This window comes from Nansenia antarctica (genome assembly GCF_963989245.1).
Source record: "Nansenia antarctica genome assembly, chromosome: 3".
In the NCBI taxonomy this organism is placed as follows: Eukaryota; Metazoa; Chordata; class Actinopteri; order Argentiniformes; family Microstomatidae; genus Nansenia; species Nansenia antarctica.
In genome coordinates, this window is record NC_137688.1 from 60,664,204 (window position 1) to 60,725,151 (window position 60,948).

At 42.0% G+C, this 60,948-nt stretch overlaps 3 protein-coding genes across 3 annotated transcripts; 2 read left to right on the plus strand and 1 right to left on the minus strand.

The window, feature by feature from the left end:
- Nucleotides 1-32,748: 32,748 nt before the first annotated feature.
- On the plus strand, nucleotides 32,749-37,993 carry rad51 (RAD51 recombinase; the record flags this gene model as incomplete). The annotated part of the gene is made up of 9 exons (XM_080526183.1): nucleotides 32,749-32,829; nucleotides 32,981-33,118; nucleotides 33,741-33,858; nucleotides 34,334-34,425; nucleotides 34,986-35,080; nucleotides 35,225-35,338; nucleotides 36,204-36,333; nucleotides 37,050-37,171; nucleotides 37,870-37,993. The coding sequence occupies 9 exons, from the start codon at nucleotides 32,749-32,751 to the stop codon at nucleotides 37,991-37,993; spliced, it is 1,014 nt and encodes a 337-aa protein (XP_080382309.1).
- Nucleotides 37,994-38,803: 810 nt separating this feature from the next.
- rmdn3 (regulator of microtubule dynamics 3) lies at nucleotides 38,804-47,429 on the minus strand. The gene is made up of 12 exons (XM_080526844.1): nucleotides 46,766-47,429; nucleotides 46,286-46,475; nucleotides 45,607-45,753; nucleotides 43,861-44,209; nucleotides 43,574-43,676; nucleotides 43,116-43,176; nucleotides 42,929-43,004; nucleotides 42,122-42,199; nucleotides 41,515-41,613; nucleotides 41,233-41,286; nucleotides 40,896-40,976; nucleotides 38,804-40,702 (listed from the first exon to the last, which is right to left on the minus strand). Exons 1-12 carry the CDS (start codon nucleotides 46,962-46,964, stop codon nucleotides 40,619-40,621), a joined length of 1,521 nt encoding a protein of 506 aa, XP_080382970.1. The 5' UTR covers nucleotides 46,965-47,429; the 3' UTR covers nucleotides 38,804-40,618.
- Nucleotides 47,430-58,604: 11,175 nt separating this feature from the next.
- On the plus strand, nucleotides 58,605-59,234 carry LOC308152772 (cdc42 effector protein 3-like; the record flags this gene model as incomplete). Its single annotated transcript, XM_080525832.1, has 1 exon — nucleotides 58,605-59,234. One exon carries the CDS (start codon nucleotides 58,605-58,607, stop codon nucleotides 59,232-59,234), a length of 630 nt encoding a protein of 209 aa, XP_080381958.1.
- Between the last annotated feature and the right edge of the window lie 1,714 nt (nucleotides 59,235-60,948).

The window sequence follows — 60,948 nt, forward strand, 5'->3', positions numbered from 1 at the left end:
ATGAAAAATGGCTCTCCAGTCTGTAGTCCTCTACAACATCTAACAATGAGTAAGCTTGCTTCTTCCATGTTCTATTTCTTTTTATCTTTGCAATAATATATGATTCTTCATATTGCTGCTTCATCTAAAATATATATATAGTTGCCATGATGCGTGATAGGTCACCCTATTGGTTGAACTGTTGTACATGACTGATTTTGTTCATTTGTATTGACAGCGGCAGAAAATCTTGATAAGAGGTAAGTCTAAATCCATATTGTGATACAGCCAAGTCAGTGCAAACTTGTAAATACTACACTAGAGGCTGACACTCTGAGATGGACCCATATAAAGCTTGACTAGAAATCCAGACCTGCACAACTAGTGCCATTGGCATGCTCTTCAAAACTAGCCTGTTAGACGGCAACTCCCGATTCAGCAGGGGGAAATCAGTCGATTTATCATTCCGATAAGACCCTTGTAAAATGTCTCCCGGGTTTCCCTTCTGTATGTGATCAGAGGTCGTCTTCCATGCAAACAAGAAATGATGTGTGAACCGATCAGTATGATGGCTTAGTTTGTCTCTCTCCAGATGATGTCTACTAGCTTGCTAAAGTACCAATGATCTAGTGGGCTATGTTAACCCATTTTTCCATGCTTGAAAAGGTAGTGGTGGTAGTAGAGGTAGCAGTTGTTGTTGTTGCTGTTGCTGTTATTTATTTCTGTCTTTTTTGTGTATGAACATAGAAAACACATCAATAAGGCATTAATTAAAATGTAAAACAAAAAAATGAACAGAAAGGTGTAGGCTGAAGCAATAGCTTATTTTGCCTCCCCTTTTTACATGTTTTATTCTGAGACAAAACAAAATAAAAGCCAAAGCAAAAGTTTCAATCATGATGATAGATACTATAATCATAATACTTAGTTGCCATAATTTATATCAGTTGAACTCTGATCTACCATACACTTATTTTGTTTGGTTGTTCTAATGCTTTTTTCTCTCTTTCATCTTAAGGGTACATATGGGTACCATGGAGGATGGGACTCAACCAATAACAGGTAATCCTTAGGATTTTTCTAGTTAATGTTCTGCATTCCCAGATAATTTCTGTTTTAAGACATTCTAATGTGCTGTTCGTTCATTTATTTTGATCCCTTAATATAGGCATAGAAACCTTGTTGAATGCTCCCCTCCATGTCTTACAACATAGAAATAAGGTAAGCCATGATTTCAATCACTGAGTTTGAAATGATGCAATGTTCAATGTGCAATGTACCGGTAATGGTGATAAACTGTTGGTACAGAAGTAGTGTAGTATATGTTGTGTTTTTCGTGCATTCTAGTCATCATAGAAAACAAAGTTGTGGTTGTTTTAATGTCAATTAAAAGAATAATAAAATTATTATTATTAAAATATTTTTTTTTAAATATTGTGCATAAATGATATTATCGTTCTATCGCTGAATCCTATTTCTTTGAACATCAATTGACATCCTCATGGGATGATGCGACGGCTTCCATCCGTTCAAGTACTCATGTCCATCCCACTTAGGCTACTGTTTCACAATGTTATGAAAATGTGTTCTTCTGTCTGATGAAAGTCACTGATGTCAATCTTTTCCCTAACAGGAAAATGCCATGTTCAACCGTGATGCCCAGAATGTTTATGCTGAGAATACAGTGATGTTCAATGGAGAAGACTCCGTATTCATGGATGCCACTCACTGTCACACAATTATCATTGAATCAGAATCACCAATAATTGTGGCAGATGAGAGTAATGCAGGTATGCCTACCTGTGGGGATGCTTTCCCAATGGACAACACAGAAAATGGGTGTTTCAAAGAAGCAAGAGAGAGTTGCGCTCCATTTAAAAATGCCTCCAACCCAGCCAGAATTATAGATCCAGAGTTCGAAAATTTCCTTGCAAGTCTATCAAAGTCAAGTGGATCCAAGGTGAATCCTATGATTCCTAAATCATCAACTCCAGTGGTGTTAAATAGTAATGCACCCCCTCCAGAAAAAGTAGACACAAAAGGTTTTGCCCGACTTAATGCTCGTAGGTCAGGAGAAGATAAAGAGAATCAGCCACAAACTATGTCAACAATGAGGAGAGACTGTCCGGTGGGCTCAGTTACTACACAGGGGCTTCACTTTATGAACCCATCCCTGATGCAAACTGAACAAGATAATACGGATCTGACTGAGAGTTGTACTTCTTTGATAGACGGTAAAGGAGTATTTCAGTCTGTTCAAAGTGCAAAGTTTGACCAGCCATGGATTGGGGGAAGCGCCTTAAGCCAGTCATCTTTCAGAGTAGATTCTGATGACATGGAAATCACAAGGAGCCAGACTGAGAGGAAAAGTGTATCCTTCATGCCACCTTACAACCAACCTAGCCATATCTCAGAGGAGAGCGAGTGTGATATGGACATGACCAAAGTTCTCAATGTGTCTATTGATCACAGACTTGGCCCAAAAATGACAGAGAACAGATTATTCCCCACAAGTAACCATCAAGCAGGGAAATACAAAGAAAGCTTGTGTAGAGCAGAATCTATTCTGGATGACATGGACATCACAAGGAGCCAGACTGTTGCTATTGATTTCAAATCCATTGGGATGGAGAAGCCTTCTCTAAACAAAACCAAGTTTGACCAGAGATTATCCCATGTACCCACCTCCACTAAATATAACATGTTCTCAGAGGATGTTCATAGTGTGTGTCAGGGACTAGGCACAGGGAACAGTGTCTCTGAAGCCATACCTGACCCAGATAACGACATGGAAATCAGAAGAAGTCAGACGGTTGCCATTGACACTAAAAGCCTCGATATTGTCAATCCCATTCAGAACCCTAGAAGGAAAAGTGTATCCTTCATGCCACCTTACAACCAACCTAGCCATATCTCAGAGGAGAGCGAGTGTGGTATGGACATGACCAAAGCTCTCAATGTGTTTATTGATCACAGACTTGGCCCAAAAATGACAGAGAACAGATTATTCCCCACAAGTAACCATCAAGCAGGGAAATACAAAGAAAGCTTGTGTAGAGCAGAATCTATTCTGGATGACATGGAAATCACAAGGAGCCAGACTGTTGCTATTGATTCCAAATCCATTGGGATGGAGAAGCCTTCTCTAAACAAAACCAAGTTTGACCAGAGATTATCCCATGTACTACCTTCTAATGAAACACTTATTCTCTCAGGAGATGACAATGGTTTGGAGATGAGCCACTCTCTCACTGCGGAGAGAACATACATAGAGGAAATTGTTTCACATCCTGCACATGTGGAGCTAACATCTCAGTTCGGAGTTGAAGCCCTCTGTGATATTAAGACACCTATATCATCTGGATCTGATGACATAGAACTGACAAAGAGCCATACCGTTGCTACTGAATCCAAACATATTAACACAATGAATGCCAAATGCCCTTCATCAAGTAATGGTGTTTCTTCATTGAAGAGAAATTGCAAACGCAATTTAGAAGCTGTTCCCCCCAATTTGGAAGATATGGGAATTACCAGACACCAAGCCGTTTTTACGGAAACAAGCTGTTCAACAGTCAAACCTTGGTGTAGCATTTCTGATGAGGATCATGAAATGGAGATGACAAAAGCTGTCACAACACAAATGGAACTGTTGACAAGTCCCTCTGATGTACCCCATGGTCACATGACAGAAATTACTGCTAACTTTCCGGACAAATTCAATTCTGAACTGGGAGAGGAACACTGCCTTATTCCTCTTAAACCAGAAAGCTTTCCCACTAATAATACAGCATCAATTGATCAACTATCACCAAAGAAAACAAAGACCAGGCGAATGACCCTTGCAGATCTGCAGTCAAAACCTGAGCGCATGATAAGCGAATCCACTGATGTGATGTCTAGTTGCACTGCACCTTTGCCTCAGTTTGCAAGCACCTCTGACAAACGCACTGTAGAGACAGAATCCTTAACTGTTGTAGACTATGGGTCTACAACTGTGGGTTTGATCGCTGACAATCCATATAACACTGAATTGGAGGACCAGGTTGCCCACGATGAGAAACCTAATGTGACTGCTCCTCTCAAGATGAAGACTAAATCCCTTACATCACGACTGTCATTTGGTGGTTTCTTGCCCAAACTCCCATTAAGGAACAAACTCCTTGAACCAAACCAGCCCGAGTCCAATCACAAGAGTAATTTTGTGAAACTTCTGAAGAGGGATAGCATGGGGGTCACTAAACTGCGCAGCTGCGCCTTGATGGACGACATCAATGATGAAGAGCTTCCAGACATTGGCAGCGAAGAGGACACCAAGTCACCACAGAAGATTGATGACCAGGGAAATCTTTCTCAAAGGAAGTTTGGCTGCGATGAGGAGGAGGAGGAGGAGGATGAAGTCTACGAAGAGCCGGTCCAAATTCTTACCCAAGGGCAGGAGAGGCCTTTGCTAGAAGAGGCCCATGAAGACTCTATGAAAGATGAAAAGAGGACAAAACCATCTATTCCAAACATCCAAGAAATGGTAAATGCTCAGTTTAAACATTATGCTCTATACTGTATACAGTGCCTTTGCAAAAGTATTCACCCCCTTGGCTTTTTACCTATTTTATTACATTACAACCTGTAATTTAAACTTTTTTTTAATCAGAATTTTATTTGATGAATCTGCACAAAATAGTGTTAGTTTTTAAATGAAATGAGAAATATATATAAAAAAAGAATTTAAAAAAATAAAGAGCTGAAAATTGGCATGTGCATATGTATTCACCCCCTTTGTTATGAAGCCCCTAAAAACTTCTGGTGCAACCAATTACCTTCAGAAGTCACATAATTAGTGAAATGAAGTCCACTTGTATGCAATCTAAGTGTCACATGATCTGTCAGTATATACACACCTTTTCTGAAAGGCCCCAGAGGCTGCAACACCTAAGCAAGAGGCACCACCAACCAAACACTGCCATGAAGACCAAGGAACTCTCCAAACTAGTCCGAGACAAAGTTGTTGAGAAGTACAAGTCAGGGTTGGGTTATAAAAAAAAAATGCTTTAGCTTGGGGTCGTTGTCCTGCTGGAAGGTGAACCTCCATCCTAGTCTCAAATCACTTACAGACTGGTACAGGTTTTGCTCAAGAATATCCCTGTATTAAGCACCATCCATCTTTCCCTCGACTCGGACCAGTTTCCCAGTCCCTGTTGCTGAAAGGTTGCTGTTGCTGTTGGTGTTCTTGGGGTGATGGGATGTGTTGGGTGTGCGCCAGACATAGCGTTTTCCTTGATGGCCAAAAAGTTACATTTTAGTCTCATCTGACCAGAGCACCTTCCTCCATACATTTTGGGAGTCTCCGACATGCCTTTTTGCAAACTCAAAACGTGCCTTCTTATTTTTAGCTGAAAGTAATGGCTTTCTTCTGGCCACTCTTCCATAAAGCCCAGCTCTATGGAGTGTACGGCTAATTGTGGTCCTATGGACAGATACTCCAGTCTCTGCTGTGGAACTCTGCAGCTCCTCCAGGGTTACCTTTGGTCTCTGTGCTGCCTCTCTGATTAATGCCCCCCTTGCCCGGTCCGTGAGTTTTGGTGGGCGGCCCTCTCTTGGCATGTTTGTTGTGGTGCCATGTTCTTTCCATTTGATTATGATGGATTTGATGGTGCTCCTGGGGATCATCAAAGATTTGGATATTTTTTTATAACCCAACCCTGACTTGTACTTCTCAACAACTTTGTCTCGGACTTGTTTGGAGAGTTCCTTGGTCTTCATGGCAGTGTTTGGTTGGTGGTGCCTCTTGCTTAGGTGTTGTAGCCTCTGGGGCCTTTCAGAAAAGGTGTGTATATACTGACAGATCATGTGACACTTAGATTGCATACAAGTGGACTTCATTTCACTAATTATGTGACTTCTGAAGGTAATTGGTTGCACCAGAAGTTTTTAGGGGCTTCATAACAAAGGGGGTGAATACATATGCACATGCCAATTTTCAGTTCTTTATTTTTTTAAATTCTTTTTTTATATATATATTTCTCATTTCATTTAAAAACTAACACTATTTTGTGCAGATTCATCAAATAAAATTCTGATTAAAAAAATGTTTAAATTACAGGTTGTAATGTAATAAAATAGGTAAAAAGCCAAGGGGGGTGAACACTTTTGCAAGGCACTGTATGTTGTTCATTAGATATAGTTTATGCATATTTTTCTGTCTTATCTTGCCAGGGGCCACCTACTGCGATCGTTCAATGGGAGAGTAACGGTACAGGTTCTGCATATGAGAGCACCCCAAGTGCTACAACAAAGATTTCAGATGGCTCCAGCATCAACTCCACCAACCTCCGATGTGAGGCAACATTTGAGTCAAGTGAGTAAGGCAGGGTCTATTACTGTTACACACTGATTGATATTTGAGGGGTTTAAACCAAAAATGTGTCTAATTGGTACGTCATTTCGGTGTCCTTTTTTTACATTTATAACTATTTTCATATTTACCCTGACTGTCCATACCCCCCAAAATGTTGTTTCTTATACCAGGTTATCCATTCTCAAGCTTATCTATAGGCTTGTCAAGTATTATTTTGGATCCTAGCACGGGTCACACTGCACACATGCCGACAGAAATGATATCACGTTTTTCATTGTTTCATCGGTGGCGAGTGAACCGTGCTAAAATCTACATTCTGTATTCTCTACATTTATGCCCATTGTCTGTTAAATGTTACAGTTTACGAACAAAGCCATTTCGAATCCCAAGTTGATCTGCGGAAGGTATGTCAATAACTCTCGCTTTAGTTTAGCTGTACCTATTTACGTCAGAGGTCTGTGCTATACCTATTTTATGTCAGAGGTCTGTGCTTACAGTACATTGGCTTTTGATCTGTCCTTTCAGAAACTTCAAGACGACAGTCTTACAGTGACTGAGTTCCTGGAACTCTTCAGTATCGACCTTGTCATCCGTAAACCTCGACAGAGTGTTCTCCCTTCCAAAGTAATTCTTAACTTTTTTTTCTTTTTCTTTGCATAATGGTTTGCTACAAAATGCTTCCACATGGTTCCCACAGGTCAGGGAATGTCACAGAATTTGCTTTCCACATATGGATATTTCTAAACAAATTATTTAGAAATTACTTTTTGTTTTTGTTAGTTTTCCACATTTGCTTCCACACATGCTGCTTAGTTTTTGTTGTACTATTGGTCACTGGTTTTTCATTTTCTTCATTCAAATTCACTAGCTTCTCATTACTCTGAAGTCATTGAAATTAGAATCTGTAGTCATGGTAACGTCTTTAATATTTCTAGGAGTAGGAGCCATGTTTAATCACTTCATACAGATTTTTAATTACCAACAGGTGTATGACCTGGCCGTTTACACATAGTAAATGTAGATGATTCCATCTTTTAGAGTGCGTCAGATCTGGATCGCCAAACCAAGGAGTTGTTATTAGAGAAGCACATCAACCGTCCCAGGTTGAGGGTGTATGAGACAGAGTGCCAGAAACTCACAGAGATGGTGGAGGGGTATGTTTATACTCCTACTACTTACAGTGGCTATCGAAAGTCAACACACCCCTTCACTTTTTCCACCTTTTCTTGTGTTATATGTATATATATTAGTCATAGACAATTTATTGCCCAGGTTTACAATGGGACATTAAACACAACATTTAAATATGCTGCGGTCAAAGAAGTGTCATTAAATAACTGCTTACTGAATAACTTTCATTTCAGGTTGAAAGCAGGAAGTAAAGACCAAAACAATACTCTGAAAAGTATTAATGGGACACTTTGGAAGGCAGTTGGGAGCTTTTCCGATGAAGAGGTATTTCACTCTCTGATCTCTAGCCTGCCTGTCTTTTTTCTTTTGTATGTTTATTTGTTGATTTGTCTCACACTTTTGATAATGAATGTCAAACCTTATCCAGTAATGATACATTCATTTGGTGATTTCTCAGCTGCTACGTTTTGGCACCAAGTTGAAAGAGAGAAGGATTTTTTTCAGAAAGAGAAGCAAAGTACAATCTCATGAAATGAAAGCGGTCTTGTATTCCCAACTTGTGCACACAACTAGGGTAAGAACCTGCAACAGATGATCCCCATTTATTGGGCTGCCATTAACCTTTTTGACTCAACATATGGATAATATATTTCCCCTAAATGAACCTACATATCTAACATACCATTTATTGTTGTCCAATTCTGTTCCTTGTCAGGAGGCACAAACAAACTTGAGTGGAAAGATTGAGAAGGCTGATGAGATTCTGAAAGACATTGATGAATGTTTACATGAATTAGAAGCTGGTACTTGCACCTTACACACTTTAAAACATGTAAAAGTTTCCCAATTTAATTTTACTTTGACTTTAATGGTGTTTTTCCACTATCTGGTTGTCATCTACTCAGTTATTGGAGCTGAGTGATTAATTAAACTTTTTAGAAGCTAACAGTGACATGTTTTTCTTCTACCACAGAACTTGTTGCGATTGAAGACACTGGGGCAGAGGACTGTGAGCCATCCTTGAAATCAATGCAACAGGGTACGTTATGTTTTTAGGACCTACAATCTTCGCTCTTTGTTGACCATACTTTGAAACAAATGTATAATTATGCTACGCCCTTGGCATGTAAAGTTTAATTGTATTCTAACAGGATTGGAGGATGTCAGCAAGGCAATGACTGAAAATGAAAGGTACAGTGCTAGAATCATAATTTTTGATTTTATTGTATTAGATTAATCTATGATTCCAGTTGTTTTCAAAGTCACTGTCTAGATACTGTAGTATTTTAATTGCATAAGTATCCACATAGAAACTAGGGCTGGGTATCGCCACTGATTTCCCAAAACGATTCGATTCCGATTCACAGCTTTCGATTCGGATTCAATTTAGTTACAATATCAATTTTCCTTGAATATGAAGAGATTCTCAGAACTAATGCTATAAATGGTTCAAGGAACCCTATAACATGTAGCATTGTTAAACATATCAATGTTTACATTAAGAATTGACTCCAAAGCAGTTACATGAATGTACTTCTTATTGGAACATAAATGAACATCATTGACCAACATTTTGCTAAATCAGACACTACAAAAAGTGCTTTTTAACGTGCTTTACTGCAGCCAGTGTAAATAAAGGGGCTACAAACATAGCCTATCGGTAAACAAGACATCACATATCCTTCAGGACTGTCTCAAATAGCTTATTTGCATAATATATATATATGGTATATACAAAATAAAAATGTGCAAAACTCAAACGAAAATAGTGCAATAGATGAGGGTATTTTGGGGAACAAAAAAACACATTGTAAACCATAATGTCCATGAAACTAAAGCCCTTCATTACTGCTTTTATTCAGGAATAAACATAATTGGAAAATCAATGAATATTAAAATACTGTAGTAACAATAAGTTTGTGGAAACATCACAAATCTACGGAACCACTTATTGAGGCATCACCCTGACGTGAAACATGGAAAAGCGGATCTGAAACAAGCCTCGCTGATAAAGTGGCAAGTGATTGTCAGGTACGAGTCCATTGCTCTGGATGTCCAGCTGTCACACGTTATGGCAACTCTCTGCTGGCTGAAGTGAAGTTGCGATGTCACGTTTCACCTGCGCGGACATGTCTGGGACCATCACTTCACTCAACTGTTTGCGTGTCGGTAACACGTAGCGTGGTTCTAGTACACTGACGAGGCTTCGAAAGCCAGCATTTCAATGATGATCGATTCAGAATCGGGACATCGATTTTTTGAACCCAGCCCTAATAGAAACAGACCTGTTTTTCTCTCAACAGGCAAATGTGTGAATTGGAGATACAGAAGAGGCAGTCTGTGGACAAACTGGACAAACTCCATAAAGAGACTCGGGAACTTGAGAAACACTTTGCCTTACTTGATAGGTCTGTTTCTAGTTTTTATGTGTTTAAGATAACCCAACACAAACCATGATTCCTCATCCGAATGGGAGAATTACTGAGTAACAGCCATGATTTTGCCTTTTTTTGGTTTGTTTCAGAGCGAATGAATGGAAGTTTGTGGAGAAAGATGACACCAGAACAATCTACTCATTTCTCTATGGGTCCTTGCAGCTGGAGGTGTTGTTTGAAAAACCTGATGGTAAGACGTAATGATATGAATATACTTTATCAAAAGCCCTTTCCTCGCAGTCAAATGACTTGTTGTTTATGGTAGTTTGTGTTTTTCAAGGGAAGCAACTACACGTTACCACAAAAGTCTTTGTTGTTTTACAGGAGAGACCTATACAGGGACTGAGTTTAACATAGTGGACGTCACATTTCACCTTCAACTGGATGGTAAGGCAAGATTATACCTAATGACGCTTATGTTGAATTTTTCTTTCTTTCTTGCCTCACATTGATATGTGAACTCACTCTTTCCAGGGTTCCCGCGCTGGTCTTAAAAAGCCTTAAAGTCTAAAATCCACCAATCCAATTTATAAGGCCTAAAAAGGTCACAAATTTCAGTTATTCGGTCTAAAGATTAGGTGCTAGGTCTTAAAAATTAGATCCTGCAAGGAAATCAGTCCGACCACGTCTATATGTGGAAATTAATCAAGCTGGAACCAAGAAAATGCCAAGTCGCTTCCTTTTTTGTCTGTATGGCAGTGAAATCCCTAATTTAATCACCTCAAGGATGACAAAAAGCTATCATATGGTGTCGCGAATAGGTCTAAAATTCTATTCAAAAAGGTCTAAAAAGGTCTTATATTTGACTTGTTGAAACTTGTAGGAACCCTGTAAAGATATGTGAACTCACTCTTTCCCTCAGGTGAAGCATCACAGTGCTACGCTCGCCTTGTTCACAAGCTGCTATCCCAGTACATTGACAGCGAAAACACTTGGGTTAAGAAGTACCCTACCAGTCGATACGTTCCTAAGGTAATTGTTAAACATGTGTTTGAAGGAGGTCTAATTGGGCAGGCACTAAGAATACTTTTTGGAAGCAAGAAGAAATTAGAAATTAAAATGAACTGAACAGAACATGCCTTAATCTGAGTATTAATCAATGATCCAAATTAATCTCAGATAAGGACGAAAGGCTAGAACCAGTATGTTTTTACAAACATGGGTAGAACAAAAAAAGTGAATACGAGTGTAATATTATTAGTGGAAGACGTTAATTGCAAATGAAGCTGTTGTCATACTTTATCTATTTGTAAAATAAATTGTTGTATAGCCTACCTAAAGTGTCGTGTTTTACCCTACATCTATGTGCCTGTCTCTCTCCAGCTCCTACACGATGTGGGCCTGGTGGTAAGCCGCTGTCGTCTCCTGGGAGAGGAGATCAGCCTGCTGAAGAAGTGGGGTGCTCTGAGGCTGGATATCCTGGAGATCAGCTGTGCGGACACACAGTAAGATCACACCCCAGTCAAGACTGACCCACACCATGTCTATCTGTTGGGAACTAGAGCCTAATTTGGCTGATGGCTTACACGATATTAGAATTATAAGGTTCTATCTCCGTTTAGGGTAGTTCAGAGATATTGAGCGTCAAAGTTTTTACATTCCATTATGTTTTGTGAGATGGAACCTTTGTATTTTATGAATTACTAACTCAGAAATGTCAACATTTAAAAAAATAACACCACACAAGCATTAATAAACACCTAATGGATCAGATTATGTAAAAAACTAAATTTTGACAAAAATGGAGATGGAACCTTATAATTCTAACGTCACGAAGTGTCATTCATCAATTCATGGCAGCTTTCTGAATGTAAATAACATGTTTCTTATACCTGTATCCTTTACAGAGTCAGAATCCTGTTTTCCAGTCTTGCGGCATTTGCCAAGTTTGAGATTACCATAGCGGTCACCTCTGCCTACCCCTTCTGTCTCCTTAACGTGCAGAACTTTCAAAATCACATTGGAAGCACAACGTAAGACATATTACGCTTGTCATTTTCTCCTACTGTTTTCCAGAGTTCATAGAAATTGCTGTTTTGTGTATTCAATATGCATAACTTTGTCAATGCACTAACATATCTCATATGTTAATACAGGATACACCAGCTGGAGGAAATAATATTTTCAGTAACACCAGCAAAGAACTACTTGACCAAGATTGTCAAGAGGATTCATGATACTCTGCTGCGCTGAGACCAGCTTCACTGGGTTGCTTTTTTGGTGCTACTGTGTATTCCATGCGGTGTACAAGTAGTGAATATATGTAAATGTTGTTTGTCATTTCCATTTATTATTGACGTTGATTTTTGATGTTGCTTTGTAAACAATTGTTTTACTTTCCACAGACGTTTTTATTGTTTACTTCATCATTTAGTTTACCACAGACTTCTCACTCACAAAAATGGCTAAATCTCCTATGCAGTTGATAGGCATTAACATCCCTCTCACATGCACAAGTAAACATTATGTTGACATGAATGCGTCATGGTGAAGTAGTCAATCCCTGCGTCACAATTCTCCATCCTTTTCCCTGTAGTTTACACTTGCCCAAGCTAACACCAATCCTATGTTTTTAACATCTATGTATAAGAGAAAGGATGGAGAATTGGGAGGAGGGATTGTGTTCATATCCCATTATGTCTCTTACATGTGTCATGTTTTTGCTTGTTGGTAACTGTTAGTTAATTGATAGATGTATAGATATAGTGCCAATAGTGGCAAACATAATCTGATGAGATCTGTTTAAGGTGTATAGAATAATAAGAATTTTGGAAATGGTCAGATTGGCATTCATGACAAACAAGCTTGAATAACTGTACATTGAAATGTTTTGTTTTTTATAATTAAATGTTGTGATACCTGAATTAAAAACATTAAACTTTGAAACTTTAAACATGATTGTCATTTTAACTGGTCAGTCAAGTGGTTGTGCATACTCGATACTGTAGGTTGTGAAACGTACCCTTTGAATATGGAGGATCAAACTAGTCATAATGAGAAATAAATGAATGAATACATAATTGTACATACAAACACATACATGAATACACAAATGAGTGGAAACCCACAAATGTCTAAGGAAATAATTAATATGTGCCCTGCATAAGTATTGGGACTGAAGTATTTTCCCCCCTTTGTCAGGGTACCCAAAAGTGGTGGGATAGATTCATCCAATGTCCAAATTAAGCACTCATGTTAAGTGTTTGGTCAACTATCCTTGTATGCAATAACCTCCAGAAGTCTGCGATCCACTGACTCCACCAGATGCTAGATATCTTCTGACTCCACCAGATGCTAGATATCTTCTCTTCAAAATCCTCCTCCTCACCTACAAATCCCTTCACGCCAGTACCTAACTGACCTCCTCCCCCAGCATACCCCTTCCCGGAACCTGCGGTCCGCAGACATGGGCCTGCTGTCCACCCCCCGCACCAACCTACGGACCTTTGGGGACCGAGCCTTCAGCGTGTCTGCACCTACTCTCTGGAACTCCCTCCCCACAGTGATCCGCAACGCCCCCACCTGGACTCCTTCAAACTAGCCCTCAAAACCCATCTGTTCTCCAAGGCATTTGGCCCCTAGTCATTGTTTTAGTTTTTGCTTTGTTTGTTTTCTGATTTGTCTGTCCGTTTCATCCCCTTGTACAGCGTCCTTGGGTTTTTGAAAGGCACTATATAAATTAAAGTTATTATTATTATTATTATTATTATTATTATTATTATTATTATTATTAGTGATGCTCTGCCAGGCCTGTACTGTAGCCATCTTCAGTTGTTTGTTTTGAGAATGCTTTGCTTTAATCATCCTCTTCAGCAAATGAAATGCATGTACAATAGAGTTTCAACAGCTCCACTTTTTGGGCTTGAAACCCTCCCTAGTTGCTACGGCAGTATGTCTTGAGTCATTGCTGTATGATGAAGTGCCGTCTAATGGGTTTGGAGGCATTTCGTGAGCTTAGAAATATACGGTTCTATCTACGTTGCAGGGTGGAGTGTACTCCCGACCGCTAGGGGGCGATAGTATTGGTTTATGTGTTTAGTACTCTCTGTTAAGAGGTTAGAGTTAGGAGAAGTTGTGGCTGCCATTGTGGTAGTTAGGTACATTAGGGTAGTTCAGAGATATTGAGCGTCAACGTTTTTACATTCCATTATGTTTTGTGAGATGGAATCTTTGTATTTTATGAATTACTAACTCATACACTAACTCAACATTTTAAAAATAACACCACACAGGCATTAATAAACACCTAATGGATCACTGGGCCCATTCCACTAAGGTCGATAATCTTCTAAGCCTTGATAAAGTTCTAATCGGCGATAATGTTAGCTTGCGTTCGGTTCCATCAATGTGGCTCAAATAATTCACTGCTTGGTTGAGCTCCTTCTGAGTCAGATATAATTAGCCTGGTCGCGACCAGGCTAAAAGACTGGCTATAGTAATACGTGCGTCAAAAAAGGCTCACAGGCGGAAACTAAACCCCGAACGACAGTTCCTCATGTGTCTTTTAGGAAATATTAGTTCCCACTTCACACGAGATAGATAGATTAGATAGTTTGACTGTGTGATAGATAGATAATTTGATATTTTGAAAGTGTGATCGATAGATAGTTTGATTGTGTGATAGATAGATCGATAGATCAATAAAGAAAAGAGTGTAAGCCCCGCGGTGGCGTAGCGGTCTAAGCACTAGCCACTAGTGCAAGCTGCCCACCGGGGACTGGGATCGAATCCCGGTCTCGCCAGACCCGGATATGGCCGAGGCACACAGGGAGCAGCATATTGAGCGGCCGCTCCAGAGGGCGGTATAGGACTATTTCCGGACAAGGATCCGTCGCGCAACAGCGCCCCCGGGGTGCCGGAATAACGGTGCTGGGCTCGAGGAGCCAGTCAGCTAGTCTGCCTGGCGATCTCCTCTGGGGCTGCCGGCCACGGGGTCGTGCGGCGGATCCTACGCAAGAGGTTCAATTGGATACCAAATTGGGTGAAAAAAGGGATAAAAAAGGGATAAAATCTGATAAAATCAAAACAAACAAAAAAAGAGTGTAAAAAAAAAAGTTATTGTCTCAACTTGCATTGCTGTCATCACAGCGGTCTGGCTGGCGCAGTGGTTAAGGCAGCCGGCTGGAGTTCCAAAGGTTGCGTGTTCGAGACTTGACTAAGTGATTCTTTCTTTTTTTTTTACATTTTTACATTTAACCGAAGATTTAATGCAAAGGCTTCAAACACCATTGTAATCGTGTCAGTTCTTGTAAATTAGCCTGCACCATAATTGTATAGCCTACATACTTTTTTAGATGAGATTTTAGATTAGATTCAGACAACGAAATACAGTAAAAAGTGTGTCCGAAGAGGGATTTGAACCACCGATATAAAATGACGAATAAATCCTATGGCAGCGGTCGATACCACTAGGCCATTGTGGCGATATGACGGTTTGTAGCCTGCTGCTGATATCACCACAGTAGTAAATATTCATTTATTAAAATATGAACATATAACAATAACTGGGGCTAGTATGACCTACGCATTTAATCGGTCAGCAATTTCTTGCCAAACCATTTCCCTCGCCTTGTTAATTGTTAATTGCGGCAGTATTGCACTATTTTACATCTTATTTTTCCGTCTTCATAAAAATCAATAATTCGGAATGCTGCGCAAATGTAGTACCCCTGCAGAGTGGAGTATCTTCATTTCGACAGATCGACTCTTCAGGGCTCTTTATGTCTGCGTGCACGCGCCCATATCGAAGATTTGTAAGCCTGTCTTCTGTGAACACTCATGACACAAGGCTAATCCTCGTTCGAGGAATCACCTGTGGCTTGAATTCCAATCCCGAGTTGCCTGATCGCCGCATTTATTTCAATCGCCGCTATACTGATCCACCTTTAGTGGAATGGCCCCCAGATTATGTAAAAAACTAATGGTGAAATCAATATGTACACAGAATATCTTCTTCTATCTAACCTCATAGTAACTGTTTGATTTAAAATCCAAACTTTTGGAGTGTAGAGCCCCAAAAAAAGAAAAACGCATCACTGTCCCATTACTTACACAGTATACTGTATATATATATTATTTTTTTATTCCACGAACGTTGATTAGTATATCGGCGCCCAAAAAATAAATCCTGCGATCAGGCAACTCGGGATTGGAATTCAAGCCTCAGGTGATTCCTCGAACGAGGATTAGCCTTGTGTCATGAGTGTTCACAGAAGACAGGCTTACAAATCTTGCAATACTGCCGCAATTAACAAGGCGAGGGAAATGGTTTGGCAAGATATTGCAGACCGATTAAATGCGTAGGTCATACTCGCCCCAGTTATTGTTATATGTTCATATTTTAATAAATGAATATTTACTACTGTGGTGATATCAGCAGCAGGCTCAAGATGAGCCTGCTGAAGGCTGATGAGCCTCAAGAAGGCTGATGAAGCTCAAGATGGCGGCGCGCACAGACGCGCGGCTTGGAGTGGCTTCAACACTGGTGTTTTTTAGTGTTTTTAAGTACATTTGTATGTAAATTTTTATTTTAGTACTTATAGGGAACGGTTGTGTAAATAGTACCTACAGCAGACTAGACTTACTAGAAGTTGGTGCGCAAAACGAGGGGACTGTAACGGCGGAGTTCTTGAAACAACGGAGGATTCCACTCGACGTTGCCCGGTCGCCGGGTGAAAAATACTACGCTCTCCCAACATTCAAGCGCAAACGTCGGAGGCGAGACCGTAAGCAACGCCGAGGACGAAGGGGGGGCCTGCTAGCCAGGCTGAGGAGAAGCCCGAACAAACCTACTTTGCCGAGTATTTTCCTATCCAACGTCAGGTCCCTGGCTAACAAGATGGACGAATTGAGACTACAGGTCGTTACAAATAACATCGTGGGAGATAGCTGTGTGATTATTCTCACAGAAACCTGGCTAAATGACACTATCCTGGACTCCGCGGTAAGCCTAGAAGGGAGAACCCTACACCGGGCAGACCAGACTTTGCTTAGTGGGAAGACCCCCGGAGGTGGGCTCATTATATCTACGAAGGACAGCTGGTGCTTAAACACGAAAACTGTAAGTAGCCACTGCTCCCCAAACCTGGAATACTTGACTGTTAAATGCCGACCCACTTACCTCCCGAGGGAGTTCAACGCAGTGTACATTACATGTGTTTACATAGCACCAAACGCAGATGGTAGCTTAGCATTGGCGCGGCTATATGACGTCATCAGTGGTGAACAGAGCGCGGACCCACAGGCAGTCCATATTATTGCCGGAGACTTTAATCATGCCGACCTGAAAGTAGTACTACCCAAGTTCTATCAGCATGTTAAATGTGCAACCAGAGGAGAAAAAACACTGGATAAGGTATACACCAACATCAAGCGTGCTTACAAGGCTAGACCGCTAGCTCATCTAGGCATGTCTGACCATGTGTCAATCCTCCTGATTCCAGCCTACACTACCATGAGGAAAAGTGCTCCCATCACCACTAAGACTGTCAGAACCTGGCCAGAAGGGTCCGCTCCACTGCAGATCTGCCTAAATGACACCTCATGGCAGGAATATGAGCATGAGGACCTGGAACAGTTCACGTCGTCGGTTCTGAACCACATAGTGAACTGCACCAACTCAGTCACCGTGGACAAACGGGTCCGGGTCTACCCCAACACGAAGCCATGGATGACTGGGAAGGTCCAAAAACTGATCAATGAGAGGGACTTCTTCGCAGGGAATGGCACACTGCTGTACAGCACCACCAGGGCTAACCTAAAGCGCGGCATCCGGGAGGCCAAGGCAGACCACAGAGAGAAGATTGAGGAATGCTTCCTGAGCAACGACTCCAGGCGGGTGTGGCAGGGGGTTCAGCACATGACAAACTTCAGAGCCAACAGGCTCACAGCCGCAGAGGACGACCCCCTGCTGGCGGAAAAGCTGAACTCCTTCTACGCCCGGTTCGACGAGGGGCGAACGGAGGTAACCACAACACAAACACCACTCTCTCCAGCTCTCAGCAGCCTCACCCTCACAGAGCATGAAGTGAGACGCGTGCTGAAGGCGGTGGACCCCAGGAAAGCCTCTGGGCCGGATGGCGTCCTGGGACGGGTGCTGAGGGACTGCGCCGACCAGCTGGCCGGGGTTTTCACCAACATCTTCAACCAGTCCCTGTCCCAGGCCACCATCCCACCCTGCCTGAAAACCTCAACTATCATCCCAGTCCCGAAGAAAAGCACGGTGAGCTGCCTAAACGACTACCGCCCGGTGGCACTCACACCAATCATCATGAAGTGCTTCGAGAAACTAGTCCGGGCCCACATAGTCACACGCCTCCCGCCCAACCTGGATCCATACCAGTTCGCCTACAGAGCCCACAGGTCCACAGAGGACGCCATCGCGACGACTCTCCACGCCACTCTATCCCACCTGGAGAGGGGAAACAGCTACGCGAGACTGCTCTTTGTGGACTTCAGCTCTGCCTTCAACACCATCCTTCCAGACAGGCTAGTGACCAAACTACTAGACCTGGGACTATCACACTCTATATGTGCATGGATCAAGGACTTCCTGTCCGACCGCCCCCAGAGGGTGCGGGTGGGCTCCCACACCTCCACAGCCCTCAGACTCAGCACTGGGTCCCCCCAGGGCTGCGTGCTAAGCCCCATCCTCTACAACCTCTACACCTACGACTTCACCCCCGTCCACCCCAGCAACTCCATCGTAAAGTTTGCAGACGACACCACCGTGGTGGGCTGCATCTCGGGGGGGGACGAGGCGGTGTACAGGGATGAGGTAGAGCAGCTGAGCAAGCTGTGCAAGGTTAACAACCTGTTGCTGAACCAGTCAAAGACCCAGGAAATCATCGTGGACTTCAGGAGGAAAAAATCTGAGGTCCAGCCCCTGCTCATCGACGGAGAGAGCGTGGAGAGAGTCTTCAACCCTCAGATTCCTGGGGGTGCACATACAGGATGACCTGTCCTGGAAGAACAACACAGCAGCCACCATCAAGAAGGCACAACAGCGGCTCTACTTCCTGAGAGTCCTCAGGAAGGAACACATCAAGCAGGAGATAATGGTGGCCTTCTACCGCGGCGCAGATAATGGTGGCCTTCTACCGCGGCGCAGTGGAGAGCATCCTCACCTACTGCATCTGCAACTGGTTCTCCAGCTGCACAACCGCAGAGAGAAATGCGCTACAGAGAGTCGTGAGAACAGCCCAGAAGATCACTGGCGCCCCCCTCCCCTCTCTGGAAGAGCTGTACAACACACGCTGCCTGATAGGATGCATTTTATCATTGTGCTTAGGTAAACCCTGAATACTTTAATCATTAGTGATTATCAGCAAGTTGTAACATCTGACTATTGAGAAATGAGCCAGCCTCTCTTGCTGTATCAGCACAGGACTGCAAACTCTCTGTCTGTAACTGGACCTGAGCCAAATATAGAGACCACGGGACCAGTTGGGATCTAAGGACAGTGGAGCCTTGTGGTGGTCAGCCAGGTGGTAGACTTATATGGGTACTGGGGTCAATAGATCAGTATATTTAGGACCAGCCAGTCAGCTGACCAGGGTCAGGTAGCTGGGTTGTCAGGACAATCAGCCACTTTTGGGAGATGGGGACTTCTCGTCAACAACCCTACCTAGACTCAACGGAGCCCTGTCTTTGGGAATGATTTGCATGACAAACAGCTGGCTGCTTGATCAGCAACTTTTGCCTATATCAAGCCGCTGCAAAGTGTCATTAGGTGTGTGCCTCTCACCGTTGCTTGCCGTGTGTTGAGGGGTTGACCCAGCGCTGTAATGGAATAAATCTATCTTAATTGTCTACCTCGAGCATTAATTAATTATCATAAGGAAGCAACACATCTCGGCCTGCCGCCCTTCATCTGACATTCATCTTATCAATTGGCGTTTAACGAACAGGATCCTAGATTCAGCGAGACAGGTAAGGCAGATAAACACAGTGTGGTTGTGTGCTTTGACCTGAATTGTTGTTCTAGAGGGAAAAACCTGTAAATTTTTTCCTTGAATGAAGGAAAGGGGATGAATTTGATGATGGGGGGGCCAATGACTGAATTTGACTAAATATTGAAGGTTGAGTATTGATGTGAACATGAAGGTCATTGATCCACATAGGATAATGCGTTATAAAGGACAGAGCTGCTAGGTGTCACTCTGGAGGAGATTAATACTGATACTGGATATTGATTAATTCATAGAAGAATTGATTAAACGGAATTGGGCATTCCGTGGGTTTTTATTTATGTTTTTATCTGTAAGGTACAGACATGTGTTTATCTGTATGGTACAGAAATATGGTATTGTGTTATAGCACAGGATTTGAAACTATGAAGTAGAATGTTGATTAAGATGGTTAAATGAATAAGGTATTGACACGCAAGTGGTTATGGTATGTAAGTTGAAGTGTGATCTAAAGAAAGTGTTTTAAAGTGGTCTAGTAATGTGGTATTATGTAGAGAAACAGGATAATGAAAGATATAGGTCAGCGGTAAAAAAGACAGTTGTAGGACGATAAGACGTTGAACGGATACGGCATTTGTGTTAATGGTAAAGCGCAACAGATTTGAGTGACAAGATTGATTTATTGAGACAGGAGAGAACAGATGAGACGTGGATTTAAATGACCTTGATGAGACGCAATGCAACAGACTGAATTAAAGTATATGACACGAATGGTGTAACTATAAAGCTCTAACGAGACAATTTAGATAAAAGAATTCCTTTTTACTAACATTGTGTGCAGTGTAATTAATCAAACATGGGGAATCGAATGTCTAGGACGGCAAATTGTGAGAAACGGATTATTAAGTACAAGTCGGTTAGGGACTTGCCACGAGGGGAAAAGAAAGCTATTAATAAACTATTGGAAATTGATCCACACATAATTGATATTCCGATAAAATACACTGATACAGTGACACCAAAAGGATGGATTTTACTTAAATTAGGACCATTCTATGCAGAACCGTTTCTAACAAAGATTGCGGAATGGAGTGACGATAATTTCCCAAGTATCGGGAGTTTTGAAAAGAATAAACTAAAGATTATTGATGAATATTTGATATCAAACAAAAGCATTTGCGACCCATTATGGGATATTGATTACATGAAAGAAGTCTATCAAGCATGGGTAATAATGTCTAATCAATGGCCTGGTAATATTGTCAGAAAGAAGGAACACAATAGGTTTAACCCTATACCCAAGGTAAAGGAGATACAGAGCGTGTCTCCTCCTGTACAGCCGGAACAGGCGGAGCAGGCTGTGATACGCAGCGTGGTCCGGGTGCAGGCACCATTGTTAAATATAGAGGAGAAAGTACTGTATAAACCATTAACCCTGACTGACGTATCTGCAATCATAGTCGACGCACCCAGACCCTTGATTAACCCAAAAGGATTCATAAATTGGTATGAAACAATGTTGCTACATGGTAATTTGAATGGCACGGATTTAAGATACATTCTGATCACGTTAATGCCAGATGTTGAAATTGATACTTTGATAAATGCTTGTGAAACTTTGAATGAAAATAATGATGGGCCATGTAGAGGTAATACAATTAATGAACGATTCCCATGGTTTAATAAACAACACAAAGTGACTCACATTGAACAATTAACCAAATTTCTAAACGAACATGCCAGCCAAAACCGTGATATCTCACAAATTCTGAACTGTAAACGTAAGCCTAATGAAACAATGTCTGACTTTGTAATCAGATTCCAAAATACCTGGAGAGAAAAGGCGAATTTGGAATTAGATGACAAACCTAACGCATTCTTTACAAATATGATTCTAGATGGTATTGGAGACGATGCAAAGAACTTCAAATTATCAACACCAGACATTTTCTCAATGACACCAGCATTGATTGAAAAACGAATAAGGGAATTAGAAGCTTTGGGATTGTTTAATAAGCGACACCAACCACAAGTCTTGGAGCTTGCGCAATACGCGGACCTAGAGGGATGGAATGAATACTAAGCATTATGGGACAAGCTAAATAGCTTAGCACCAACAGCAGAAAAGTGGTAAAGAGACGAGGGGAAAACACTGCTCCACAACGCTGCACCAGGGACGACGCTCTGAACCAACACTATTAATAGAACTGCCCTTGCAAACAAAACGCAGCTCGGTGACACAGAGACACACACACGCAGAGAACACATAGAAGTGTTAGACATGAAAATGTAGTTGTCTCTTATTGTAATTATCATACAATTCTGCATTGACTCAGTAAACGTAACATTTGAATTTACTTAGCGAACAGAGATAAGACCATGCATTGATGACTGTTGATGTTCACACAAGCAAAGAGGAATATGTGACATTTTGATTGATGAATAATCCCGAACGGACAACACAACTCTTGCCAATTCTATCTCCTGACAGAACCGAGAAACTGCAGGGAAAATGAGCGACGGACTAACAACGGGGGCGTTGCTGAGGGCCAATCTAACAGAAGTGGGGGCTGAAATGACAGTGAACGATTGACGGATGAGAGAAAGGGGAAACCACAAATAATAATTCTCTGTGTAACTGTAAATAAAAATGTTGTTTTTCTGTTTGGAAGCAGAAACATGATAATGACAGGACAGACTACAGACGTTGATAAAGCAATTACACATACGAATAATGACAGTACTTCACGATCATCAGTGTTAATCGGCCAACAGCTGAATGCACGAGCATTACACATTGATGCAACATTTATGATAGAAAACCATTCACACCGACTCAAGAGTGTCTCTGATAAATCTACTAAAACCAACGGGTGATTGACTGAGAAATATTTGATTATAAGAGAGGGATAGAACATTTAAATGTTCACGGCAAATTTAAACCTTAATGCAAAATAAGCTTATACTGTACATAGACCAACGGGGAAGTATTCAAGCCATCAGTGACGATTGTGATCAGAATTTTTAACATACGGGTAGAATAGAACCTATCTACCTCATTAAAAGTATGCTTATGGGAATTGACTCAGATTGCACATTGACAGTAAATAAACTAAGTATTGAAGAACTGATTTGGATATTAAAGGGACGGTTCACGGTTTTTCACAACACACGTCCTAGTTTGAATACCCATGGCATGAACTTCAAATGACAAATCCTTTTGTTTCCTCTAGGAGCATTGATGAAGGACGAGTTAACCATTTTGAGAGAAACTAAATGTCTGTCTACCTGTACTTAACGATTGTGCAATCCCTGTATCTAAAAATGTCTCAGCAGGCAAGTGCAGAACTCACTAGATGGGGGGGACCACAGGGGGCCCAACCCACTCTCAACTCTGACGATGAGAACCAAGCAAAGGGGAAAACACGTATTATGAAACGATTACTGATTCCAGTACCATAATGATGACTATCTCTGCTATTAACAATTATTCTTGATGTTGTTGTGAATTAAGATTGAAACTAGGACAAGAGATACCGGACAGACGATGCGTGCCGAGAGAAACCGTGTGATCCTGGCCTCATTGTGGATAAGATGGATGGCCACAATTTTATCGGTTCTGTATACGCTCTGGGTGTTAACTAACGAAACAGACTTTACTTTAACTGAAGACTCTGACACTAATCTTGTTCGCATGCGTCGTGACATCCAGGGAGTTAAACCGAATAGCGCACTAGACTCAGTTGCAGGAGTTTGCCAGTTTGTTGACAATTGTTGTACGTATTCACCACAACAGGATTAAACCTTTAAGATCAGACAATGGGGACATAGAACAATAGGGGAGAGAAAAGTAGGGGGTAAGGATTTAGAGTTTCAATAACACTGTTAAAACATTTGAGCAAGCAGCATGAGGGTGAATGAAATAATTTCTACTGTGAGTCTCTCAATAACACAGCAACAATACAAGAGGACGACAAGGCGAAAGACAACAATGTTCCAGCGTCTCAGATAGTGCCTCATTGCGACCGGAAAAGCATGATGGTCCCTCTGTTGAAGATCGACCTAGGATATCGAAGAACCAAGAAAAGGATTGACGATATCCCTATTTGTTAAAAATGTATAATTATGTAACAAACTATGGAAAAACATTTGATTTGAATTAATGATGGAAATGATACCTACTTCATTTGTAATGAGTAGTTAGACATAGCAATGAGAAACCTATTTGGATATTTTCTCCTTTAAACAACAAAGGTTTTTATCCAAAGAAGGTGATTATTAATCAGAATAGTTAACCACAAAGTGACCTTTTACTCATGCCAAGTCAATTGTGGAGTGAGATGTTTGTTCACTTTGTCAGGCCACATGACTGGGAACTTGCATTTGTCCATGGGAAAAGTCATTTAAAGACGATTCCGGGGGAGGAATGCAGGATCTCAACCATGTGGAAAGAAAGAGAAATAATTAAAGTTACTATCCATTAGAGAAGAAAAAAAAGAGTGGGCTGATAGGATGCATTTTATCATTGTGCTTAGGTAAACCCTGAATACTTTAATCATTAGTGATTATCAGCAAGTTGTAACATCTGACTATTGAGAAATGAGCCAGCCTCTCTTGCTGTATCAGCACAGGACTGCAAACTCTCTGTCTGTAACTGGACCTGAGCCAAATATAGAGACCACGGGACCAGTTGGGATCTAAGGACAGTGGAGCCTTGTGGTGGTCAGCCAGGTGGTAGACTTATATGGGTACTGGGGTCAATAGATCAGTATATTTAGGACCAGCCAGTCAGCTGACCAGGGTCAGGTAGCTGGGTTGTCAGGACAATCAGCCACTTTTGGGAGATGGGGACTTCTCGTCAACAACCCTACCTAGACTCAACGGAGCCCTGTCTTTGGGAATGATTTGCATGACAAACAGCTGGCTGCTTGATCAGCAACTTTTGCCTATATCAAGCCGCTGCAAAGTGTCATTAGGTGTGTGCCTCTCACCGTTGCTTGCCGTGTGTTGAGGGGTTGACCCAGCGCTGTAATGGAATAAATCTATCTTAATTGTCTACCTCGAGCATTAATTAATTATCATAAGGAAGCAACACATCTCGGCCTGCCGCCCTTCATCTGACATTCATCTTATCACTGCCTCAGGAAGGCCTCCAAGATCTCCAGAGACCCAACCCACCCTGGGTACGAACACTTTGCCCGGCTGCCCTCGAAAAGGCGGTACAGGACCATGGCCGCAAGGACAAACAGACTGAAGCTCAGCTTCTACCCCAGGGCCATCCAGGCCCTGAACACAGCAAAGACCTAGGTTCTGGGCCCTGGACAGTCTGGACGGATTGATGGCAGCTGCTGGATTGAAAAAATCAGGTGTAGTGCTGAGGCACAAATGTGTACATTTCAAGCCTGCAAACTGCGACACTTTAAATGAATGTGCAATAACACTATGTGCAATATGACAACCCTAGTCGTTTTATCTGTACAGTATAGTATTGTAGCGAACGTGTCCTTGGTAGTGTCCGGGGTTCGACTCCCGCATGGGGCGAGTTACACTAGAAGATTCCCGTTCGCTACAGTATAGTGGATAGCAGTGGCGGCTGGTGCTAAACATTTTGGGTGGGGCACAGAAGTGTTTCCTCCAGGATTTTTCACATTAGTGGCGTGGAGGTCCTCTTTCGCGCGCCTAAGCGCGCGCGATTTCCTTTTCGCGTGCACGATTTTTTTTCCGCGTTCAGGCGCACGTTTACCCGTACCTCCGCCGTTCTGTTCGTGGGGATTTTAGAGGCAATAGATTATTTTTTTTATATTATTACTAACACCAGAAGACAAGACATACAAACTGTGGTGAGCTACATTGCTTGTGTAACATTAGCTAGTAGCTATCCATTTTTCACTCATACACGGCCGGAAAAGTGAACAGAAATACAACGCTGACTTACGGTGGTATCTTGTGGCTGTCTTCACAAAGAGCTCCAGGATGCTTTCGCTTGAGGTGCTCGTTCATTGCAGATGTACTCCTGTGATAGGCCATTTCATTTCTGCACAGTTTACAGACCACCACATTGTTTTCTTTTTTTGGAAAAGCCGGAAATTGCAAAACGTCACGTTTGACGTCAGACTTAACAACCGGATATTCAGGACGCACATTTTTGCGCCCCGGCCCAGAAATAGGAGACAGCCAATTGGAGCGCTGCTACAGCTCACGTGTAAGCGAAAAGTATTCGGCCTGCCATAGACTTGCATTGACCGGCGCCCCGACGCCTCCCCCTATGTATTTTAACAGTGAATTTTACACACACACAGATAAAATGTTTATTGTATTGGAGGATTTTTAATGAATGCTGATAGGCGCCGACAGAATATCAGCCGCATTTTGTGAATAAACAATGTTTATTTAAAAAAAAAACTTTTACAAATCGCAACTAGGAAGTGAAGGTGGGGAACTAGGAAGTGAAGGTGGGGGCGGCGCCCCAGCACCCTCTATCGGCCAGCCGCCACTGGTGGATAGTGTACATAGCCTTTATTTATGTAAACTAGCTCCTTTCCCTTCTTGTTTTTTTTGTTTTTTTTTCTCTTTCCTAGCACCAGGGGAGCCACCCCTCCCAAATTTCGTTGTTTGGTACCTGTACTATAGCAATGACAATAAAGACCATTCATTCATTCATTCATTCATTCATTCATTCATTCATTCATTCATTCATTCATTCATTCATTCATTCATTCATTCATCAGGCGACAAACTGTCATATTGTCACAATGGCCTAGTGGTATTGACTGCTGCCATGGTATTTATTCGTCACTTTAAGACGGTGGTTCAAATCCCTCTTCAGACACACTTTTCTTTTGCATTTCGTTGTCTGAATCTAATCTAAAATCTCATCTAAAAAAGTATATAGGCTATAAAATGATGGTGCAGGCTAATTTACAAGAACTGACACGATTACAATGGTGTTTGAAGCCTTTCTGAGTAAATTATGTTCTTCTAACTGGACCCTGGATTTGGCATAGATAATTTTTTCTTATGATTACTGATGGATAGATGATTCACTTAGACAGATATATATAGTAAATCGATTTGCATGAAGGCTTCGGTTAAATGTAAAAATATATATATACGTTAAGTTAAATAAAGTCTCGAACCCCCAGCCTTCAGAACTCTAGCTGGCTGCCAACCCTTTTATCCCTAATTCTATATTCATATTTTCATATTCCAGAATATGGAGTTCTGTGACAACAGGTCAGGAAATAGTTGGATAATGACAGCGGCTGCCATACTCCAGTAGAAAACTGCACTTTCAACCATTTTGCTTACAAGCTTAGAGGGAAGTTAGAGGGATTAGATATCAAATATGCACAATTTGGTTGGCAATTCAGAATAGAAGACAGATTAGGAAAAGCTTATATGGTTCAAGAGATATGAGCATTCTAGTGATAAGTGACATGGAAGAAAGAAAATCGGATGCCCTAAGCCTCAAAATGTCCACCTAGACTTTTTTGCTTATTTTGACTATAAAAGGGTCAGAAAATGTCCTGTGAGTAAGTCCTATTGCCCATTTTTCCAAATCTGGCAGTTATTTACAATTTACTGTATGTTATAAGAGTGTAATAACAGTGTAATAACAAGAAAAACACAAAATCGGAATTAGATTAATTCGTTTTTAGTCAAATAGATACTGTGATTGCACATAGACAACATATTTATCATGTTGTCATTATAATTTTTCAATTTGAAAGTACACATGTAAAACATCTGTTGGAAAAACAGGCCAAAAAAAGAAAACTGTACAGGCGTTTTTTGAACTCTCTCCTCTCTGGCTGAAAACACAGGCCTATGTCACACTGTTGGGCCTTTGTGGAAATCCCTGAAACAGGTAGTGCTCACATTGCAGATTTTGCACCGTCGTCACCCCTCACTGGCTAAGAGTGTAATAACAGTGTAATAACAGTTTACTTAGTGAACAATAAAGTGTTATTGCATATATACAACATGTTTAGCATGTTCAATTTGAAGTAACCACTATATTACATATGTACCAAAAAATGTGTGATTGTAGGCGTTTTTATGCTTTGTGGAACTGCCTGAAGCAGTTCCTGTCCAGCTGCAGACACAGGCCCACATTGCACTCCTCACACTGCCAGGGTGTGCTCCTCTTGCACAGAGTGCACTGCCGGCGCCCCATGCTGGCTCTCTGCTCTTTTCCATGACCAGTCACGGTTGGCACAGGGAAGTGAACATGTGATGGGGTCTTCTCCCGCCTGCATGATACTTGGACCCCCATCAGGTGAGCACACAGGTCTTCCTGGAAGGCCTGGCGTGTCAAGGGCCTCTCTTGCCGCTGGCTGGCTAGTTCTTTATGTATAATAAAGCTGTTTGTCACAGCTATGTCGACCAGATGCTGGAAAACCGTGATGGGCCATCTCTTGGTTTTTCGGTGGACTGAATTGGTCCCCAGCATCTGGTCAGAGGTGTCGACTCCTCCCATGAACTTGTTATACTGAGACACTGCTGTGGGTCTGGGGATAGGGACCCTCTGCTTCCGCCCGTCACCTAGAAAGATAGACAGGCAGACAGACATATAGATAGGTTAGTTGCAGCATACACATACTGATCCACAGGAAAATCCACACAACACAAAATAAATCATATGGTAGGCACAATATCAATACCTGTCTTCTGCCAGCACAAGACTGTCTCCCCACTGTACACACTGTGGATGGATGTACAGAAGGAGACCTCTCTGGTGTCCATCCACTTCACAAATAAAAGGTCACCTTCCCTAATCCACCGGATTGTGCCTCTCGGTGACCTTTTATTCAGAGCATTTTCCAGTGTGGATGGAACACCCACTCTTCCCTGCCTGTATGTCCCACAGGCCCCAAAGCCCTGCTGACCCAGGTGCCTGAAGAGGAGGGGACTGGTGTAGAAATTGTCACAGTATACAATGTAGCCAGACCCCAGGAACTGTTTGTTGACCAGCGAAAGGACAGCCCCCAAAGGACAGCCCCTTCCCCGACGCAAACTTGTTCTTTCCTGTATATAATCTGAAGTCAACGGTGTAGCCATTGACGTCAGCAAGAACGGAGAATTTTATGCCCCACTTGGTAGGCTTGGCCTTCATATATTGCTTGATGGACACTCTGGCCTTCGTAGCCACCATCCGTTCATCCACTGAGATGTGCTGCTTCGGTTGGTAAATGCTCATGCACCGATTCCTCATCGTCTCAAGTAGGGGCTGGAGGCGTTGGAGAGGGTTATGTTCCTCTGTGCCCCTTTTCTCGTCGTTGGAAGCGTCTTCGTCCGGGTCACTCATATGGAGGTTATCTGAAACAGCCATGAACCTATCTCTGGCCATGACAGTGCCAGGAAAGGAGACGTCAAATATGGTGTTCTTCCTCCAAAAGTCAACCCTCTTTGGCAATTTTATGACTGCCATGTACAGCAGCATCCCCAGGTAGATTCTCAACCCCTCTACTTCAATGTCCTTCCAGAGGAACTTCTTCCCCTTATCTTTGTTCCTCAGAGCATTCTTGTTGGTGTTGGTACACAACACTCTGAGGACTTCCAGGTCAAAAAAGTTGGAGAATATCTCCCCTGGCATTGGTCTCCCAACATTGAGTGGTGGTTGGACACCAGGCTTTCTTTTTGGAGTAAACCGTGGCTGCTGAGGTGTTATTGTTATGTCAGCGTCTTCCAGGGTTTTCCAAGCTGATGTACTGTTGGGCTGGCGAATTGGTGACCGGCTACGAGCATCACCGGCACCAGCATCTCCACGGCCCCGACTGAGCCTACGGCCCCGACTGTTCTCTGTCCCAGCAGAAGACGTCCTAAAAAGAGATAATGAGAAAGTGAAATCAATATCTGTTGTAGGCTATATTTACTAAAACACACTCACTGTTGAGGCCACTGCAAGTTTGAAGATATTCACATGCCTGCAGTTGAAAAAAGATGTGCCACTTCCTCCCAGTGTGTTGTCAGACTTCCACACACGCACACACACCTACACACCTACACCTCTACACGCACACACACACACACACACACACACACACACACACACACACACACACCACACACCCCCTCCCTCCCCACACACACAGATTTCTACCTAATACTAATAGCCCTGTACGCTAGCTAGAGGTATTCTGAGGTAAAGATAAGCTGAGGTGGTAGATATCTTTATTCAAACCACACAGTTTACATGTAATGTACATTTGCTATAACTAATGTTTACATACCCTGGTTCAGAAGAAGAAATCGGTCCGTCGCTGTCGTCGTCCTCCTCCTCCTCCTCCTCCTCAACGAACCGTTTGGTTGGTTTCGGTATTCTTGATGTCCTTCGTGACATTTTATGTATATATATTTACAGAAAGTCACAAAAGCTCACAACACTAAGATACAAATGCTAAATACTAATACTCTCTAATACGCTCTAATACTAAACACCACTCGCACAACGCCGCTTCTCTCTCATTGATTTAAACGCTCTCTTTTTTAAAGCCCCTAGCTCTGCTGACGCGTTGAACGCTGGGTTTTCTTTTTTTTTGTGAACTACCGTAATAACCCTAAATGTTTAGAAAGAGCAACTTCCCTGCTTTCAGAAACTGTTAGATCTTTTTTTTATTGGGCATATAGTTCATGAATTACGATAGTTTGAAGGAACGCTGTAAAATCCTGTCGGCGCCGACAGCTCCGGTTTTGAAGGCCTGCGCCAGCTAGCCACTGTAAGGACGGCAATGCAAGTTGATAGACATACCTATTTTGTTTTATTTTTTACACGTTTTAATGTATTTATCTATCGATCTATCTATCTATCACACTTTCAAAATATCAAGTTATCTATCACACAATCAAACTATCTATCTATCGATCGATCACACTTTCAAAATATCAAATTATCTATCTATCACACAGTCAAACTATCTATCTATCTCGTGTGAAGTGGGAACTAATATTTCCTAAAAGACACTTGAGGAACTGTCGTTCGGTATGTAGTTTCCGCCTGTGAGCCTTTTTTGACGCACGCATTACCTAAACCAGCCTGTAAGTCTGCTCGGGACCAGAATTACTCAGAAGGATTGCATACCAAGCAGCGAATTATTTGAGCCACATTGATGGAACCGACCGCAAGCTCATTTCGGTCACACAATTTCCAATCAGAGCCAGTGATGCTGTCTCCTTAGGCTTAATGCATCCTCTCTTCTCATCTCCTTCTCAAAACACACACACAGAGAAAAACCGAGGAGAAAACCCAGACCTTCTCCAATTAGTGTTTTTTTGAACGACGCGAGGATAGCATCCTCACCTACGGCATCTGCAACTGGTTCTCCAGCTGCACAACAGCGGAGAGAAATGCGCTACAGAGTCGTGAGAACAGCACAGAAGATCACCGGCGCCCCCCTCCCCTCTCTGGAAGAGCTGTACAACACAGCTGTCTCAGGAAGGCCTCCAAGATCTCCAAGGACCCGACCCACCCTGGGTACGTACACTTTACCAGGCTGCCCTCGAAAAGGCGGTTCAGGACCCTGGCCGCTAAGACAAATAGACTGAAGAACAGCTTCTACCACAGGGCCGTCCAGGCCCTGAACACAGCAAAGACCTAAGTTCTGGGCCCTGGACAGTCTGGACGGATTGTATGGCAGCTGCTGGACTGAAAAAATCAGGTGTAGTGCTGAGGCACAAACATGTACATTTCAAGCCTGCAAACTGTGACACTTTAAATAACGTGAAACAATACTATTGTGCAATATGACAACCCTAGTCGTCTATCTGTACAGTATAGTACAGTGGATTGTGTACATAGCCTTTATTTATGTAAACCAGCTCCATAACCAGCTTCTCTTCTTGTGATTTTTTTTAAACGTTTTTTTTTTTCTTCCTTTCCTAACACCAGGGGAGCCACCCCTCCTAAATTTCGTTGTTTGGTACCTGTACTGTAGCAATGACAATAAAGTCCATTCATTCATTCATTCATTCATTCATTCATTCATTCATAGAGGACATAAGGAATCATGGAGAGACTTTGGAGCTTGCCATTGTCGTCAGTTTATTGTCCAATCCTAGCGCGGATGTGGTGAAGGGGAGGGACCTGTCGTCGTGACGTAGCTCACTACACGTCATGACGTGACTGACGTAAGTCATCTAGAGACAGGCGGGAGATTTGGGTTGTTGTTAGCGAAAGAAGAGCCGGAGGTAAGTAGGCAGTAGTCACCGCAGAAAGAACATAGATACTTCCTAGAGATTTCCTACAATTTCGGATTATTACTGCTAGCATTAAACATGTAGGCTGCTTTATTAAAAAGTCTTACAGTCGTATATTAGCTAGCCAGGTATGTCACAGCATACTAATACGTAGTAGCAGAAGCACGAGCTCGCTTGTTGACGATGACTCTTTTGAAAAATGTATTTACTCATTTAGGTAGTTGATAACTGTGTTAGTATGATATTAACCTATGTTATCTGAAGACCCAAAATCACGTACAGCAAAGCAATTCAAAAACTGTTTGACGTTTAGCCGCTGTCATTGTCCAACTATTTCCTGACCTGTTGTAAGCTAACGTGAGAGCTTAGGTAGCTGGCCTGTAACTGGTGGAACTAGCTAGCTAGCCAGCAAGACACTCTTTTTATGGATCAAATTCGCTTGGAAAATGTCCATCATTAAATCTAATTGTGATGGTCATTTACACAATATGCAGTCAGTGTGCGTATGTGTGTATGTAATGGATTGCTTTAGCCCCCCCCCCCAAAAAGCCTAAAGTTTAGGGTAAGCAACTCCTCAACAACACAACAATCATACAGTATCAGTTTGTAGTGCAATGTCATAATGATTAAAAAAAAGAAAAGAAGGAAGAAACAGTAATAATAGCATTGCCGCCACATCCTCTGAAAACAAATTGTAATGCTACTTTAATAAATATGTACAGACATAGATACCTAACCTATCAAGATGGCGATGAGGAGCGAGGCAAAGGTGGAGACCGAGGTAGAGGAGGAGAGCTTTGGACCCCAACCACTGAGCAAGTTGGAGGTAAGTGTCTAAACATGCCCTCAATAACTTGTCTGGAACCAGTTTACATGTTCAACTGATAATGGCTGAGGCTATATACAGTATAACTGAAAACTGATCATAGACCTGTCCATCACCCCGCTTCATTAATTGCACCAATGTCTTCACACAGCAATGTGGCATCAGTGCCAGTGACATAAAGAAGTTGGAGGATGCAGGCTTTCACACAATTGAGTCAGTGGCCTATGCGCCCAAGAAGGAACTGCTCAACATCAAGGGGATCAGTGAAGCCAAAGCGGACAAAGCCCTGGTATGATCTTCATTAGTACACTGGCTACTGGAATCGTCTGTTGATGCAACTGCAGGGTTCGACAGTAACACTTGACACTAACGCTTGCCCAACAGACGGCGCAGGCACCAGACCAGACTAGGTGATTGTGGAGTGAAGATATTATCAAACACGTACACAATGCGACGGGTGATCGACAGGCACGTACGCTTTGATAATATCTTCACTCCGCGATCGTCTGGTCTGGCGCCTGCGCCGTCTGTTGTTCTTCCTGCACACAGGTAAAAAAATATCCAGGATCCAGCAGCATCGTCGGGCTCGCGCAAACAAACCCGCCGAATTTTTTACTTGCTCCGGACACGCGGGCAAACGTTACTGTCTCGAACCCTGAACTGTTTATACCCTAATTCACACTACAGGCCTCAGCTGTCCTGGCCTGGCCTGGTTACACAGCCACCATAATTACTGAAATAGTGCTGGAAAGGACAAAGTGAAAATATCACAGCCTGGTTCATGGTTCTAGTTGGCCCTATTGTGTGTAAAGGCCCTTGGTGTTCACATTAAGGGTTCAAATAGAATTTTTTGTATGCATGTCAATTTAAATGTACTGAAGGTGTTTCTATCTATATTGTCACCCTCAAAGGCGGAAGCTGCCAAACTAGTGCCCATGGGCTTCACCACAGCCACAGAGTTCCACCAGCGGCGTGCTGAGATCATCCAGGTCTCCACTGGGTCCAAAGAGCTGGACAAGCTGCTACAGGGTCAGTCAGCATCTCAGTGAATATCTAGCACCTTTTATTGTTCTAAAGGCCGGGACAGATCGGGTCGACTGTTGGCCAAAATTTGACTGTGGCCGACTGTCACCTATAATCTATGTGCAATATATTCTGAACTGTCGACAGTTAACAGTGTCTAAATAAAAAAATTTGAAAGAAGGTGATAGAAGAAGGTTTTTCCTTCTATCAATGGTCCTGGGCCTGAGCTGGATTACTCTTCCTGCTACGACTGGTGGATTGATGATTCAGTTGCTTAGTCAAATGTATTGATTGTAAGTCGCTTTGGAATAAGGCGTCTGCTAAATGCCAAAAATGTAAATGTAAAATGCACTTCAGCCATGTCTACTTTGATGTTATGAAGTGATTTCACAAACATGTTTTTGCAATACCGAAATGAAATGACCCATTAGATTGCTCAGTTGTATTCATGTGATTTTCTCCTATTCTGGTCTTATCTCAGGTGGGATAGAGACAGGCTCCATCACAGAGATGTTTGGGGAGTTCCGGACAGGAAAGACACAGTTGTGCCACACCCTTGCTGTGACTTGTCAGGTACATACCAGTATAACTTTCATTGTTGCACTGTTAAAACGTTGTTGTTATCTATATGCTACTAGCACCCACACGTTATTAAAGGGATGGGTAATTTGCTAGCAAAAGCACATTAAGACCCACTGGAGACAAGGAATCTCGATTGGCATTCACAATGGACCTATCGCTAAGCCACAACCCAAAATAGAAATTGTCCAATCATATCACAACAAAAGTCACTACAGGCAGAAAACTCGGACAAACGACTCGCTAATATCTGATGGTGAAAAGCTTCTAGACGAAACATGTCTATTACTTGCTGTGGTAAATCAGAAATCAGAAATGTGCCAACGCCATTGTAAGTCATTCAGTCACGGTCGGTCAGTCAGTCACTATCAGTGAAGCGTTGCTTGTTTGTCTGAGTTTTCAAAGGGGGTGTGGCTTAGCGATAGGTCCATATGAAACATCTCCATAGGATAGATGATGCAAAGCCTTTGTGATAACCCGTCAGGACCTGCAGCCTCTCTCGCATCATGTTTGCCCCACAGCACACCAAAAAACTAAACCATCCCATCTCTCAGTTGCCCATTGATCAGGGTGGCGGAGAGGGCAAGGCCATGTATATTGACACAGAGGGGACCTTCAGACCAGAGAGGCTACTGGCTGTAGCAGAGAGGTGAGCTCCCCGAGTGGACAACAACATTACTCCAATTACGGAGGTACATTGACGGCTTGAAATTCCAAACATAGTACAATAGAGTTTTTAAGTGGGTTGATGGACTGTTTGGAAACTGTCTTCATGGATCTTTTTTCCCATTAGGTACGGACTTGTGGGGAGTGATGTTCTGGATAACGTAGCCTACGCCCGAGCCTTCAACACGGATCACCAGACCCAGCTACTGTACCAAGCTTCTGCCATGATGGCAGAGTCCAGGTCAGGCCCATTTCCACTGAAGAATAGAAGACGGGTTAAGATATAATAAGATATACATTTATTCCCAAGTACAACTTCAAATGGTTATGGATATGATGAAGCGAACTCTACACAAGTCTCTAACATTATGGTCAGATAACATAATGTTAACTTGTGTTAATTGGTCATCTGACTCCAAAACTCCAAAAGATATTTCATGGTTAATTATGATTGATAATGCCCATCTCTGTGGACAGACCATCAATCATATCAGATCCTAGATTCCATTAACAATACCCAAAATGCTATTTTACCAGGCCCTCAAGTTAAGATAAATCTGAGGAGTTTACATTCAAACCAATATCTGAAGCTGATGACTCGACTCTTCTTGCTGCCCTTCTCCTTAAATATCATCGTGACAATAGGACATATGTGTGAGGGCCAGTTGTCCTGTACTATAGACATTACAATAGCAAAGGAATTGACAAGACGTGAGCTCAGAATTATAAGGTTCTAACTCCGTTTAAGGTAGTTCAGAGATATTGAGCGTCAAAGTTTTTACATTCCATTATGTTCTGTGAGATGGAACCTTTGTATTTTAAAAATATTTTAAAAATAACACCACACAGGCATTAATAAAGTCCTAATGGATCAGATTATGTAAAAACTCAATTTTGACAAAAACGGAGATTGAACCTTATAATTCTAACGTCACGAAGAGGCGAGGTGAGATTTCTTCAGGATGTCTGCCAGTCATGTTCATTCAACTGTAAATAGGTAAACATATTTATATCAAAGCTGGTACCACCAATTCCATCTACATTTCGACCCAAAGAATAGGTGGTTGCTTGCTAGTCTTACCCTATGACCATATTTCTTCTCTCAGGTATGCTCTGCTGATAGTGGACAGTGCCACTGCCCTCTACCGGACAGATTACTCCGGGAGGGCCGAGCTCGCTGCCCGGCAAAACCACCTTGGACGCTTCCTGAGAATGCTTTTAAGACTCGCAGATGAGGTAGACGGCCTACGACTGCAGATACTGTAAAAAGCCAGTGTTGCATGTCAGAATGCATTGCATAGAGCTCATGTCATTTACCATACATTGTTTCTAAGAGCCACTGTCAGATGTTTGCAGTGCCCTGCTTAAGTAATGGGACAGTGAAGCCTTTTGGCTCTACACTTCAAAATTGTTTTCGTAATTATGGTGAGCATTATTCAGTCATTCACTGTAGAAGTCTTCATTGGCCTACCAGCCTGTTTGCGATTGCTGGGCTGATTTTCAGCCTAATAATGTTCCTTCCTTTCTTTGACACCTCTTTTGTTGTCATGGTGACAGACATCAATAGCAGACACCAAAGGCAAATGCAAAGCCTAGAATCAATACTAGACATTGACGGCTCTCTTATGCTGCACAAGGGAGGTGATGGAACACACCTGACTAACCAGCAACCCCTGTGAAGTCAGTTGACCTGTTACTTTTGGTACCTTGAAATAGGTACCAAATATATATTTAAAAAATAATTTCTAAATGGTGAAACCAATTTGTACACAAATATCCCAAATACTTTCAAAGAGCCAAAAGAAGACAAATGCTTCGCTGTCCCATTTCTTATACAGGTGTGTTTGTTAGTTTGTATTTACTGTATGTGTGTGATTTGTAATGTATCTTACACTGCATGTACGTTTATGTCTGTAATTGCTTTGTCTCCCTCTCTCACTCTGACATCACAGTTTGGTGTTGCCGTGGTGATCACCAACCAGGTGGTAGCGCAGGTGGACGGTGCCGCCATGTTCTCGGCAGATCCAAAGAAACCCATCGGTGGCAACATCATGGCCCACGCCTCTACTACACGGTGAGGGGCTAACCCTGACACCCGCTACCGTCACTAATACCACAATCTCTGCTGAAAATAGGATGGGACAAGTCAGTATTTACTGAATACTGTTTAGGTTGGCTAATATGCTGTGACTGTCAGAGACTACCATCCACAGAATATGTCACCAGCCAAACTACAGACGCTTCACTGCAAGGTGTAAACCCCTAGTTATCCTCAAAAGGGATGGTTACAGTTTGGTAGAAAGGTGTTGTGGACAGATACAATTGATTTACCAGAGTGATTGCAAGAGTTAAGTTTGGAGAAAAAAGGATCTGCCCAAGATTTACAGCATTCCACCGTATCTGTGAAACATGGTGCAGGGGGTGTTATGGTTTGGGTATGTATAGCTGCCACTAGAACTTGCTAACTTGTCTTAATTGATGATTGTAATTACTGGCAGCAGCAGAATAATGTATTGTATGAAACATTATGTCTGCTCTAGTACAAGCAAATGCCTTCAAATTCAATGGATGGTGCTTCATCATACAGTAAGACAATGACCCCAAACATACTGTCATAGCCACTAGGGAGTGCAGGGCACTGGAAGCAACTCAATACTCGGGTTCAAAAGTCTCACACACTTCGATGCGCATGGAGGTAGTCCTTTAGACCGAAGGATGTTTAACCTCAAAGTGGTAACTTTAAACCTTAAACCTCTCTTCCTTCCTTTTCAGACTGTACTTGAGGAAAGGCAGAGGAGAGACGAGGATTTGTAAAATTTACGATTCGCCCTGCCTTCCTGAGTCTGAAGCAATGTTTGCCATCAACGCGGATGGAGTGGGAGATGCCAAGGACTGAGCTGGCTGGGCACCATGCTCGGGCTCAGAGACCCACCCTACCACCCCCATAGACTTGTGCAATAGCGTCACTTTTGAGATATTGCGTACACTGCTGCAATAACAAATGGAAGCTACACTAGAAGATGATGCGATATGAGGCATGGAAAATGGAACCGCCTGTTGGTCCTGTTGCTTAATAGCGGCTTTGAGAACCAACTTCACTTCAGGACTTTTCACCAATCTGATGGACTAAACATTTAAGTTATTCGTTTTGGATTACTTTGATTTATGTTAACAAGAAAATGTTGGTATTTTTGTTGTGTGTGATTGAAATGTTCTCATGCATGGTTGTCTGTCTTCCCACCTTTCTGGGCGTGAGTGCATTTTCTGTCCTTGGATTTAATTGCTCACGGGCATTTTTACATAATCCGGATATAACGTAATCCAGACATTCTTACTGTCCTAATGAGTTGGTAGTATTCTTCAAGAGGAGGTGCTTGAGCAAAACCTGGCATGTATGGTTTTGACATTTTCTAAGTCTTTTTCCTTTTTTTTTGTGTCTGTCATGATCAGAATAATACTTTCTGTATATATGATGCATAGTGCTGTATTAAAATTGTTTAAGTTACTCCGATAGTTGTACATTCACATGCATTCACACACAACTAACCATTCATTCTGGCCTAGTTTTTGAGTCATAACAGGTGGGCTGGGCAAACTAGAGACAGACACAAATATTTTTAAGAATGTATTTAATCAATTACATTTTTCATTGAATACTCAAATAAATCCTTTTCGTATAGTACTGAGACTAGTAGCTTCTCACAATGGTTATGGGAATGACAAGGAAAGTTCCTCTTTAACACAGAATATATTTCCAACATGGCATCTATTTTTAAGGGAGTCTGTATTGGAATCTTTTAAAATGTTAACATACCTCATTAAAAACAAGTACCGTATGAGAATACAAAGATCTATGGGGCTATTATTCTGTGAGCTAGCTTAGCATAGATATGCTGTCAAAATTCAGAGAAGTTTATGGAATTCAGACTCAACTGTGTAATTTTGATTTCTCTCCGCCTGCAGTTCAGAGCACACTTTAGTTTGACCTTGTACATCGCTCTGTAATCCAGAAATCACCTAATTTCCATTACGTGTCATACAAATCTCCATTGAGTTGCATTAGGCAACAGTAAGCAAACTGGTTAGTAGTCGCTCTGAGTAGAGGGCTGCAAGGGAATTTTCCTGGCTACACAGTGTACAGGTTTTTACTTTTGCCTGCTTGCGGCTCTGTCAGTATGTGAAGCGCATTGAGTTGCATCTTGTAAGAAATGCGCTATACAAATAACATTTGATTAACTGGAGTAGGTTTAAGGAGGCTTTTTAGTTAGTTAGGAATATAGACCACTTTCAGTACACATTTGTTATCCTTATATAGCAAAGTTCTCTTTAATAAATAAATGTGGAATTACATTGTGCTATATTTTGTGAAATATGCCTATAAGACTATACCTGTTACAAATTTGAATACAGTACTTTGTGCAATATTGACATTTTCACCCTTTACTTGATTCAGAAAATATATTAATAATGGAAATACCGACCCTAGGTTAATGCTAGGTACCTAGCAATAGCCCCATGAATGTCAAGTGTAAAACTACAGTGCTGCTTGAAAGTATGTGAAACCCTTCTGCAATTATAGATTCTTTTAGTGTTTACCATGAAAGGGGTTCACATACTTTCAAGCATCACTATATATGCACACTCATCAGTGACAATCATTTTCAAATATACATTTCAAATTCATTACCTCAACTCAAATTGATACTAAATTAATTAAAATAAATAATCAAGTGTTAACATTCTCACCTATACAACAGTGACAATTATCTTTAAGAACTTTAATCATAATTTAAAAAGTCAAATAAAAGTCAGCACTCACACATCCCAAGGCAAATGTACCTTCACTTCTTAACAGTCATTAAAACCTCAAGCGTAAGGCTCCATGCTCTTCGTAAAGCCATTAATGGACCTAAGACTGGGTTTGTGCTCCTGGTTTTTCATACTACACATTACTACATCAACTACTACAACAGCTCCACTTAGTGGTCACCAGGACTGAGGTTTTGATCCAAAATATTTCTCTCACAACAAAGCATCACTATTCACTACATTCATCTAAATTGAGAGGAAGATGTTTGACTATAATATGGGGGGGATAAGTGGTATTAAAGTTACTCTTCACACACAATGCACACATTTTGGTCAATTACACTCTCAGCTCAATACACAAAAAAACATGCTTAATTACAGTAATAATAATACTTGTGAAAAAAGGTGCTTTGAAAACATAAAATCTGATTCTAAAAAAAGAAGAAGAAAAATAAAAAAAGTCTGAGTAAAATATAATAGCAAACAATAAATAATTAGATTTAAGATTTTTAAAAATCAATAACAAAGATACATTTTTCTCAGAGGTACTGACTCCAAATGAGCCATCATGAATCTGCAATAATATGGTTTAACTCCATTTCAATTCACAGTGACAAGTATGACAGAAAAAAATCCAATCTTTTCTGAGTAAAGGGGTGGGGGTGGGGGGCGGCAGGAGACAAATAGTGTGTGGTGTTGGAGCCACCCCTCCCTATTTGTCCCCACTGGGGAGAGAGTGGTCAGTCACTCTGTCAATCAAGGCGACCAGCTCCTCTTCCAGCTTAGCACTATCCTCCTAAAATAAAGAGTATTAGTGTTGCATCTCAAACTTACCAGCATTCACAGGATTGGGCATGCAGTAATTTCAGGAGACATTAGATATTCAATATTCATTATTCAATCTTTCTTTTCCATAACGAGTGCAGAAACAAGCAGATATACAGTAGGCTTTGCATATACAGTAGTATCTAGCACTGTCACTGACATACCTCATTTGAGACACTGGTCATCTTCAAAGCGAGCTGAACCCAATGTCTTGCCTGGGAAATATTCCCTAGCTCCTTGTGACACTACAAATGGAAACACAGCCAAGATAACAAATCGGGGGATTAACATTACAGTAGCTACATAGCTACAGAGTGAAACATTGCAGTAGCTACAAACCAGGGAAACTAAACACACTAATTTCCCCTAAAAAAGAGTAGCAGTGTACATGTCGAAGGTCCCCATCTAAATCTTTACCATTTATCCCCAATTCATTAGACAAATCTTAATTGCTATCTTAAATGAAATGAAGGGCAACAAACTAGCTAGCTGTTCCGTTACCTTCGCAATGTAAAGTCTCACTGTCTTGGAGAATCCAGGGTTCAGTTCCTCTACCTGAAACCAAAACAAAGAATTACTTACCTTCAATTTCATCTCCAAAAAACTTAAACTTCATCTCACACATAAAAAATGTCTCCAATGTTCTAGATTTCTTATGTTAGATTGTTTCTGCATTTAACAACATTACTACGTCGCCTTGCCATAGTTTAGAAATAAGATGACTAGCTGGCTAGAGCTGAGAAAGACTGGTATCCAGGCTGATTATAGCTACGGCACCAGTACCTTGAGGAAGTTTTCGAGGGCGTCATGGAGAGTGGAGGTTGGAGGGCTCTCATACAAGGCAGCTGCTGCCTTCCTTTCTAGCCAGCCAAGAGTAGAAACCTATAGAGGGACAATAAATACAACAGACACATTTCAGTTAGTGGAGTGGTCCAATATTCTCTTCAAGGCATCTGAGAACAGTAACACGGCCCACAACTCAAAACACATTTGATATTCCATATTAAAGGCAACCAAAAGCCTGCAATCGGAATTGCAATGACAATCACAAGTGTCCCTTCCTCCCTTCCTCTTTGCTCAACTTCTAACTGAAACAATGAATCCATCAATAATGTTCACGTTTTTATCCAGCGAATTTCTGTTACCTACCTTGAAAGTAGCAAAATATTTTTTTTATCTTTATGAAGTCGTTTAGTGTGAAAATGTTCATGGAAATGAACACGAAAAAGATCGCAAAAGTTGTATATATATATATATATATATATAGCTTTATAGCCTCTTTCAGCTCTGGTGCAGAAGTGACAAACTGTCATGACATGAGAACATTTATCTTTATTTATTCCACAAGAAACGTATCTGACTGAGGGAAAAAGCATGCTACTTCACTCACCTCATAACACCACCGTCCCAACAGGTAGAAACACAGTGGGTCATCATCCCTAAGAGCAATGGCTTGGTCTAAATGTTCCTACAGGAGAGAGAAAGGCCCACATCACATTACACACACAATAATACTTGCTTTTTTTTCTTCATTTGACCTTTATTTAACCAGATAAAATCAATTGAGAACAAATTCTCATTTTCAATGATGACACAAAACAATACATACAATATATGAGAACAGCAAAGACATGGAAGATAAAATATATAAAAACAGAAGTCAACTAACCTATGTGTGAAGGGAGAGGGGGGGGGTTATGTGTGTTAGTTTCTGTTTGAAGATAGTAAGTGACGTGAGTTTGAGTGTGTTTTGTAAAGTGGTCCAATCGTTTGCTGCAGCTAAACGGAAGGAGTTGCGGCCGAAAACAGTGAGGGCTTTTGGGATGGTGAACCTGATGAGATCCCTAGACCTTGAGTGGTAACCATTGTGAGAGAAATGCAGGAGAGATGAGAGGTAGAGAGGTGTTTTCTCCCAGGATTGTCTTATAAATTAATTGAAGCCAGTGAAGAAGCCGCCTGGTATGAAAGGTGGTCCATCCCACCAGTTTGTAGAGATCGCAGGGGTGAGTAGTGAAGGGTGCACCAGTGGTGAGTAGTGAAGGGTGCACCAGTGGTGAGTAGTGAAGGGTGCACCAGTGGCAAAGCGAATGGCTGAGTGCTGGAGTGTGTCAAGTTTCCTAAGAGCACTCTTTCAAATATAGATTTTGATGACGTGGTTCCAAAGTGAGTTAGTTGCGTGTACATGCAGTATGCTTACCTTGAGGATGTGGCTACTTTTCAGTTTGCCGTGCATGCTCTCATACTGCGAGGTGAGGCCTGTGAGAACCGCAAACCTGTAGAAGACCTAACAAGATTAGACAATGGAGGGAAAGGAAGCATTGTTGTCCAAATGCTCCAAACCAAAAGACCCCCTTTGGGATGTGACCATGCGTTAAGTGACTCACCACTTGTGACATTCGGCGTTCAGGCCATTCTTCTTTAAAGCGATCTCGGCCTCCTCACGACCTATGAGGTAGAGGTCAGTTAGCTCGACGACAAAAGGCACATTTATGTTAAGTGAGGAAGGGGATTGGTGTGTGTGTGTGTGTGTGTGTGTGTTTATTTGTTTATTTATTGGAAGGATCCCCAATCGCTATACCCATAGGCATGAGCTACTTTTAGTGGGGTCCACATTAAAAACATACATTACAAATAACATTTAACATATAAAACATACTTAAATTACAAATATCAAACATTAAAATATATCATACATCATACAATTTTATATCTGGCATAATATAAAACACTTATATATCTAGTTGGAGTCCACATTTAAAACATACATTATAACATTTAACATACAAAAACATACTTTAAATTACAAATTGTGTGTGTGTTTAAGTGAGCGTGTGTACATTACCTTGCTCTGCATACGACTTCTTCTCTTGCTTATCCTCGGTGGAATCGTACATGTCGCTATAGGCACGGGCCAGTCGCCAGAGAAACTCCCTGCTGTCTCCAAACTAGTATCACAGCAACAAAAAAGACACAAAAATGTACTCATTTACATGGCCGGATGGAATTCCTATCCTTTAACATACAACCATGTTTAAAAAAAACTACAATTAAAGACTCTGAAGTTTGGTGCAAAATGCAACAATATTACACAGTACCAAAACGATCAGGCCCCTCTCCCTTAAAGCTCACCTGTGCCTTGTTAGCAAGCAGTAGGTGAAACCCCTCCACCTTCAAACTAGCATCACCCGTATGAAGGATATCACTCTGGGCCAGGAGTAGTGCCAACTCCCCACTGGGAACCTCAGCCCCCACCTCCGCAACCTCCTCTTCCTCCTCTTCCTCCTGCTGTTCTCTCTCTTCCTCTTCCTCCTCCCCCTCTTCTTGTGAGTCTTCCTGGCGTAAAGTGAGGACTGTGGCGCAGCTCTTGTCCTCGTCTTCCTCCGACTCCTGTTCTGGCTCTCTTTCTCCTTCTTTGTCTGTCTCCCGATCAGTGTCATGGTCTGTAGTGTAGTCTGACTCGGCATTGGCGGTGGAATACCTGAGACGGTTTGTGACATGTAAGGCCAGACTATTAAAGACACAGTTCAAACTTGTTCAATATAAACAGGTATTGGGTTGAGTTTCAACTTGGTTAAGAGTGAGTGAACTGAGTTTACTTATATTTGGACCATCAATGCTAGGGCAAAAATCGATTTCCCGATTCAAAATCGATCGCAATTTGAATGAGCGATTATCGATTCATAAATCCCGAGATCGATCTTTTATGCCTTTTCCTGCTTGCATCCCAAACATGTACGCAAATGTGAAACACGACGTCGCAACTTGTAGATCAGCTCCTTTTCTTGCAGAACAATCTTACCATCTCCAAAAAGTGAGAAAGCAGTCATGAAGAAGCAGTTATGAAGGGCTTTAGGCTTTAGTTAACTTTAGTCATGCAAATAAGCTATTTGAGACAATCACACTACAGCAGATTGTATGTTTTCTTGTGGGATAAGTGATGTCTTGTTTACAGGTAGGCTATGTTTGTAGCCCCTTTAATTACCCTGGCTGCAGTAAAGAAAGCACTTTTTGTAATGTCTGATTTTGCACAACTTGTGTTGGTCAATGCTGGTCATGGTAATTTATGTTCCAATAAGAAATACATTCATGTAACTGCTTTGGAGACAATTCTTAATGTAAACATTGATATTTTTAACAATGCAACATGTCAGAGGGTTCATTGAACCATTTGTTCTGACAATCTCTTTCATACTCAAGCAAAATTGGTATTGTAAGTAAATAATCAAACTGATATCAAATCGAATCGAAATCTTGTGAATCGGAATCGAATCGTTTTGGGAAATCAGTGGCCCTCAATGCTAACGCTGAGTTGTGGGTAAGTAAACTGCACCATATTATCAGGCATTGGCACTCACTTGGATCAATAGGTTCCATGGAAGTTAAAATAGAACAATAGAACCCTTAAAAAATAGAACAAAAGAACCCTTAAAATAGAACAATAGAACAGTGTTCTAAATCAAAATCATGCCACTGAGTGGATAGTTACTGGCTATGTATGAGGCGCAATTCAATCAGCTTATTGGCTTAAAGGTTATTACGTATTAGCACGTATTTGGAAGCTGGTAAACATCTAATCTGAATATTAGGGAACTTTAAAACCCATGATCTGAACCAGAGGAGTGAGAGTCTGGGTTCCTCAAGTAGTTTTTTTTCAAACTCAATTCAGCAAGGGGAGCCTGTCGGTACCGGTACCGAAACGGTACAGAAATCGATACTTTTGATACTTAAAAAAAAAGAAATATATATATATATATAGGCTACAGTGTTCCCCCTAGGTTTGCTGCCTTCTGCATCACCAAAGTGGGTGTTAGCAAACTCTCTCCTCCCCTGGCAATGTCAAGTCAATGTAATAAATGTAATCCACCGTTATCTTACCCTCCCTCGCTGGTCTCCCCTGCATACATGCTGGCAGGTCCCTGACTCGCACTGAAGTAGATAGAGCTGGAGCTCATGGAGTCGGTGCGTTCTCTGTGGACAACATGGCGCCGTCTGCGTGCTCTCTGGCTCTCCTCAACGCCCTTCCTGCACAGGCAAGACCAGCACGAAAACATTTCGACAACATTTAGCCATGAACAACACCCCTGAAATATGACATGGAAATGCATAATGGTTTTCAAATGTTCGTTAAGTGTTCCAAAGCAGGAGAATTTAAGGGGTCATGAAAACTTCACATGCACAGAATGTTTGATGCTGCGATTCCATACTATGTTTTTTTTTTTTATCTCTGCAGTTGCTGGTAATGTGTCAACATTTTGGTATCTTCAAATATTCAACTCAACATACTTGATACTGTTTTTTACTATTATTTTTAAATGACTGGACTTTTTAAATAGGCACTACATTTTATAAACACTGCTATGTGTGTTTTTAATGTGGAAACTGTATTCTTGAACTGCACTTCTGCCTGTCAAAGGAGAATTTCTGTCACTGTGTGACAGACAATAAAGCAAGCTTGAATCTTGAATCTTGAACCCACTAGTGAAGTTAGCAATATTTTTTATCTTGTATTTAATTTCAGTGGGGACTCAGTGAAGCTACGTGGTCACCACTCAACTTGACATCCTGGATGATCTGCAGGGCGATGTCTTGCAGGCCGCTTCGGAGTTCAGCCACCTCAAACCTGAGGGAGGCCACGCAGGTCAGCACCTCGTCCAAACGGTCCCTCAGCTCCAACTGCTGTTCCGGGGACAGACCCTGCCCCACCACCTCCACTGCTGCCAGGGCTGGCTGCTGAGCCATCGCCTCTACAGAGGGGAGACAGAACAAATCTATGGGAGAACATACTGTACATTATGTATGAACACTCACTCACTCGATTCCCTCAGAGATAGATAAACATACACACATTGATAGCAGCTCCACACATATCTATTTCTCTCTCTTTTAAACTGAAGATATGCTACCCTTGAATCACAAATTTAACATACAGAGTGAGATTCAATAGTGGGATATGTTAGCTGACTTTTAAAAGCAATCAAATGATAATGACAGTGTATATGTATTGTTCTGTACTATGAATGTATTCCCAACTTACCGTGAGCATCAACTGGCTGGATGAGGAGTGCTCCATCTGTGCTGTCTGTCAACTCTGCGGGTAGGCTGATCTGAACCAGCGACCTTTGAGATCTTCTTCTATCCACTTCTTTGTATATTATAAAGGCGATCAACCCAGCGCCCGCAGTAGCCCCGACGCCCAGTCCGATCATGCCATTCCTCCCTAACGACGTGTTCATGTTTGCCAATCAAAAGTGACACTAATTGTCTAAATGTGTCTGAGTGTAATGACACAAAAAATGTCTAGTCAAAGAGCGTAAAGGTTACCTGTCTCGAAACTCTCATGAAAGCATAATGGGCAGATAGCATGGCATCCAGGCAGATAGCATGGCATCCACGTCAGGTTTTGGTTTCGAAATGATATAACAGCTTCAGCTAGCTAAAAACGCGTTAGCGTATCTCTTGAAACAAATCAGATGTGAAATAACGATCAATTACATTTTCTATGCCATACTTTCCCTCTGCATCATTTCAGTTTGTTATCATGTTTAAAAGAGTAGTGGAGTAGTGGTAGCTGGTTAGCATGAATCAAGCTAGCGAGCAACGTCAAATGGTCCTCATTGCCTGGGCTGGCAGCGAGCTGTCACAACAGACCTTTACGAGTTCTCTAGTGATGATGAAAGATATCTGTGATAAAGGTTGCCGTTTCATCCCCTGACCATAAGCTACGGTTTACAGAAATAGCAGTGACCTTAAACCCAGCAAAACGCCATCATAGCTCCTTGGTTCACTTTGGCTTCCGCGTCGATTTGCATTTGAACCAAGGGGGAATGAATTAGAACAACGTTAGAATTCCCTATATTGTACCCCATAATAAGAATTCCGTCGGGGAACTATGACATTGCCTTTCCGAACAAAACTATGGAGGACCAAGTCTGTCAAAATTAACAATAAATATATAGATACATAAATGAATGTATGAACAAATAAATGATAAACATACATTTCTATATTTATTTATTCTTTTACGCATTCATTCATTGTTTTCCACATTTATTCTTTCTTTTCCACTTTATCAGATCTGTATGCAAATATCTGGGGGCGTATCTTGTATGTTGTCCACGCCCCTCTGTGAGAGCCGGAATTATTACTGGTTGGTAGGTGATCAAATACTTATTTCATACAATAAAATGCAAATTAATTATTTAAAAGTCATACAATGTGATTTTCTGGATTTTTGTTTTAGATTCCGTCTCTCACAGTTGAAGTGTACCTATGATAAAAATTACAGACCTCTACATTCTTTCTAAGTGGGAAAATCTGCAAAATCATCAGTGTATCAAATACTTGTTCTCCCCACTGTATATATATATATATATATATATATATATATATATATATATATATATATATATATATATATATATATATATATTACGGTTTCAAATCTTTTTTTTACTGTTTCAAATCTCTTTTTTACTGTTTCAAATTCATCTTTGGTTTGCACTTTTGACCCCATACCAGTGGGCGGGCTTTAAACGGAGGAAATCTACCTCCATAGATAGAGATGAGAGATGCCTCTCCATTGGTCAGCCGTTTTGAGTCTCATATCAGAATAGCATGGGTACAGGTACACAGAGTAACATTCTTGGGTTCAGGTTCATTTGACACAATACAAAATCAATAATAAAATAAGCAGCATATAAAAACAACAGTCAACAATCGATAATATCAGTGATCGCGTCAAGGAAGGACTGTCACTGTTAAAAAGACTGTGTTATTCTAAGACTGTTGGGGACTGAGTGCCCAGAGTGACTGTCGTGCCAAACTGTGCCACCTGCCAATATTAGGCCATCAACGACCCATCAAAATCTAATTGGCAATTATGTTATGAGGCTAACGATATGTGAAAATGTGTGAGGAAAAATGTGTTACGTTTCCATAAAATAAGCTGTATGTTTCCCTTATGGAGTGACTGTATATTCCTCATCTCAAATTGCAGTGCTAAGATTGTGTCAAAACGTCAGGTATGCATAGCCTGTTAAGAATGACTTCACTGGAGTCCAATCCACTGAAAGAATCGACTCTACTTTACAAATGAATGAGATGTTCGCAAAACATGTTTGTACTGGAGCAACCTAAGGCTTTGTACACACATTTTGCATAAGCAACTTTGTCATGCATCCATAGGCTATATTCAATGGGGGAAACTGCCACACAGTTGAAGTGACATCCATACAAGGTCTTAAGTCTAGAATGAGGAAGGCCATCCGGTTAAAGAAAGTCATGATGGATGCATTACAGGGTCACTGACAGAACATATGACAGGTTATTTGGTTGCAGTCTTTCCACAGCCCAGGATTTTACAGAAGTCAACAGAAGATCTTATCAGGTGAGTGACATTGTCTTATTGGCTGTGGAGTGCAATGTTGGAGAGTATAGTACCACTGAGGTACCTTTAAGTGCTCTGTACATTTTTGACAATCTTCAGATTCATTTGCAGTTTGTCATCTCCTTTCTATGCTGCGGCTAGGGAGGAATGCGTACAGAATCTGAATGGTCTTTACATGGTATTTGTACAGTGCCACAGTGGAATCTACTGACTGTCCCTTGAGATATTAGTATCTGTTTTAGAGCCTTTCATTAATGTTGTAAGGAAAGACAGACCTAACTAATTGGGCCTAACTTTGTGGCAAGAACATCGAACGTCCTTTGTGATAGGATTCATGAAGTTTTGGCTCAGTTGGTAGAGAACACACACAATTCCTGTTGGGACTAAATACAATAAATGTATGCACTCACTGTACTGTAAATCACTAGGATTAAACCATCTGCTAAATGGCATTTATTATACTGTATATTACTTGTTATTATTACTGTTTCATAGCCACTCTCCTGATTAATCAGTCTTCACTTTCATTAGATCTACCCTGTGAGAAATATAGGTGGCTAAACGTCCTGTGTACAAGCGGCTTTTATATTGAATACAGTAGCCTATGTTGATGTTGTTTTTATATTGTTTAATATAGTAGATTGGATTATACTGTTGGTACTATGACGTGTGTACAGTTCAGACTCAGATAGATGAATGAATGAATGAATGAATGAATGAATGGTCTTTATTGTCATTGCTACAGTACAGGTACCAAACAACGAAATTTAGGAGGGGTGGCTCCCCTGGTGTTAGGAAAGAAAAAAAAAAACACTTTTAAAAACATCACAAGAAGGGAAGGAGCTGGTTTACATAAATAAAGGCTATGTACACTATCCACTATACTATACTGTACAGATAGACGACTAGGGTTGTCATGTTGCACAATAGTGTTATTTCACATTTATTTAAAGTGTCGCAGTTTGCAGGCTTGAAATGTACATATTTGTGCCTCAGCACTACACCTGATTTTTTCAGTCCAGCAGCTGCCATCAATCCGTCCAGACTGTCCAGGGCCCAGAACCTAGGACTTTGCTGTGTTCAGGGCCTGGACGGCCCTGTGGTAGAAGCTGTTCTTCAGTCTGTTTGTCCTTGCGGCCAAGGTCCTGAACCGCCTTTTCGAGGGCAGCCTGGTAAAGTGTTCGTACCCAGGGTGGGTCGGGTCCCTGGAGATCTTGGAGGCCTTCCTGAGACAGCGTGTGTTGTACAGCTCTTCCAGAGAGGGGAGGGGGGCGCCGGTGATCTTCTGTGCTGTTCTCACGACTCTCTGTAGCGCATTTCTCTCCGCTGTTGTGCAGCTGGAGAACCAGTTGCAGATGCTGTAGGTGAGGATGCTCTCCACTGCGCCGCGGTAGAAGGTCACCAATATCTCCTGCTTGCTGTGTTCCTTCCTGAGGACTCTCAGGGTGTATAGCCGCTGTTGTGGTTTCTTGATGGTGGCTTTTGTGTTGTCCTTCCAGGTCAGGTCATCCCGCATGTGCATCCCCAGGAATCGGAGGGTTGAGACTCTCTCCACGCTCTCTCCGTCGATGAGCAGGGGCTGGATCTCGGACTTTTTCCTCCTGAAGTCTACGATGATTTCCTGGGTCTTTGACTTGTTCAGCAGCAGGTTGTTAACCTTGCACAGCTTGCTCAGTTGCTCTACCTCATCCCTGTACGCCGCCTCGTCCCCCCCCGAGATGCATCCCACCACGGTGGTGTCGTCTGCAAACTTTACGATGGAGTTGCTGGGGTGGACGGGGGTGAAGTCGTAGGTGTAGAGGTTGTAGAGGATGGGGCTTAGCACGCAGCCCTGGGGGGACCCAGTGCTGAGTCTGAGGGCTGTGGAGGTGTGGGGGCCCACCCGCACCCTCTGGGGGCGGTCGGTCAGGAAGTCCTTGATCCATGCACATATAGAGTGTGATAGACCCAGGTCTAGTAGTTTGGTCACTAGCCTGTCTGGAAGGATGGTGTTGAAGGCGGAGCTGAAGTCCACAAAGAGCAGTCTCGCGTAGCTGTTTCCCCTCTCCAGGTGGGATAGAGTGGCGTGGAGAGTCGTCGCGATGGCGTCCTCTGTGGACCTGTGGGCTCTGTAGGCGAACTGGTATGGATCCAGGTTGGGCGGGAGGCGTGTGAGTATGTGGGCCCGGACTAGTTTCTCGAAGCACTTCATGATGATTGGTGTGAGTGCCACCGGGCGGTAGTCGTTTAGGCAGCTCACCGTGCTTTTCTTCGGGACTGGGATGATAGTTGAGGTTTTCAGGCAGGGTGGGATGGTGGCCTGGGACAGGGACTGGTTGAAGATGTTGGTGAAAACCCCGGCCAGCTGGTCGGCGCAGCCCCTCAGCACCCGTCCTAGGACGCCATCCGGCCCCGAGGCTTTCCTGGGGTCCACCGCCTTCAGCACGCGTCTCACTTCATGCTCTGTGAGGGTGAGGCTGCTGAGAGCTGGAGAGAGTGGTGTTTGTGTTGTGGTTACCTCCGTTCGCCCCTCGCCGAACCGGTCGTAGAAGTTGTTCAGCTTTCCTGCCAGCAGGGGGTCGTCCTCTGCGGCTGTGAGCCTGTTGGCTCTGAAGTTTGTCATCTGCTGAACCCCCTGCCACATCCGCCTGGAGTCGTTGCTCAGGAGGCATTCCTCAATCTTCTCTCTGTGGTCTGCCTTGGCCGCTTTGATTCCGCGCTTTAGGTTAGCCCTGGTGGTGCTGTACAGCGGTGTGCTCTTCCCTGCGAAGAAGGCGTTGTCCCTCTCGTTGATCAGTTTTTGGACTAGATTGGATTATATTAGATTCAACTTTATTGTCATCACAGAGCACACGTACAATATAACGAAATGCAGTTTAGCATCCAACCAGAAGTGCAAATAGTGATATAAGGGCATGATATAAATATATATGGGCATGATATAAATAGAACAAGATGTAGTGATAGGTAACTATGTAATATACAGTATGTGCAGAGGTAGTATTGTAAACATCAGTATAGTTTAGAGGTATATACAGTTATGGGCAATATAAAGTTATGAGCTATGTACAGTGAGGTAGTTTGTAATGTGTATGTAATGTGCGGAGTATAAAAGAAGCTATGTCAGGAGACATGTGCAATGTGCAATATACAGTAGTCCAAAGGTAGTAATGTAAACATCAGTAGTGCAAAGGTTATATAGTGATAGTATCAAGTATAATCCTTAGTATCCCAAGGTGGGGGGAGGGGGGGGTACTGCTGGTGCGGGATCTGAGGATCCTGTACCTCCTGAGTCTCTTTGAAGGTAGGGGATCAAACAGTCCATGGTTGGGGTGGGAGGTGTCCTTAATGATGTTTGCCGCCCTCCGGGTTGCCTGGAGGGACTCGAGTGAAGGGAGTTTGGTGTCAACGATGCGCTGGTCGGTTTTCACCACCCGTTGCAGAGCCTTCTGGTCGGACACAGTGCAGTTGCCATACCACACTGTGATGCAGTTGGTGAGGCTGCTCTCAATGGTGCAGCGGTAGAAGTTGGTCAGGATCCTGATAGACAGCTGGACTTTCTTCAGTCTCCTTAGGAAGTATAGGCGCTGCTGCACCTTTTTAACCAAGGAAGAGGTGTTATGGGTCCAAGAGAGGTCCTCGGAGATGTGGACCCCCAGAAACTTAAAGCTGGGAACACGCTCCACCTCCATCCCGTTGATGTAGATGGGGGAGTGTTCACAGCGTCTAGTCTTTCTGAAGTCCACAATGATCTCTTTGGTTTTGCTGGTGTTGAGGGCCAGGTTGTTGTCGGCGCACCACTCCGCTAGGTGTTGAACCTCCTCCCTGTAGGCCGACTCGTCATTGTTGCTTATCAGGCCTATCACCGTGGTATCGATCAATCAAGTGACCAACTTGGTGGGGATGATTGTGTTGAACTCTGAGCTAAAGTCAATGAACAGCATCCTAGCATAGGTGTTGCTTGTGTCGAGGTGGGTCAGGGTGGAGTTAAGCGCCGTGGAGATGGCGTCTTCCGTAGACTTCTCGAAGACCTTCATGGGGCCGGACGTGAGTGCAGCAGGGTGGAAGTCCTTCAGGTTCACTGCAGCAGAGTTATTAGGCACAGGCACTATGGTTGTTGCCTTGAAGCACTTGGGGACCACTCCCTGGGCCAGTGACAGATTGTAGATGTCAGTGTAGACCGGGGTCAGTGGTCTAGTGCCTGTCCTGAGCACCGTCAGGCCCTTCTTCAGACTAGCCCGAGCTGAGCTGTAGGCCTCTGTGTCGCCTGCTTTGAAGGCGGTGTTGCGTGCCTTCACCAGTGTACAGACCTCTCTGTTCATTCAGGGTTTCTGGTTGGCGAAGGTCTTAATCCGCTTGTAGCTGGTGACTTTGATACAGTAGTACCCAAAAGTAATGGGACAACTGCCTTGACGGGTCAGGTGTCAGGTGTCAGGTGTGTTCCATCATATCATTTGTGCAGGCATAAGAGAGCTGTCAATGCTTTGCATTTGCCTTGTTTGCTATTGGTGTCTGTCAACATGAGCACCAAAGTGTCAATGAAAGTCAGGATAGCCATAATTAGGCTGAGAAACCTGAAGAAAAAAAGCCAGAATATGGCTGCAGTACAGGCCTGGCAGAGTGTCGCCAGAGAATATACCTGGTGTCTGGTGGGGCCAATGGGTCACAGACTTCAGGCAGTTATTGCATGCAAAGGATTGCCCACCAAATACTAAACATGAGTGCTTAATTTGGACATTTGATGAAACCCATTACTTTTGGGTACCCTGAAATAAGGGGATTATGCATAAAGTGGTGTAATTTCTGAATGGTGAAACTAATATGTACACAAATACCATCAAATAAAAGCTCTACTTTAACCTCATAGTAAATTGATTTGATTTCAAATCCAAATACTGTGGAGTGTAGAGCCAAAAGAAGAAAGAATCTTACTTACTCAGGGCACAAGAGTGTATTTCTATGAGGCTGTTATGTTTGAAAAATAATGAATCTCAAAAAGGGTAAAAAGAAATTCAAATAAAAGATTATCTGATAATCTCTTCATTCCGAGCCATGACATAAAATACATTCACACACAGACAGGCATGCACACAGGCACAGGCACATACCTAGCATTATTATAAGTGATAGATTTATTAGAGGAATCAGCCTCAGGACTATGGCAGTCACAGTCACAGCAGGCTGAACATTGTGTCACTACACCCATTGTAATATATTGATTGTGCAAACAGAGGTAGTGTGTGTGACGGCATTCCTCTCATGTTTAGCTTCTTACCTACAAACTGGGCTCCTCATGGCCAGGTGAGTTTCACTTGGACCTGTGCCATAGGCACTTTATATTCATGTTGAAACAAATCTGAAACATAGCCAAAGCCTTAGGCTTGACAAAATGATAGTCGAATACTATGAAAATATAGCATGATACACTGTTGTATGAAATGTGCTATACAAATAAACTTGCCTTGCCTACAATATTGTAGGGGTGTAACGGATCACGGATAATCCGTGATCCGTTCGGATCGCCCTCCACGGTTCGGAACGCATGTGTACCGCGGATCAATAGCAAAATCGTTTTTTTTTGTTTTTTTTTCTTTTTCTTTCCTAACACCAGGGGAGCCACCCCTCCTAAATTTCGTTGTTTGGTACCTGTACTGTAGCAATGACAATAAAGACCATTCATTCATTCAAATGTAACCTGTAGAAAAACAATCATGTGCGCTTTATTCTCACTCTCTGCATGTGTACTGAGTTGACAACAACATTAATTCACTCATCTCTGTCCCAATTATATCACGTCATATCACCCGCTAAGCAGCCTGGGTGATTGTGTAAACACACAAAAAAAGTACTCTGTTACTTTGCAGCAGTGATGTTATATATATATGTTGTTATATATATATGTTGTTATATATAGATGTTATATATATATGTGATATATATATATCAGTTTTGACATCTTGAATGTTGTTTTTTTGTTTCACACATTAAAAGTGGTGTTTTTACAGAATTCAAGGAAAATATTGTTTTTATTAAAAAAAATATATGTTTTGTGTTGATCCGAAAAATGATCCGATCCGTGACTCAAAATCCGTGACACGATCCGATCCGTGAGTTAGGTGATCCGTTACACCCCTACAATATTGTATAATATTCTATATGTGTTAGTCTCTCCTGATTGCCCTTTAACCTGGTAGCAGTTCAACACAACAGAGAGACTTATAACACCAGATGCTAGGGAAGGGGAGTTAGTAGGGACCAGGTGGACCTGGTGCACTTCAAGGTCAAATTCTTGAGAGTGTCTCTGACTGGTATTCTTTGGGAGAAGAGAATCTCAGAGAGAGAGATAGCCTGCTAGCTTGGAACATCATTATTTCTTTGTAACATCTAAATATTTAATAATGTACCCTCTATACCACATACATACAATACAATATTGTAATGTATACAGTAAGGTGAAGGACATTCACTGGAAACATTAGTAGATGAATTATCTGTATCTGTGATATCTGTAAACAGAGCAGACAGGATATTACTAATACCTCTATGTTCCATTATCCCTGACCCAGTCTGTGATCATATGCGTCATCAGTTGCTTATGAATGTTTACAAAAGCAGGATTTCCGATTAAACACAGCTCACCAAACGGCAAACTGGTGAATGAAGGACACACCTTTATTTTGAGTGCAGGTGAGATAGTGCTCCAGTGCTGTGGCAATCTCACCTGTTACTGCCAACACAAATTGCCAATACACCTGCGCTTGGCCCTGCCTGAAGCAAACTCATGTCACCGTCAAATCTTGAGGATGTCCTCTTGGTCTAATGGTAGTGCCTTGGGTCTACTATGTGGGCGACCTGGGTTTGAACCTCCTGTCACATATGTCAAATCAAACATGTATTACTCTGTACGTCGTCTGTGTCAATTAACAATTTACTATCAAAGACGTAGATGTCACCTTTTGAAATCTGTGTCATTGTGGATTAACTGCACAGGAATGTGGAAAGTAGATTTTTGACCTGGTGGAGTAGAACTTGTCCAGTTTTGTCTGTCTCTTTGTTAATCCTATTCTGATGGGGGTAGGGGAACATGTTCTTCAAGGTATGTCATTTATAATCTAGAACCTTTTAGCATTTGAAAATCTATACAAAAGAAGAAGAAAAATAAGTTACCCTTGCACTTGAAGCATTTCCCCTGGTGTGGGAAAACCTTGGGCTCTAGCTATATGGTGTTTTTTTTTCTTCCTGGTTTGGTTATGTGTTCAGGGAAATCTCCTGGCAGAGATTACGGAAAATATCTGATTACATGGAATGTGCCCTAGTGTGCCCTGCCACACCCTTGAAGAGCACAGAGGAAGAGATACTTTGACTGCTTGCAAACCTATATTCACCGAGCTGCAGGGCAACCATCATCACCCTCTCTCTCTCTTCCTTCCCTGAAGAAAGCTACTGAGTGCACACTTCACCTGAGTGTTGCAATGTCCGTTGCGTAATAAGTAGATTGGAGTAAAGTACATCCTAGATATATTATTTATCTGTAGTGGATACAACATAGGGCTTCACACAAGGCTTAGTTACACACATTCAGATACAGGTGTCAATGCTGCAGCATGCAGACACTCACACAGACACACACTCACACAGACACACACTCACACAGACAGGTACATTGATCAAGAGGACGGTTTATCACTCTGAGCAAATACACCCCTAGAGGCACAGGTGAGCAGATTAACTTATCTGCTGCAGTGTGTGTTTGTGAGAGCTTTTACGGTCGACCTCGTCATTGAGAGCATAGTGTCCGGGACACACACACACACACACTTCAAGAGCTGTGTGTTTCCGACTCTGCAGTCAGGAGCTTGCCCATTCACGCCACTGGAATATATTTACTGTTTTCTGCTTGACACACTGTGTGGATACATAGGGAGACAGGTGAGTTTTTCCAAAACACACATTTGAGCAGTCAATATGTATTCAGTTTTTAAAAAAATTCTATGTGATCAGTGAGTTGTCTGTCTTTATTATGTCCTTGGTAGTTATTGACTTGTTGACTTAATATCAGCGCACCAACACCAAATTATCCCCCATAAAAAAAGTGTTTTAATCTGGTAACCGTAAAAAGGTTTTCACTTTTTTGTGGTTGTTTTTGTTCATGTCCAGTACATCAACCTGGGGCATTGTCTCACTGACACGTTGCCCTCATAGCTGCAGTAAAGTGTAATCCTCCACCTATAAGCCTTACAGACAGAGAAAGGAGAAAGGAATGCTGCTGGATCAACCAGCCACTATCAGATATCTCACAGAGGAGTTTATGCTCTGTTTGGCGGTTCAACAAGTTGTGGATGCTATTGCTGATTTAAATGTTAGAATGCGAGAAATATTTATTTTTAGAATGAACTTTTAGAATGAACTTTTTAGAATGAACTGGGAACATTCTGTAATGAGGAAGAGAGAAATCAAATATAGTAAACCATTCTCTTTTGAGGGTTAAATTTAACACAAATGTGAAAACAAACTCATTGAAATCAGCACTATCAAAGAATTTGTGAAACCTTGTTCTAACTGTACGGAAACCCCCTATGACATTTATTTAAAAATAGGTGAAAATACGTTAACAGCAGCTTCATTTGCATGGGTTGCTCTCCTCAGTTGATTTTTGCTTTAGTTGACAATACAAACCAGACATTCAATGTTTTAGAGCACCTAGGAGCATGTACTGTATATCAGGATGTCACATCATTTCCCTCAGAATTTCCCAGGGTTTCCTATAGTTCCTCCATTGGTAATATAAACATTTCTCCTGAGGAAAAAAACATCTTTAATCCGAGAGAAATGTGGGACTACCAGTTAGGACAAGCCATGATTGCAACATTGTCTCAAAGCTCAAAACACTCCATAGTGTGAACGATGACATTGAGCATAACCAATACAATGACAACCACATTTGAACAGGGACAAGAACAAAGCCTTTTTATCAACTCAGAGATAAAAGCAATCACCCTAAAATAATACAAATCTCGACTGTTACTCATTAACACACTCCGTGTGACTTTGTTTTCACTTTTACAAGTACAAGGGGTTGTTTGAAAGATTTTCTTTCATGACTTTTAGGTCACACGTGTTCGTTTTTGGTGTGTCCGACTAATGTGTGCGTACATTATTACTACTATGTGTTAGGGTTTATTTAAAACAGATTCTTTTATTTCACAGTCAAACAGTACAGTAGCTGCAGGTTGTAATCCATATATGGTCATAGCTAGGAGTTGCAGAGGTGCTAACTTGAGTCATGTCATGCCAAAATGAAAAAAAGCAAACTAAGGACCAACTTCATGTTATTTCTGTATGAACTGTTCTACTGTTCTTAACCTATTTGTTTTTCTTACTATTTTAGAGCTATTTAAAGATCCATCGAACGCCCCTTCAGCTTTGAGAGACCATTATTCATAACCTCTCCCCTCATTGAAACGTACTCGCTGTGGATAATATACTGTAGGCTACCCCCAAGTTCAAGATGCCTCTTAAAACCGCCCATTACCTCAAATCTGCCACCCTGCGCTGGCCCCGCAAGCAGAACAAGCGTCGCGACCTCCTGTCCGAGAACATGATTAGCCTGCCGCTGGGCGACTTCCGCCACCTCTCCCACATCGGATTGGATGCTCAGGGTGTCTTTGGCGACCTCTCTGCCTTCCAGCGGAGCAGCAGCCTCATCCTCCATGGCTCCCGGAGCCACGAGGATCTCTACCGAGACGTGACCCCCATCGGGACACCTCCACCTCCTCCCAAGCCCCCTCGTCTCCTCAGCCCTGAAGAGATGGACGCACAGACGGTCAATGTCAAGGCCAAATCTCTTATCCGGATATCCAGGCACAAGAAGTGCCACTCCCTGCCTTTACTGGATGCTGTTGAGGTGGTAGAGCATGATGGTGAACCTCAAAGAGAGGAGGCCAAGGTGGAAGTGGAGGAGGGAGGATTGAGGATGAGGCAGCATGAAACAGAATGGAACAAGGCCCCCCAACAGGTCCTATGTCCAACATTAGAGGCCCCAGTGGTTGTGGAAGACCAGTCTTTCGTCTTGAATCTTGACCTGGGACCTTCCATACTAGAGGACGTGTTGCAGGTCATGGACAAGCTCCACCAATAAGACTTTGAGCAGGGTGACCCTCCTATTAAAGGGATTGATAGTAGAAGATTTTTAAAGACACCCAAAGGTGTGGTGTTGACATGTACAAACTCAGAACTCCTGGCTTTCTGATAGGCATTGACATGGATTGTGGCATGGATAGATGGGCCAGGTCATTTTGAATTGTTAGGATGAGAAGATATCACACTTGTTTTCAAAGACTGTCTTAAAGTGATATATTGTACAATATATTCTTCTCTTCAATGTCCATTGTTCAGTTACCTGGAATAGCCTGTCATACGTTTTGGGACGGTTGCCCTCCTGCGGTGAGACTTAATTTCACCTGGATCATGTGAACTAGTGTCAGAAGCTATGATGTCACATGTCACATTCTGTGAGACATTACGCAAATCGCCAGATGAGACAGAGCTGTGTAACAGACGTGGGTTTATGACCGACGCTCGTCTGACAAGGTGTTGTGAAACTCAAAAAGAAGACTTTGGTTGCTTATCCTCTCAATGTATACTGAGAATGAGAGATAGCTCTACCACAACATTGGATACAATACATTTTTGAGTAATGCTTGTTGACAAGGTCTATTGTGAAACTCAAAGATAACTTTTGATATATACTACTATGTGGGCACTGGGGGCAGTGAGAGCTAGCTTTACCAACTGATGTTGGACAACAGGGTTGGGGTCAGTTCAATTTCAATTCAATGATTTCAGAATAGGAATACATTTTAAATATTCTCTCAATACACTGAAAAATAGAAGATTCAATCAATCAATCAATCAAACCTTATTTATTTATAGCACAAATCATGTATTGAATGCAACTGTGCTGCACATAAGTGCTGAACATAAAAACAATAGTAAATAAACTACAATTCAATAAAACAAGAGGAAAGAGAACTTTAAAAGTGTTTCAATCACTTCCTTAATTTACACCAGCCCTGTTGGAGCACTGTGGACAGCAGTTATGATTCACTTTAGTGTACACTGTACAGTAATTGCATTTCTTGTTTTTTGTTGTGGCTTACGAAGTATTGTAGGCTGTACCACAGGGGAAAGTTCACCAACGTTGGGCTATAAACTTCTGTGGATTTCTACTGTATACATCTTTATGACTTAGTTTATGGTGTTATTGTGCATAATCTCAGGTGATACAAAAAACCCTTTATTTTGAAAATCAGAGATCTCAGACAATCATTTTAATCCTTGAACCAAACCGTTTTGAAAGAGAGATTGTTGAATTCATTTTGACACGTTTGAAGTTTGTTGTGGTTACGTTGGAGCTATGAGCTTTGCCCTATACACATTGAAACATTTCACCTTTGATTCATGCAAGCCTTTCATTGAATGATCCTAATTTGTGAAATAAAACCATAAACTAGATTACCGGCTAGATTAAACGTCTCTTCTTTTTTATAGGAGTTATGTAATTCCTGTGGCAACACTTCCATCTCCTGGTGTCATAGTGCATAACAAGTGAACAAAACGGAGCTCTTCTTTCTCTATTGACCAGTCAGGTCACAAGGTTAGGAAATGTATCTGGCCCAAGCCATTATGTTATTGTCAGGTAACATTGTTTATATAGTTTAAAGTTACTATATGGGAACGTTCAACCTCTGGGGGAGCTCTTGAAATAGATGGGTCCCCTAAATGGACAGAAATATTGTTGATTAACATTACATCATAATCCAGACAGTCAACACTCAAGCCAAAATGTGATT

Excerpts from the sequence above, each read along its gene's own strand:
- rmdn3 (XM_080526844.1), bottom strand. The coding sequence starts at position 46,964 with ATGAACACGTCGTTAGGGAGGAATGGCATGATCGGACTGGGCGTCGGG. Across the intron at positions 46,476-46,765 it reads CCAGCCAGTTGATGCTCACG|AGGCGATGGCTCAGCAGCCA; the intron begins GTAAGTTGGGAA and ends TCCCCTCTGTAG. Across the intron at positions 40,703-40,895 it reads TGACCAGTGTCTCAAATGAG|GAGGATAGTGCTAAGCTGGA; the intron begins GTATGTCAGTGA and ends TCTTTATTTTAG.